At 45.3% G+C, this 71,685-nt stretch overlaps 2 protein-coding genes across 7 annotated transcripts; one reads left to right on the top strand and one right to left on the bottom strand.

Annotated features, from left to right (window-relative positions):
• The first annotated feature begins 25,832 nt into the window (after positions 1-25,832).
• GPR19 (G protein-coupled receptor 19) lies at positions 25,833-42,118 on the top strand. 6 transcript variants are annotated; one of them, XM_081191052.1, is made up of 4 exons: positions 25,833-28,844; positions 29,487-29,596; positions 32,712-32,954; positions 40,527-42,118. In XM_081191052.1, exons 3-4 carry the CDS (start codon positions 32,944-32,946, stop codon positions 41,797-41,799), a joined length of 1,284 nt encoding a protein of 427 aa, XP_081047178.1. In that variant the 5' UTR covers positions 25,833-28,844; positions 29,487-29,596; positions 32,712-32,943; the 3' UTR covers positions 41,800-42,118. The 6 variants fall into 6 exon arrangements, with proteins under 6 accessions (XP_081047178.1, XP_081047181.1, XP_081047182.1 ...); XM_081191054.1 differs by lacking the exon at positions 25,833-28,844 and adding an exon at positions 28,851-28,938; XM_081191057.1 differs by lacking the exons at positions 25,833-28,844; positions 29,487-29,596 and adding exons at positions 28,864-28,938; positions 31,614-31,726.
• A 4,606-nt stretch (positions 42,119-46,724) lies between these two features.
• Positions 46,725-54,983, bottom strand: CREBL2 (cAMP responsive element binding protein like 2). The gene is made up of 4 exons (XM_081191083.1): positions 54,877-54,983; positions 54,183-54,380; positions 51,108-51,255; positions 46,725-49,042 (listed from the first exon to the last, which is right to left on the bottom strand). Exons 1-4 carry the CDS (start codon positions 54,889-54,891, stop codon positions 49,038-49,040), a joined length of 366 nt encoding a protein of 121 aa, XP_081047209.1. The 5' UTR covers positions 54,892-54,983; the 3' UTR covers positions 46,725-49,037.
• Positions 54,984-71,685: the final 16,702 nt, after the last annotated feature.

Below are 71,685 nucleotides of genomic sequence, written 5' to 3'. Positions count from 1 at the left end.
TTTTGACAGAATTACAAGCCTGGTAGATGAAGGGAACGCAGTGGATGTAGCCTACCTTGATTTCAGTAAGGCATTTGACAAGGTGCCCCATGATATTCTTGTAAAGAAGCTGGTAAAATGCGGTCTTGACTATGCTACCACTCAGTGGATTTGTAACTGGCTGACTGACCGAACCCAAAGAGTGCTCATCAATGGTTCCTCTTCATCCTGGAGAAGAGTGACTAGTGGGGTGCCACAGGGTTCTGTCTTGGGCCCGGTCTTATTCAACATCTTTATCAACGACTTGGATGATGGACTCATGGGCATCCTGATCAAATTTGCAGATGACACCAAACTGGGAGGGGTGGCTAACACCCCAGAGGACAGGATCACACTTCAAAACGACCTTGACAGATTAGAGAACTGGGCCAAAACAAACAAGATGAATTTTAACAGGGAGAAATGTAAAGTATTGCACTTGGGCAAAAAAAAATGAGAGGCACAAATACAAGATGGGTGACACCTGGCTTGAGAGCAGTACATGTGAAAAGGATCTAGGAGTCTTGGTTGACCACAAACTTGACATGAGCCAACAGTGTGACGCGGCAGCTAAAAAAGCCAATGCAATTCTGGGCTGCATCAATAGGAGTATAGCATCTAGATCAGGGGTGTCTAACTCAAATTCAGCGGGGGCCGCATCAGCAGTTTGGTCACCCTCAAAGGGCCGGTTGTATCTGTAGGACTTACAGTACAGGAGAGAAGGGTTCAGGCAGCCGTTGGATCTGTCACATCACAGGATGGCATGCGCTCAATATAAAAACAAGTGGAGGTTTCCTGTGTAGAACGGCCGGCGCCGCTAGAGGGCAGACATTCTCTGGCTTGTAGGCTGCCGCACATGCGCTGAAGAGGCGGCTTTTTGTGTCAAAAAAAAAAAAGCAAAAATGAAAGGTGAAGGCTGGTGGCCGGCAGCAGCTACACGGGCCACATGACGAGGTCTGGCGGGCCGGATTCGGCCCCCGGGCCTTGTGTTTGACACCCGTGATCTAGATCAAGGGAAGTAATAGTGCCACTGTATTCTGCTCTGGACCTCACCTGGAGTACTGTGTCCAGTTCTGGGCACCACAGTTCAAGAAGGACACTGACAAACTGGAACGTGTCCAGAAGAGGGCAACCAAAATGGTCAAAGGCCTGGAAACGATGCCTTATGAGGAACGGCTAAGGGAGCTGGGCATGTTTAGCCTGGAGAAGAGGAGGTTAAGGGGTGATATGATAGCCATGTTCAAATATATAAAAGGATGTCACATAGAGGAGGGAGCAAGGTTGTTTTCTGCTGCTCCAGAGAAGCGGACAAGGAGCAATGGATCCAAACTACAAGAAAGAAGATTCCACCTAAACATTAGGAAGAACTTCCTGACAGTAAGAGCTGTTTGACAGTGGAATTTGCTGCCAAGGAGTGTGGTGGATCTCCTACTTTGGAGGTCTTTAAGCAGAGGCTTGACAACCATAAGTCAGGAGTGCTCTGATGGTGTTTCCTGCTTGGCAGGGGGTTGGACTCGATGGCCCTTGTGGTCTCTTCCAACTCTATGATTCTATGATTCTATGACCTTGTGTGCAATGTACATGCTGTTGAACTGATAGAGAAAATTATTGCCCCAGTGCTATCAAATTCAACATTTATGTAAGTGGTAAGGCTGTGCACTGGATTCCCAGCCAAATCGAGCTGATTTGTGCCCTGTCCAGAATGTGTTGAAGCAATCACATAGTGCTATGAAGTGGATCAGGTTGTGCCTTGTCACAACTAAAGAGGGAGAAAGGAAGAAGGGGGAGATTCAAAGCCATGCCTGCCACTGTTGCCACCTCTGGAAGCAGTAGTGGGGGGAAAGAGTGGGTGTAGGTCTATAGCACTATACCCACTAGTCCTACAGAGCTGACAGCAATGGCAGGCGGGGCTTTGAACTTCCACTTTCCCCTCTCTCCCTGCCTCCCCAGCTGCAGCTCTTGTGGGTGACTCAGATTCTCCAGAAGGATCCCAGCTCAGCATCACAGAAGAGGGAGAGGGAAGCGAGTCCTCTCTTCTGGACTCTTCCAAGAGAAGAACGGTCACACAGGAGTGTGGCTGAAACTTGGCCCTCCCTTCTCTCTTTCTGTTAAATAGTGGGTTGACATAGCAGCCGGCACAGCGATTTCTTCAAGTAGCTCTTTATTAAGATAAGCTGGAATAGAACTGACTGCGAACAGCTCAGCCGGCCTGTATTTATAGGCAGCCGGCTGTCAACATTGTAACCACAACAGCTCAGAACCCGCCTAAACTAACTGCCGCGGACCTGAGTGAAAACTATCTACAGACCTGAGTGAAAACTATATACAGTATCCCCCTGTTGGCCCAGGGTGAAACTACACTACATAACACCCCTCCCCACCGAGATAAGGCGTTAGTTACAATCGTAATGGTTTCCTTATATACAGCACTACGCGTAATGGTTCAATTAGGCACAAAAGCATATCGGTTACATTTCCCATACTTAGACCAACAGTGATACCTGTCCAACAACGTAGTCCTTTAAATGAGTTGGGCGCTTGGAAACTCTGCCAGACCGCCGGGGACTGGTAGCCAAGTCCGGAGGGCCACACAGTTCTCGCTGAGGCTGTGGTGCGACCCTAGGTGGCGTTGGAACCAACTCCCCTGGATCCGCTGCTGTGGGTGGAGCCTCCGCAAGTGGAGTGGTCTGAGTCTGTTCTGAGATGGCTTGGTTCGGCTCCACGCTGGCAGTTTGCGAGGGAGGTGTAGGTGGGGCCTCGCCATCTGTACGTGTCTCTTCTGGAGCCGCAAGCGCAGTGGGGGCACCCCGGTAGTGTCTAAGTCGCCAACCCTGCGCCTAAGCTGGTCTATGTGCCGTCGCCACAAACGTCCGTCTTCGAGTGCCACCTGGTACGAGCGAGGTCCAGTGACTCCCACTACTGTGGCTGGCACCCAAGGAATGTCCCCCACATAGTTCCGGGCAAAGACCTGGTTTCCTGGGACAAATGACCGTGGTGCGTTGGCACAGCCTGGGGGTTCAGCCACGGCAAAGTCTGGGTGTAGCCGGTCGAGCGGTGACCTGAGGCGGCGGCCCATAAGCAGTTCAGCAGGACTCCTCCCTGTGGCCGCATGAGGAGTGATGTGCTGCACGAACAAGTATTCGGCGACCCGCTCATGCCAGTCTCCCCGGTCCAGGCGCGCCAGTGTCTCTTTTGTCGAGCGCACCATTCTTTCCGCTTGCCCGTTGCTGGATGGATGAAAAGGTGCCGTTAGCGCATGGCGGATGCCCAGTCCCAAAAGATACCGCTCAAACGTGCCTGACGTGAACTGCGGTCCGTTGTCAGAGACAAGGACATCAGGACACCCATGCGTTGCAAACAGGCCTCGCAGCACCCGGATGACAGCTTTGGTAGTGGTGGAGGGCATCAGGGCGACCTCCAGCCATTTGGAATAGGCGTCCACCACTACCATAAAGGTCCGGCCGTGAAAGGGGCCAGCCAGATCGATGTGCACCCTCGACCAGGGTGTCTTTGGCGTCTCCCAGGTGTGTCCCTTAGCTGCCGGTAGTGCAGGCCTCGACTCTTGGCACGCCTGACAGGCGGATACCCAGGCAGTGATGGCATCGTCCATATTAGGCCACCAGACGTAACACCGAGCCAACGCCTTCATTTTGACAATTCCCGGGTGGCCAACGTGCAGAGCCTCCAGGACGCGCTGACGGAGTCCCTGGGGAATCACGACGCGGTCTCCCCACAGCAGACAGCCGCGATGAGCTGAGAGTTCATGTTGTCTGGTTGCGAAGGGCTGGAACTCCGATGCAAAAGGCCCTTGTGGCCACCCCCTCCACACCCAGTTGAGCACCCGGCTGATGGTGCGATCCTGGGCAGACGCGGAGGCCACAGTGGCAGCCGATACAGGCGCTGCCGGAAGATCCTCAATCAGAAGGAGCGATGAAGCTGGAGCCGGGTCTTCCACAAATGCTGGAAGAGGGCAACGGCTGAGGGCGTCGGCATGGCCCATCGATTTCCCCGGGCGATGGATGAGCCGGTAGTGGTAGGCAGCCAGGAAAACAGTCCATCGCAGCATGCGTGGTGAGAGGACCGGTGGAGTTGGACGATCACCGGCGAGGAGGCCCAGGAGTGGCTTGTGGTCAGTGATGAGGTCAAAAGTCCTGCCATAGAGGTATTCATGGAACCTCTTCACTCCAGCCACAAGTGCCAATGCCTCCTTGTCGAGCTGGCTGTAATTCCGTTCCGTCGGAGATAGTGTCCTGGAAAAGTAGGCGAGCGGTGCTTCTCTTCCATCTGGAAAACGGTGACTAAGGACAGCACCGATGCCAAAAGGTGAGGCGTCGCAGGCAAGGACCAGCGGCCTGGATTCACTGTACTGTACCAGCACACTGTCTGAAGAAAGGAGAGCCTTGACCGCGTTGAAGGCCGCCGTCTCTCGATGACCCCAGGCCCAAGGCGTCTTAGTGCTAAGGAGTCGGTGAAGAGGCTCAGCCACAGTGGCTTTGTGGGGCAGGAACATGTTATAAAAGTTCAGCAGCCCCAGGAATGCCTGCAACTCCGTTTTGTCCTTTGGGGTGGGGGCCTGCTGGATAGCGCGGATCTTGGATGTGGTTGGATGAAGGCCGGAGGCATCGATAAGATAGCCCAGGAACTCTACCTGTGGAACGGCAATCAGGCACTTCTCCCTCTTTACCTTGAGCCCGGCCTCCTGGAACCTGGTCAGCACGGCACGGAGGCGCTCGAACAGCTGCTGGTGTGATTCTGCAGACACCAAGACGTCATCAAAATATGGTACCACGCCCGGAAGCCCTTGCAGGAGACGCTCCATAAGGCTTTGGAAGATGCCAGGAGACACACTCACCCCGAACTGCAACCGGCGGCAACGGAATGCCCCCCGGTGGGTGACGATCGTCTGGGCTTCAGCAGTGGCATCATCGACTGGCAGTTGTTGATAGGCTTGGGCAAGGTCCAGCTTAGCGAAGACCTTACCCTCACCTAGGGAATGCAGCAGGTGTTGGACAACAGGAACCGGATAAGCGTGCTGCTGAAGTGCCTTGTTGATCGTGCACTTGTAGTCAGCGCAGATTCTCACCGACCCATCTGGCTTGACAGGCGTGACGATGGGGGTTTCCCACTTTGCGTGGTCAACGGGCTCCAAAACTCCTTGGGCGATCAGTTTGTCCAGTTGTTCGTCCACCTTAGCCTTGAGAGCAAAGGGAACCCGGCGTGGCTTGAGCTTGATGGGGGCGACTTGTGGATCAAGGCTAAAGGAGATGGGCGTACCAGTATATTGTCCCAAGGTGCCGTCAAAAACCTCGGCAAAGTCTTTGACCAGACCCTCAGTCTCTGCGTTAGAGATGCAGTTGATGCCGGTGACTTCCAGGCCGAGGGCATCAAACCAGTCTAGCCCTAGGAGGCTTGGCCGCTGACCTTCGACCACCACCAACCGGAGCAGGCCCGAAAAATCCTTGAAGGCGATCCGGAACCGGCCAACGCCTACCACGGGAATGTCGTTTCCCTGGTAGTCTCTCAGGTGTACGCGGTGAGAGTCGAGTTGCCTTTTGGATACTCTGGGTACCAGTCTTTTGATGGTGCTCCATGACACGACGGACAAGGCAGACCCGGTGTCGATCTCCATGTCACATGGAGCTCCTTCAATGAGCACCGTGACGTTCAGCTTGCGTCGCGTAGACGAGTCGGTTTGGCCAATCGTGGTTCCAGACGGGCAGCGGCAGTTGGTGAGAGCGAAACAACTTTCCTTGGCAGACTGGAGTGAAGACTTGAACTTGCGAGTCGATGAAGGGGGGGTGTCAGACGGAGCCGATCGGCAGACCTTAGCGATGTGGCCCCTTCTGGAACACCTCCTACAGATGGCGTCTCTGAATCGACACTTGGCACGGGAATGGTCGCCTCCGCAGCCAGCACATTCCGGTTGGCCCTTGGACTTCTGTTGGAGCTTCCTGCGCTCCCGCTTTGTCTGGTGCACGTCATCGTCTTCACTGGAGGATGCCTCATCACTGCTGGCCTCTTCATGATGCACCGGAACTGGCCCCCTAGCAAGACGCGGGCTGCTGGACTTGCGGATCTCCTGGGCGGAGCGTTCAGCAGCTTCTGGGGCCACAGCCTCCTCAATGGCTTTCTGTAGCGTGAGGTCTGGCTTGGCTAGGAGACGCCGTTGCAGATGGATGTCCCGGACCCCGCAGACGATTCGATCCATCAGGGCATCGTCTAAGTCTCGGAACTCACAGTGCATTGCAGCCTGTCGCAGGGCGGTGGCGTAGTTGTTGATTGACTCCCCCTCTGCCTGGTTCCGGTGGTAGAACGCATGGCGGGCAGCAATCTTGGACGGCTTTGGTGCGTAGTGGTTGCAGAGCTTCTCTTGGATCGTGTCCCATGGTGTTGCCTGGACTGCTTCAGGCGCAACCAATGCTCGGGCCGTCTCAAACACCTCAGGCCCACAGAGGCTGAGGAATAGGCCCCGCTTCCGATCCACTGATACTGCTGTCAGCTCGTTGGCTTGGAGGTAGCAGTCGAACCGAGCGAGGTAGGAGTCCCATGACTCAGAGGCTGGCGCAAACGGCGGTAGAGGCACAAATGAAGCCATGATTCCGATGCCGGCGTGAAGGGCGATGGATGGAACACAGTGCTCTAGCCAGAACAGTCAGCTCTGAATTGGTTCTGCCCAGTGATTTCGCTCAGTGATTTCGCTCAGTGATTTCGCTCTGTGATTCAGCTCAGTTCAGAGGCTGTCCGCATCTGGCTGTGCTCTGATGTCCATCCAATCCCACCTTCGTCGCCAGTGTTAAATAGTGGGTTGACATAGCAGCCGGCACAGCGATTTCTTCAAGTAGCTCTTTATTAAGATAAGCTGGAATAGAACTGACTGCGAACAGCTCAGCCGGCCTGTATTTATAGGCAGCCGGCTGTCAACATTGTAACCACAACAGCTCAGAGTTCCCGCCTAAACTAACTGCCGCGGACCTGAGTGAAAACTATCTACAGACCTGAGTGAAAACTATATACAGTATCCCCCTGTTGGCCCAGGGTGAAACTACACTACATAACACTTTCCATTCTCAGGTCCTCTCATTATTTTTGGCTTCACAATTTTTGGATGTTCCTACAGAGCCAGCTGGTTCAGAAGAGGATATCCCATTCAATGGCCCAGTTCCCAGTGTGGGTTGGTGCTTTGTTTCCCCCTCTCCTCTCATTCTAAACAGTTGTAAAATGTTTGGTAGTTTGTCTGACCCACATTTTTAAAGATGGCGTGGCCTGGATTATACCATTGCCCTACATTGTGTATTTGAATTTATTTCTTTTTCAAAAGCCCTGGAAACGAAAAGCCAGAAGCTATGGACTGGAACAGAAAGGTCTTATCTAACGAGGGGTAAAAGCAAACAGGCAGGCAGTTTTTTGATAGAGAAGCTGGATACACACACAGAGACACACACACACACACACAGAGAGAGAGAGAGAGAGAGAGAGAGAGAGAGAGAGAGAGAGAGAGTTGGGAACTTTTGCAAACGATTAGGTTCAAAAGCTTCCAAAAGCTTGAGCCTTTTACAAGCAGCCAATCCGAGTGCTCTGAAAAGTCTCAGAGGTGTTTGTATCACTGTATGTAGTTTAGGCCTTAAGCAGAGACACAAAACTCACCTAAATTCTATGCCAAATATTATATCTAAACTGCAGGCAGACATGCTCATGGGATGGTTTACAACTGTACATTCATCATTTGATAACTACATTGGTGATTTGTATATGTGAAGAATTCCTCACTAATCAGACACTATGGACGGAACTTGTACATTAATTCAAATACAATGCAGTTTACAGAAGCAAAATGAGGTGACAGTTTCAAGTGGTAAAACAGACTTTGGTGTGTGGAGGTTTGCATTTTTAAATCAACCCCTGTGTAAAGGGGAATGTAAAGAAGAAAACTAGGACTGCAAGGCACAAGCTATTATAGAACTTTGCACCCCAAACTGCTCATTTTTTACTTGCAGTGTCTTTTAAAAAACCCAACGGCAAGCCCTACCCTTGTGATCTAATGCATGTTATAGAGAAGGGAATATATATATATAGGGAGAGAAAACAGTATAGCAAACAGTCAACAAGTGATAGGGTGACAAATATGCTCCACCATGGAGGTGTGCCATTAGTTAACATAAAGAATCCTTAGTCCTCCGTTGTCACGTGTAAGGTGTATTCTGCATCCAGGTTCCAGTTTGATTTATGACTTTACTAAGCTATCAGCCTTCTCTCATGAAACTCACCATCTCTAAATGATTAAGGGAGTACATGTGTTTCTACCCAGATACTGAACTTTAATTTTATTTGCATGGTGTCTTTACTGATAGCTCATTCTAGTTCTTCTCCCACAAGTGACTTGCTAAGATTTCTCATAATCTGGGGGACGCCGGTATTGTCTAGAGCAGTGTTTCCCAACCACTGTTCCGCGGCACACTAGTGTGCCGCGAGATGTTGCCTGGTGTGCCGCGAGATGTTGCCTGGAGGGAGGCGGGCGAGTCGGGCGGCGAGAGGCGGGGCGGCGGCGAGGAGAGGCCGCCCAGCGCGGGGCTCTCGCCGTCTGGCTGCCTGCGAGCTCGGCGGGCAGCACCTCCGTCCGCAGCGCCCGCCTCGCGGCTCTCATTCCCTGCCCCTGCCAAAGCTCACCCAGCCAAGCCGCGCTCTCCTTCCTGCCTCGCTTTGCTGCCTCCTCCCCCCCCACCCCCAAAGCTTGGAGGTTCCCCGGCAAGGGGGAGGGAAAAAAATTGAAACTTACACTTCCGTGCGTCCCTCCCGGCGTGACGCTGCGCGCTGACGTCACGGGGCTGTAATGGTGGTGTGCCTCGAGATTCTTTTCATCAAAAAGTGTGCCTTTGCCCAAAAAAGGTTGGGAAACACTGGTCTAGAGAAGCATTTCCCAACCCTTTCCCGACTGTGACCCCCTTCTGACCTTGTTTCCTTCCTGTGGCAACTTAAAGTGAAGTTTATTTCGACTGTGACTTAGCATTATGTGTGAAACAAGGCAGTGCACAGTTAGACTGTGAAACTGAGACCACAGGATGGAGTGATTGCCACCAACGCGGACGGCTTTAGAAGGCGGTTAGACAAATGAATGGAGAATAAAACTCTCAAGAGGGGCTCATCATAATGGATGTGGCTTCAGTCTTGGAGAAGGTATGCCTCTGATGACCATGAGTGGGGAGAATCTGCAGTGCTCATGTCACAGAAACACAGGATTGTGGAGATGGAAGAGACCCCGAGGGTCATCTAGTCCAACCCCCTGCAATGTCCGGCATGCAGCTTCCGATAGGCATCTGGAGCGAGAGAGTTGAGAGAGTTTCTATTCTGATCCAGCAAGGCTCTCCTTATGTTCATGATCACACATTATCCAAATTCTGTAATGTAGGCAAATGCAAACTTTCAGGCCACATAGACAAGTAGCTAGCTCTCAATTCTGCAGAGAACTCAGTTATAGCAAATGCAAACCAGTGGTTCCCCTCTCCCGTTTTGTGAACATTCTCCCCTCCTCAAGCATATCGCCATTTCGTACTACTGTATTTACGTTTTAAAAGGAAGAGTTTTCGTATTTCTACCTGGTATTGGCTTGTGCAATTAAATCAGTTGATCTGCACTTAATTGCACCAATCCAAGTCCCATCTCAGCAGCAAGTCTTATTTTCAGTGCAGAATCGTATTTTCGCCTCATCCCTCTGCAAGGGGCGCTGGGGTTCTCGCTCTGCTTTTATTGGGCAAAACTTTCCCAGTTGCGCGGCGGCGGGGGGGCAGAGTCACGTTGCAAATCCACGTGCCAGCGGGAGCCCGGAAGGGGAAAGTGAATCGGGCGAGGAGAAGCGAAGCCTCGGATTTGCGGGCGGAGAAGGCGGAGCCAAGAGGCGGGGGGGGGTCGGGGGGTCGGGCCCCCTTTCTCTCCCGGCTGACGTGCAAGCGCAACTCTCTTCCTGCCGTCTCCGGCCCTGGATGTCAGCTGAGCGGCCCCGCGAAATTTGAAAGTGGCCCGAAGGCGCGCGGCGCTCCCGATCTTCTTGCCGCTGCGCTGCGGGATCCCAGCCGAGGCCGCCCGCATTCAGTGTAAGCGGCCTGCCCTTGCCCCGCGGGGAAGGAAGAGTTGCAAGCGGCTGATGCTCCGGCTTCAGAAGGACGAGGCCGGGCTGCAGGCGGGGGAGCAAGTCCGCGCTGACACGCCGGAGCTGAGGAGCTGCAGCCTCGCGGGCGCCCAGGATTGAGGGAGCCTGGATTTCTGGTGCTGAGCCCACTGGATCAGTGGCATGCTGGAGTCCGTGTACCGCGTGGGTGTGTAGTGCTTGGGTGGTTTTGTTATATTGCACTTCGAAAAATCCTTTGTTGAAAAGTGCATGATAACTTAAAAAAACAAAAAATTGTCCAGTGGCACCTTAGAGACCCACTAAGTTTGTTCTTGGTATGAGCTTTCGTGCGCATGCACACTTCTTCAGATACTGGCATGCACACAAAAGCTTATACCAAGAACAAACTTAGTTGGTCTCTAAGGTGCCACTGGACAATTTTTAATTTTTTTTTATATATTTCGACCCTGTCAGACCAACATGGCTACTACCTGAATTAAAAATATATATATAATTGAATTTGAAACATATTTTAGGAAAGTAAGAGATTTTTAGCAACTGCGGCAACATTAAGTCATGTTGAATTTTGCTAATGTGCGTGATCGGCTTGCTTCTCAATAGTAAATAACGAGAGCGCTTCCAGGTCTTCTGTGTGTTTTCTATGCAGTACAGTATGCGCACCTTTGAAATAGTGCTCTTCGAGGATACAATTTGATACAGTGGTACCTCTGGATGCAAATGGGATTCCTTCCGGAGCCCCGTTCACATCCTGAGCAGAACGCAACCCACGTCTGCGCATGCATGAGTCATGATTCGCCGCTTCTGCACATGCGCATGACGTCATTTTGAGCACATGCGCAAGCAGCGAAACCTGGAAGTAACCCATTCCCTTACTTTTGGGTTGATGCGGAACGCAACCCGAAAACGCTCAATCTGAAGCTACTTTAACCCGAGGTAATGACTATACTTGGTCAATGCAGGCAGAGAAGGAAAGGGTGAGCTGGAGGAGCTCGAAGCAAGGTGGTTGCACTGCGGCCCCACAAATATACAGAATTTAAGCACAGTTTATTTGGGAGTACTGTAACTCCCACTTAGCGCAACAGGGATTGATTTTAAGTGAATAGGTGGTAGGACCCGGCTGCACAAACCTTAAGGAATCTCCAGATCTGTTCCTTTAGCCTTGTGCAACTTTCAGCGCAATCCTGTGCTTATTTGAAACCGTCTTGAGTAAATTCAGCAGCACAGCCCACCTCCATGAAGCCCTATTGAGTTCATAGAAGCATAGAATTGTTGAGATGGAAGGGATCCCGAGGGTCATCTAGTCCAGCTGCCTGCAGTACAGGAATCTTTTGACCAGCATGCAGTGGGACTTGTTTTTGAATAAGCATAATAGGGTCAGGCTGCTTGACTCCAACCGTAAGCCTGCTTTTTTTAGGTCTAAGGCTGTAAACTTGGGAAAATTTACCTTGAGGTAAGTACCATCGGACCTTTGAGTGAATATGCGTAGGATTGCATGGTCAATCGCATTTAGCTCAGGCTTACCTCAGGGTAATCATGCATAAGATCAGAGTGTACAACAGCCCACTTTCAAACAGAAGGAAATAAGCATCTCCTTGTTCCCAGCCAAAAAAAGCCAACACCCTGGCTTCATAGAATCGTAGAATTGCTGAGTTGGAAGGGACCCTGGGGATCATCTAGTTCACCCCCTGCAATGCGGGGGTCCCATACAGGGATCGAAACTGCAACCTTGGCCTTAATTCACAAGGCTTGGTTTGCACAGTTTTGCAAGATGAAAAAATGGTACATTCTAAATTGAATACACTTGCATATATAGAGATAGATAGATAGATATTTACATGACAACAGCTTGTATCCAATGCATTACCTTCCCATTTATTGTGCAAGTTGGATTGGTTATCTGAAAAGCAAGATTTTGCGGGTCAAAGTCCGCCTCTGGAGAGGTGTTCACCCTGCTTGCAGAGAAAGGAATCAGCCATTCGAGACTCCCCTAGTGCCAGGCTGACGTCTGTCAAAGACATGCCTCCTGGCAAAGCCTAATTCCCGGGAGAAGTGGCGCGTTGGCTTCCTCGGAGAACCAAGGGGCAGACCTGTCAAAATGTAACTGCCTGAAGCCGACAGAGTTTGCTCTGTGTGAATGATCAGTTTTTTCAGATGCCCAAGTAAAACCTGACTTGAGTCGGTCAGCTTAGCACACCGACTAGACCCCCTAGCAGAGTGATGAAGAGGGAGTAGAAATGGGTATGTTTGTTTCATTTATGTCCTTACCCCACAATTCTTCCAACAAGCTCAGGGCCTTTCCCTGTTTTATCCTGGCAGCAACCCTGCTAGGTAGGCTAGACTGAGAGGGGGCAACTAGCTCGGGGTGAGCTTTGTGAGCCAGTGGGTATCTGAACCAAAGTTAACTCTGCTGAGTATGTAAATAGCATGTTAAGCATTTGTTGCAGTGCCCAGTTAAACCCTGTGGAGGCCCCTAGGCAATCTGAATCTCAGGGGCTCCCTTGTTCATTTGCTATAGTGGGGTAACATGGAACTAAGAAAGCTTGATTGTAATTTTGTTTCAAGATCAAATTGATATTATTTTGAGCCACCTATTTGGTAATCCGCCATATTGGTAATCCTACTCTGCCTATTTGGTAATCCGGCAGTGGTTTGATGTGCTTCACACACATTATCCTGTTGGAATCCTTGCAAGAAGGCTTTAAGGCAAGTATTACTATTCCATAAGCCAGATGAGAGAGAGCAGGGCTTCCCTAGGGCACCTACTGAGCTGATTTGAATGTGAGGCTAATGCATAGCTCATGCTGCAATCCTTTACTTACAGTATCTAGGAGTAAGTCTCACTAAGCTCCAGGGACTTACTTCTGAGAAGAAATGTATAGGGTTGCACACTGTCTGTCTTTCAGTCACTTTCTATCACATGCTGCACCACCTGTCTGTCATTAGATTAACCTCTCTACCTCTAGGTTAGATCACTGTAATGTTGGCCTGCTTTTGAAGACTGCTCAAAAACTGTATCCAGTGCAGAATTCAGTGGACTATCAATTAAGAACTGGTGATCTGAACATACAACTCCATTTGTTGCCCAACTGCACTGGCTGCCAATTTGTTTCTGAGCCCAATTCCTCAATTCAAAGTGTGATTTTTTTTAACTCTGCAATTTCAATTTGTCTCCTTCTTGCTCTAGAATCTCCCAATATTTTGGCCACTTGGCCTCCATATTGAGCTTTTTTGAGCTTTTGCCTCCATTGGTGACAACCACCTTGGGGTTTTATTTTCAAGTAAGTCTTTGTATTGTATCCAGACATAGCCTTATGTGCTTTAACCTTGTCGTACCATAAATATGCATGCCACCCAAAAACATTGTTGAAACCTTCTAAATCCAAAATGTCTGTATTCTCAAGAAGCAGCCAGTCCTTCAACCAGCAGAAAGCTGCTGATTCATAATAGAGTTTAAGGTCTGGCAGGGCAAATCCCCCTCTTTCTTTTGCATCAGTTAGTATTTTAAATTTTATTCTGGGTTTCTTGCCCTGCCAGACAAATTTGGAAATGTCTCTCTGCCACTTCTTGAAACAGTCCATTTTATCCAAAATTTGTAGCGATTGAAACAAAAACAACATTCTTGGCAATACATTCATCTTAATAACAGCAATTCGGCCCAACAAAGAAAGCTTCAAGTTTGACCATATTTCTAAGTCCTTTTTGACGTCCGACCAACATTTTTCGTAATTGTCCTTAAATAAGTTCCCGTTTTTAGCTGTCATATTAATCCCCAAATATTTCACCTTCTTGACCACTGTTAAACCTGTCTCATTCTGAAACCTCTCTCTTTCAGTCAGAGAGAGCTGCAGACATATCAATTGATTTTTGTATGTCCAGGGCAAGAGAGGAGCTGAGGCTTGTCCATTTCTTTGTTTTGTATACAGGGTGGCTTTGTACCGTGGTTCTATAGTTTGAGGGGACTGAAAATGGCTCTATTAGATTTAACAATAGAGTCAATGGAAGGTGGTCACCACCAAAATATTCAGCCACTTCCATTTTTGTAGAAATTGAAAATAGCTCCGGCGTCAATAAAATGTAGTCGACAACACTACTTCCCCGGGAAGTGATACACGTTAATTGCTGCGAGGACAGGGGAGTAATTGTTAAATTTTTCTCAATAACTTTAGTTTTTAACTTATTCAACTTAAATCCTGCCACATGACCAAACTCCTGGATCAGTTCTAATACTCTTTTAGTGCTAGATTCTGGCTCCTGTAGTGTCAAAACTAGGTCCTCTGCAAAAGCTTTCAGTTTATATTGTTTAGCTCCGACCGTTATGCCTTTAATCAGATGGTCCCTCCTAATCATGTTTAACAAAACCTCCAGGACGGAAATAAAAAGTAATGGGGAAATTGGACAACCTTGTCGTGTCCCTTTCTCTATCTTAAATTCCTCTGTTACCACGTTATTAACTATTAATTTAGCCTTTTGTTCTAAATAAATTGCACCTATACCATTTTCAAACCCTTGACCGACCCCCATCCCCTGAAGATTTTTCTTCATAAAACTCCAAGAAATATTGTCAAAAGCTTTCTTGGCATCCACAAAAATTAAAACTGCTTTAGTATTGATGTCCTTTTGCAACTTCTCCAAAATGTTAATTATATTCCTCGTATTATCAGACAAGTGTCTGCCTGGAAGAAAGCCAGCTTGGTCCTTGTGTATCTCTTCCTTTAATACTTTTTTTAACCTCTTAGCCAAAATATCAGCAAAAATTTTGTAATCCACATTTAGCAGGGATATGGGTCGGTAGTTCTTAAGTTGTGTCTTTTCAAACTCAATTTTCGGTATGAGTGTAATATATGCTTATTTCCACAACTCTGGCGCTTTTCCCCCCTCCAGAATTTCATTGCAAACCCCCTTTAATGGTTGAATTATCCAGTCCTTCAAAGTTCTATAGTATTTTGAGGTTAGGCCGTCCGGCCCTGGAGAGTTTCCCAACTGCATATTCTGAATGGCACCTTCCACCTCCTGTTCTGTAATTTTATAATTCAGCATTATCTTATTTTCTTCCGAGATTTTTTGTAATCCATTTGTTTTCAAAAACTGGTCTATATCAAACTCTTTCTGAGATCCTTGTGTATATAGTTGTTTAAAGTACCTCTGAAAGCATTTTCTAATTTCCACTGGGTTCTGAATGTTTTTTCCTTCGACTTCCAAATTGGTAATAGTATTGAGTTTTTGTCTTTTCTTCATCTGCCAAGCTAGCAGTTTCCCACATTTATTTGCCGATTCAAAAGTCCTTTGTCTCATTTGTTTAATTTTCCATTCAATTTCCTGATTCATCATCTTCATGTATTGCACTTGATATAACTTTATTTCTCTCAGAATCTCTTGTGAGTTGGGTTTCAATCTCAGTTTTTTCTCGCCCTCTTTTATTTTATCCATTTTGTTTCTTTTTTCGCGTTTTGAGCTCTCTTCTTTAAAGAGTTCTGTTGGATCAGAAACCCCCTCATAACTGCTTTACTTGCATCCCAAATTACTCTTTTTTCCACAGTGGTATTCAAATTTATCTCGAAATAGTCTCTCAGGGTTTTTTTGGGCCTTCTTAGTCACCTCTTGATCTCTGAACAGGGTGTCATTCATCCTCCATCTGAAGGAACCGGTTGGTGTTAGTCTCATCTCCATTTTCATGGCATTATGGTCGGAGCACGTCTTAGGGCAGATCTCTACCTTCCTGATCTTGGGTGCCAGTCCTCTAGTTATCCAGATTTGGTCAATTCTTGTCCATGTCTTTTGGGCTTCAGAAAAGAAGGTTCCCTCTCTACCCAAGGGATTCCTGGTCCTCCAAATGTCAATCAAATCCATATTGTCAGTCAGTTCTGAACTTGGACTTATTTCAGAGTAAACACCTTTTGCAAAGTAAAACCCTAAGCAGAACTTCAAAACAGCAGTCCTGGAAGTCAGCACCATTTAACTCAATGGGGCTTACTTATGAGTAGACACATATAAGGTTACTTCAAAGTAAACCCCCTTAAATAAAGTAGGAGTTACTTCTAAATCAACATGCATAGGATCTGCCTGCACACATATTGTGGGGAGGAATTTGAAGGCTGAATTAAGAACAAAGGACCTCTTGCAACAGAGTGGAGCAATAGCAGAACAAGACTGGGTCCCTCCAGATGAACTTTCTATGGAGCATTCATCCTGATTTGCTTGCATAAAACGTGCGTGGAAGTTAGATTGTAGCTGGTCTTTATTGAACATTGTGACTGTTTCCTTGTGGGATATCATTCCTTCATCCCACTCTTTTCAATGCATTTCCCCATCACTTCCCAAAAAACAAAAGGTCAGATTCTTCTTTAAACTGGGTTTGTTGCACTAAGGTGACAGAAACCTTTCATCCGCTTTAATTGTGCAAACCTAAAATTCCAGTATGCAGGCACATGAAGATGGCAGTCTGTGGCACCCTATAATGAATGAAAAATATTGTTGTCCCTCCAAGCCAAGATCATCTGCAGCAGTTGTTGTCTGCAAATCCAAGTCTGCCTGCAGGTTCAATTACTACTCAGCTATTTGGGGAGAATACTGCCAGCTTGCTTTTCCTGATATATAAGGGAAGCAGGTAGCTTTCAAAAATATGAGAACAGAAAACTTAAGGGAGGGCTTTGGTGTTTTCCGGGGGGCAGTGACTAGGCCTTCACAGAACCTGCCTCCTCTGGCTATGTCTCCATAAGCACGCAACACTTTGGCTTTGTGTGATAAAAAGATCTCAGTGAGTGTATTTCTGTTTTTGTTAGAGAACTGCTGCTTTGCTCTGTGATGAAGGACAGACAGAAGGGAGAGAAGGTGGAGCCAAGGAGATGTGCAGAAACAAACCATGTGAGAAGGAATCTTTTTGGTCCTGTGGACCACAGTAATCTGCAGCAGGACATCCAGCGCATCTTGTGCACTAGCATGGAAAAGGCAAAGCAGAGGTGGAACTTTGACTTCTGGCAAGAGGTTCGGACTGAAGGGCTGCTGCAGTGGCAAGAGTTGCAGGGCCACGAGGTCCCCCCCCCTCTTACCATACTTGTGTGGTAAGAGAGGCTCCCAGACCCTTGCAGCCCATGAACCGAGCCGCAGCCAAGGAACCCAAAGCTCCCCACAATGGCAAAGAGATTGAGAAACCCCCAAAGATGGCAGGGAAGAGGAGTCGGCTTGGGAGGAAGCGGAGGCAGACGTCATTGACCGGTAAGCAGCATTTGCACTTTCATTTAATCTTTGTTGCTACCAGTATGCAGCACCACATGACAAAGGATGCACAACCCAGAAAAATCACTATTCACATGTCAGGTATTTGGTAATACAGAAAGTCTTGTTGTAGTAGCTGTTCCACTCCCAGTGGTGCGCTGCATTTTAAAATTGAATTAGGAAGGCTGGGAGTTACAACTTTTCCCCACTGTGAGATGGCTTGTGAGATGTGAAGCCCTAAAGCTGTCATCCTAAACCCACTTACTGGAGAGTAAACCCCATTGAACACTGAAGTGCTTACTTTGGAGTAAACAGACATAGGATTCAACAGAAGTGTAGAGTTTTTAGAGTTTGAAGGGACCTGAGACTTCACTGAATTCCAGCAGCTGCTCAGCGCTGGGTTCCTGCGATGGGGCCACTACAGCAGATGGCCATCAAGCCTCCAGCCGTGGAGAGACCCCTAGTGCCACCCCGTGGATTTCTTCCATTGCTGAACAGCTCTTACTATCAAAAGTTTCTTTTAACACTTAACTTTGGGCTGCGATTTTTATCCAAATAACAAGAATTCTCTGCACACAGAAAGGTAACTTGTAGCTTTAAAAGGGCTTTAGCTCAACCTCTTTTCTGACATGCTAGTTTCCTCCGTGCAAGGAGTTGCCACGTGAGTCCCAACCTGCACTCTATACTGGTACAGTCCGGATAAAGCGAGAACTAGGAATCAGCTAAGTAAATCTCAAGTTGATCTGGTCCCATAATTTGTATTTAATTTAGACTTCAATAGCAACTTTGTGGCCAAGTTGATATCGTTGCATTAATATTGATGTTGATTATCCTTATCATCAAAGATTCTAACATGTAGGACATTGTTGTTGTTGTTGTTGTTGTTGTTTAGTCGTTTAGTCATGTCCGACTTTTTGTGACCCCCTGGACCAGAGCACGCCAGGCACTCCTGTCTTCCACTGCCTCCCGCAGTTTGGTCAAACTCATTCTGGTAGCTTCGAGAACACTATCCAACCATCTTGTCCTCTGTCATTCCCTTCTCCTTGTGCCCTCCATCTTTCCCAACATCAGGGTCTTTTCCAGGGAGTCTTCTCTTCTCATGAGGTGGCCAAAGTATTGAAGTCTCAGCTTCACGATCTGTCCTTCCAGTGAGCACTCAGGGCTGATTTCCTTCAGAATGGAGAGGTTTGATCTTCTTGAAGTCCATGGGACTCTCAAGAGTCTCCTCCAGCACCATAATTCAAAAGCATCAATTCTTCGGTGATCAGCATTCATTTATGTCTTAACTCATACTATTTGAAGGCCATTTCAAATTCCAATGTTGCTCTTTTCACGGAGTGAAGCCGCATTGCTGTTGTCGGAGAGCGCTGGCTTTTTTCCTGTGGACAATTGGACTCTAAACAAGTACCCGTGAGTAGAACGGAAAATTGGATTATTAAACTTCGTATTTTGGCACCGGAGCGGGAAGGTCTAAACAGGAAGTCCGCCTTCCGCTTTTGTAAACAGCTTGAAGCAAAGACATCGCAAGCTAAAGTCTGGAAAGTCATCTGTAAAGGACTAAATTTCCATAGGTTAAAACTACAAACCCCCCTTGGAAGCAGGAGAAGAGGGGGGAAATCTTAAATTGTTCAAGCCTGCAGGAGAGGGAGTAAAGAAAGATAAATTTCTATCGTCTTGAACCTGGGAACGGGCTGTCAAAAATAGACGTTTGGGGAAAGTTCATTGACTGTGAATAATAACGCATGTTGACAGATAGTTAAATAAGAGAAACATATTGATTCCAATGTTTCCTTTTGCACTAAAAAGGAACAAAGATTTGAAAAACGAAAGCAATTTTGTTGCTGGATCTGCTTGTAAAAGGATGGATACAAATAGAAATTGTTTCCTCTAGAGGGAGCTTTTGAACTGTTGTTGGAGTGGACCTGGGGAACTCTACAGCTGTAGAGATTAGAGAGCGTGAGAAACAGGCTCTGACCTTGGATAAGAATGTTGACACAGGAAACCTTAGTGTCTGCTTTGTGCAGGACAAGTGCTTTGTTGGAGCAGCTTCATGCGAAGATGGATTTGATGACTACTGCAATTGATAATTTCGGTCAAACAGTGACCACTGATATAGAACCTGCTCAACAACTGACCCAGGAATCTGCCCTGACAGGGCAAGTTGCAGAGAAGACAAAGGAGGAGGTTGTTGTTGAACCTCAAGTAATACAAGTTGAGAGAGATGCGTCCCTGCAGGAGCATAAGCTGTCGTTTCTGAGGACTGAATTTGGAGTGAGGCAGACTTGGAGAGACGGAGTCCTGTCGGGACTGGAGATGGCAAGTTGGTCAGATCCTCCTATGCAGGGATGTCCTGACTTTTGGGATTTGGTTTTGGGCCAGGAGGAGATTGGAGTGGTCGAGGCACTCAACTTTGGAGGGGCATTGAAGTATGTTTTGGAATATTTTTTTGATTTTAGTGCTAACCATGGAGAACGGGCTGACCGGCCGAGAAGGGATAAAGGCACTCTTAGGTTGTTCCCCTGAGATCTACTCCTTAGAGACAAAGGAAGGAAATTAAGAACAAGACCAGCAGAAGACAAAGTAAAGTGCAGGTACAATTATGAAGAAGATCTGCAGAAGGGACATGGAAAAGAGTTAAGAGCCTCGGACATAAGATCACCAGGTTGATGGACTAGATGGAACAGAAAGAAAGGACTGACAGAACCCGAGACCAGGAAGAAGAGACGGTGGATGAAGATTGGCAGAAAGTTTAAAAATTCATTTAGAGAAATATTGCAAAATGAACGACTGTTAGGAAAATCTTGGAATGAAACTATTAGGCTTTAGTAGAAATGTTATAAGGAGTTATGTATAAATAAGTTTTTAAGTTTTAGGGTTTTTTATGGTAAGATAAGGCTAAAATAAATTAAGACAACTAAAGGACAGAATACAGTGAAAGATGGAAAGGATTTGCTGAGATAATTAATAATTAGAATACAAAAAAGGGAGGTGTGAGGTGGTCAAGGAAATAAGTTAATGAAGATAAGGGTATGGGAATATTGGATTTGTTTTTAAATTTATTTTTTTGTTCTTGTTTTTGATTTTAGAGTATTGTATGTTTGGTACTTTTTATTTTTATTTTTTATTGATTTGTATTGTTTAATCTCTTTTCTCTTTGCTTTTCTTTTTTTTCTCTTTTCTGTACCTTTAAATTACCAATAAAAAAAAAAAGGTGTGAAGAACAAGCAAGATTGCATTTTCCGCACTTCTCTCGCATCAAATGACATCAACCAGGGTGAACAAGGCTGTTTCAGTTTCATAACCAGACCTGAAGCCAGACTGCAATGGTTATGTTTCTTCTAAGCATATCTGAAGCTAGACCCCTGCCACCTTGCAAGCATTGAATAAAAGGATTGGAATGGAATTTATAACCTCAGATAAAACTAAAAAACGAGGAGTGATTTTGTATATTAGGTCAAAATTAGAGCCGAACTCTTAATTAAAGATGAACTAGGAAAAGTTAATAATAGTTGGAATTTATGACTATAATGAAAAGAAATCAGAATTCTTTTAAAAATTAGAAAATAATATTTTAGAATACACAGACCAGAATATGATAGTAATGATAGATATGAACGAAGTAGTTTAACTTGAAATGCACAGAACAATAAGAAAAACTGAATCTAAGGAAGGGAAACTACTATTAACTTTCTTTAATCTGATAGAAAATTTAAATTTAATGATGTTTGGATATTTTAACACCTGTTGGATAGAGAATATACTTTCTTCTCTGAAGTCCACTGGTCCAGTGGCTGGATCGTCTCAGTATGGGCCTCCAAAGAAATATCCTTAATGATAAAAAGGGCAGAAATATTACAAAGAACTCTATTGGACCATAATTCAAAACCTATAGAAATAAAAGGAGAAAGGAATACACCGTTTAGATAGAGACTGAATGAAGAATTGCTAGACAATCAGGAAATAATAGAAAAAGCTGAGAAATTTTTAAAGGATTGTTTTGAGTTAAATTGTAACAAAGGTACAGACATGCAAATAGTATGGGATGCTAGTAAAGCAGTAATTAGAGGTTTTTTTTCATAAATCAGAATGCATACCACAAGAAGATTAGAGAACAGAAAAAGAAATATTGAAGAACTATTTAAAAAGGAGAAAGAGTTAGTAAACAAACCTAAGAAGGAAACAATAAAACAAGCAATTAAAATACTACAAGCACAATATTCAATAATAATAAACCAAGAAGTAGAGTGGAAAATAAAAAGAATGAAACAGAAAATCTTTGAACATGCTAACAAGCCAGGGAAGCTGTTCCCATGGCAATTAAATAAAAGAAAAGCAAATAGTTTGATAAATAAAATAAAAACAGAAGGGAAAATAACTGATAATCCAATAGAAATCAGAAAACAATTTATTAAATATTTTGCAGACCTATATCAAGCTGGATCAGAAAATAAAATAGAAATTGAAAGATATATTTGACAAAAAAATGCCAAAAATTCTAAATGTAAAATTAATTACTTTAAATGCACCAATTAACACTTCAGAGGTTTCAGATGCTATTAAAGTTTTTTAATTCAACGGTTACAAAATGTAATGAATGAAATATTAATTGCAGGGAAAATACCAAAGACATGGAAAGAGGCTTTTATTACTCTGATTCCAAAGCAAGAGACAGATACTTTGGAGGTAAAAAAATTATAGACCAATTTCACTATTAAATAGTGAATAGAATGCAATTAAATAGTACACAAATATATTAGCTAACAGAATGAAGAACATATTGTTAGAAATAATTCATCAAGATCAAACAGGATTTCTTCCAGGGCAACACATGAAGGATAATATAAGGAATGTAATAGACATAATTTATCTGGAGGTAAGAAATGAAAAACAGGCAGCTATAATATTTATTGATGCTGAAAAAGCCTTTGATAATGTTTCATGGACTTTTAGGTTTAAGGTCCTGGAAGAGATGAATTTCAGAGATATGTTTAAAAGAGGAATAGAAGCCATTTACTCAGAGTAACAAGCAAGTTTAATAATTAATAACATAATCACAGAAGAATGTAAAATAACGAAAGGGACAAGACAGGGATGTCCGCTGCCACCATTACTGTTTATTTTACTGTCCTGGTGAGGAATAAAAGAGCAGATGAAACCATTAGAATAACAGTAGGAAATAAAGCATATAAATTGAAAGCATTTGCAGATTATCTGGTGGTCATGGTGGAAGACCCTATAAATTCATTAGTATAAGTAGTAAAAAAAAAATAATACAAGAATTTGGACAAGTAACAGGCTTTATTGAATAAAAACAAAACCAAGCTCCTAATAAACAATATCTCAGAACAAGAAAAAATCTATCATTATTAGGAAAAATATCGGTAATCAAGATGAACTTATTGCCAAAAATGTTATTTTTGTTTCAATCCATCCCAGTGATATGCAATGTGAGTTGCTTCAAAGAGTGGCAGAAGGATATTGCAAGATTTATCTGGCAAGGTAAGAAGCCAAGAATAAAATATAAATTATTAACAGATCTTAAAGACAGAGGTGGCTTTTCCTTACCAGATTTAACATTATATTATGAAGCTTCTTGCATTTGCTGGATCTGGGGTTGGGTAATATTAAAAAAACACAGATTTATTAGATTTAGAAGGACATGATAATAGATTTGGTTGGTATGTGTATTTGTGGTACCAGAAGGCAAAAGTACATAAAAGCTTCCAGAATCATATAATAAGAAATGTGATCTTTAAAGTTTGGGGAAAATGCAAAGATTTGTTAGAACAAAAACCACCCTGGTGGCTTTGCCCACTGGAAGCAATATCCGTGAAAAAAGTAAATATGAAACCTAATTGGGCAACATAGAGAGAGCTGTTAACGGAAAGGGATAACCAATTAAAATTGAAGGAACTTCAAGAAGTAAAGGAAAGGCAACAGATTGGCTACAATATTTCCAATTAAATGAAGTATTAAAAAATGATGAAAAAAATCACCTATGTAATTTCAAATTTACAGAGATAAATAATAGAAAGATATTAAATTATTATCAAAAATGTACAATCTATTGTTAGAATGGAAACTAAGGATGAAGAGGTCAAGTGTATTATGACAAAGTGGGCAAAAGACGTGGGACATAATATTCAGATGACAGATTGGGAAAGACTATGGAAGAATGATAAGGCATGTACCTTACTTAAAGAGAACTACAGTGGTGCCTCGCAAGACGAAAAGAATCCGTTCTGTGATTCTCTTCATCTAGCGGTTTTTTCGTCTTGCGAAGCAAGCCCATTGAAGGATTAGCGGATTAGCGCTATTAGCGGCTTTTAGCGGCTTATCTGCTGATCGGATCAGCTGATAAGCGGCTTAGCGGCTTAGAAAAAGGGGGGGGGGACCAGCAGGAACTCGCAAGACGACAAGCAAGCCCATAGGAAATTCGTTTTGCGAAGCACCTCCAAAACGGAAAACTCTTTCGTCTAGCGAGTTTTCCGTCTTGCGGGGCACCACTGTATATTGTTACGGAAATTAGGGGGGGCATCTTTAAAGTTAAATGTTACAAATATTATGCCTGAATGTATCCTTTCAACTTGACAGCTCAGGGAAGTTACCTAGCTTTTAAAATAATATAAAATCAACTCCTTTGCCAGTTTCCTCCATTTCAAAGCTATTTTCCCCTTGAAAAGGGACTCCAGGAAGTGCCCAGAGGTGACAATTGCTGAGCTGATTGTTGGCCAAGGAAAGCCTAACCCCATCACCAGACTTGCCTCGGGATCCAGACATGCAAAGGAAGTTTTCTTGTACTTTGGGTGGTGGGACTTCAGAGGTGTTTGCCTAGGCTCATCTTATACCTGGGTCTTGCCCTGACATGTCTGCTTATGCTAATCTTGTACCAAGGACTTGTCTGGACATGTTTGCCAAGGTTAAGCTAGTGTAATCCCTGTCTACCCCTCCCCTTTTGTGACATGTCAGTGATGTAAAGATGATGTATTGATGATGCTGTGCGAACTGTATTCTGGGATATGGTGGGAAAGTTTTAAATGTCTTTGTCACCCCATCCTCGGGATTCAAAATTCCTCTTTGAACCTGTTGCACAATAAACTTTAGTCTACAGCTATTTGCTCCGGTTGGTGGCTGGACTCCTTCCTTTAATCCTCAGGTACCCGCAGTCTGTGCCTGACGAGGTGGATGACTGAGCAGCCTCACACCTAGATTTTTCCGTAACAATATGAAAATGATGGATAGGTGGTATTTAATTGGCAAAAATGTATAAAGCAAGGGGAAATAAGTGTTGGAAATATAAAGTAAAAGGTACGTTTTATCATATGTGGAGGCAATGTAAGGCTATTTTAAAAAAGGGGGGGAGATATATAAAGAATTGAAAAAAAATGTTAAAAATAACCTTTGTTAAACAACCAGACGCTATCTTACTAGGTATCACAGGAATGGATCTACGTAAAGAATACAAGAATTTGTTCATATTTGCAACAACGGCCGCTCAGATATTGCTAGCCCAACACTGGAAAGAAGAAAAAGTCCTCACTGAGGAAGATTGGCAAATTAAGTTAGTGGAATATGCAGAAATGGCTAAATTAACTTGAAAAAATAGAAATTAAGATGATAACAAATATAAAAAAGAATTGGAAATGATTACTGCATATTTACAAAGGCAATGTATGCAAGTTAATACATTAGCAGATTTTTTTTAAAAAAACACACTTGAAATGTGATAGACAATGTTTAAATTTGGAGGTAATTAGAGATAGCCTTTATTGACATACATAAATGAAGATGATATAAAGGAACCAAGAGAGGGAGTGGAGGGAAGTTGGTGGATTCAAATTATCCCACAGTGTGGATTTAATATTGATTGTCTATACAGTTGTTATAAATGTTTCGTTTTATGTTTGTTTTTCTTAAATGTAATGATTTTGTTTGTTTGTTTCTGTAGAATTTAATAAAAATATTATTTTTTAAAAAAATTGAGACCCAAAGTCTGCCACTGTTCCAGGCACTTACCCAGGGTTCGTGTTTCCTTTTGGAAATGAGACACAGTGGAGACTGTGGCGTCTTTATGAGATATGGCTTATTTAGACATATATAGAAGCTGAGCCTATGATGGAGGGATTCACAGCATTAACAACCCAAAAAGATATTGTTTCCCCCATAGCCACAGCCTTGGATTCAAACAGAAATCAAACATTGCCCTGAAATGTTGCTCTGACTCTCTCTTCAGCATGCTGCCTTTCTTCTAGGTCGCATCACTGCAAACCTCAACTCTAAACTGGTTTTATCCTTCTAACTAACTGCAAGCTGAGAGAGGGGCTGCACCCATTTGCCATCTCACACAGAGCCCCTTTCCTGGCTCTCACCTCAACACAGGAAGGGAGCCAGGCTTATATTTTAACACTTGCTGGATCCAGGCGTTAGAAGGGTCTCACATACAGCCTACTTCTCGCCCCCCACACACAACGCCCCCCCCCAAAAAAACCACACCTCATCACACTAATATTGAATAAATTTGTGACTTGTTTAAGAAAAGCATACAAATGGTAATAGGAAAGGGTCAAACCACTATTTAAGGGTAAAAAAATCCCACAACTTATTTATATAAGCAGGATGCTCCTTCATAACTGTTGTGATTTGTGCTAATTTGTAAGGTTCCAAAACTGATGTACAAAATATTTATTAAGAAATAGCCTTCAGTATTGAAAGATAGTAATTAAGCAACAATGGTGAGAGAAAGAGAATGGTGCATAAATACCATCAGCTGTACTGAAAATGTATTCTACCATGTAAAACTGAATATTTGTCTCTTCTCTCCTATTTAATCAAAAAAGGCCCACAGCCTCACCTGGTGGAAATCAGTATATCTGCGTGAAACTGGCTTTTATATTACAATTACCATTTTTCTGTCATATACTTCTTTTATTTTATTATTAATTCATTAAAATTTGAGGGGATCATCACACCTAGACCTTATATGCTTAGTCTTCTTAAAGTTGCTACCCTGTTTTAACTTGCTAACTCACAGGTTGTTTTCAACATCTGCTTTGAGGTCATGAACTTAACAAATGACACAAGAAGAAAATGAAGCTAGTATGGGTGACAAGCTGCTTTCAGTTTCTGCTGGCAAAGAGACAATCTATTCCCTGTTCTTCAAGCATTGAAGAGATCTAGCAAGCTTGTTGGGTGGAAATAGATCTTCCATTTTACAGTCTCAGGATGGAATTATATGTTCTGCTCAAAATGGAACTAGCACCAAAAATGTAGCCCCACATTGTGTTCTCCCCATTTCACCCTATAACATTTAGGTTTACATTGTCTTTTTTTCCCCACTTCCGCTTGAGGTGCCACGGAAGATGGCTGGCAATACCATCGCTCCAGCTCCCACAGGGTAATTAGAGGCTGAGATGGGAGTAATCAGCCTCCCAAATTCTTCCTGGGGTAAGGGAAGATGCAGTCTCATCCGCGGATGCCCAATAAACCACCCCCAAGTTCATAAAGAAGGAGGGGGTGGGGGCACTGGATGGAAAGCCCCTGAGGGAGTTCGGATCTCCTGGACTCTGTTGCCGTCAGCGCACCAAGTTCCATTACTTAAGATGAAAAATTGGATTAAAGTTTTGGACATGCTTCAAGTGAGGAGGGGGAAATTAATCTGCCAATTAAGCCAGCCACTGAGGTGCGAAAAGAGACAGAGTGGAAGAAGGATAACATCTAAGTTGGTATGTTGGAATGGAACAGAAAAGGAGGGGGGGTAAAGCCTTTTTTACTATTGTACTCTGATTTATTATAATACTTGGCAACCCCCCCCCCCAGAAGAACCGTTTACATTATTTATAGCAAGCGAGATTGGAAAATACAAACTGTGTGGAAATAATAATATTATATAATTAAAGCTTCTGTTTTTTGAATTGCCTGGAAGAAGATAAAAGACTTTCCAAATGCTGATTTTAGAAAGAAGCAGAATCTCGTTAGCCGCTGGAGAGGCTTCAAAAAACTTTGGACGGGTTCTTATAATGGGGAATCCGCCATTATGGAATAAATATAAATAGTCATATGGGGAGGTGAGCTCTTAATATGTCATTATATCTGTATTTCAAGTCCAATTTGGTAAATCTCCTCTGGAAAGGCTAACGTTTGATGCAGTCGGTCTGGGAAAATTAGTGAGCAAACACCTAGATTTGATTCCATCGGAATTGAGAGAAGATGGCATCTGCCAGCAGCGAAATGACTTTTGGATTGATTTGGCATGAACACCAGCGTGCGAGGAGATACTGCAACAATAGAGGAGAGTCATACACGAAACCCACACAGAAAGACATCATTGCTTATTTCAACTCGCTTGTGGAAACAACTCGGAGGCCATGAAAGAAGGAAGGTTAACAACAGGAAAATTTAAAGGAACTATTGGAAAGACTATTCAAGGCAGCAGATGATCAGAGCCCCCCTGAACTTGAAGCATGGGGAGTCCCAACAAAAAAATTATACTTTAGGCAGAATATTTGGACTATTTGATATGTATTTGTATAATTTGGAACATTCATTGTGATTTGATTGGATTGTTAAAATGGGAAACGTAATAAAAATGATTTTAAAAACCCAAAACATTTAGGTTTACTTTTCTGCGTGGTTTCCCTGCCTTGCTCCTACAGTGGTATATAAAATGGTGTTGGGGAAACATGATACTATGCTACAGGTAAGTCTGCCTAAACATTGGAGAGGATGCCTTTTCTTTGTGGTAGATCAGAAGACACCTCATGTCATGCTTACAGACTTCCCAAGGGCATCTGTGAAAACCGGAAGTTGAACTAGATGGGCCTTTGGTCTGATCCAGCAGGAATCTTCTTATGTTTATACTTTAATACAAAGTACACAGGCTTCTTGATGTTGGCTCCATTAGAATACTAATCTCTATGGGATATACCATAGTAAAGGCCATGTGTGGGTACTTCCTGCTCACCCATCATACATTTAATTCATGCATTTTGCAAGTAATGCCATGAGAAGAGCATTCCTGGGCACCTCTTGTAAGCAGCTCTGATCTTTGGGAGGAAGAACAGGGTGTCAGTGCAATCAATACATAAACAAAGGGGAATCAAACAAGCTGCAATTCCAGCAGGCTTTTATCTTTTAAACATCTATTTAGAAAGGATTAAGCAAAATTAGAATGCACAACAGACTGAATAAAGGTGATTAAAATCTCTATGCTATGATCCATACTCCTGTCTCTTTTAACCTGCTTCCCAAATCATGCTTTGCTGAAGCAGCAGAAGGCGTTCTCCTACCTCTTTACACATCTGCACAGATTTTCTCCCTCCGTTTTCTCCCTTTTTTATTTCTTCTAATTGCCAGGAGGGGGGCATGGTGACTGTTGCGGAAGAAAATAATCCCCTTCAACAATCACACAGCTCCATAGCAACCAGGACGTCAGCATGAGACAGCTGCAGGTTTCCATCCTAATTTCTGCCCTTCCTCGGGATCTGAAACATTTGAGGTGAGCAAGCAATGTGTGTGTCATGGGAAATGAGAATGATGGACAAAAGCAGTGGTTATAAAGAGAGATAATTCTCAACGCAGTGACTGCAAAGGTAGGGTGTGGTTGTGAGCAGCTTGGTTTTTTAGATGGAATGCTTTTCCTTGGATTTTGAGGCTGGCTCTGCTGTGGAAGAGGGTGGCTGGAGAGCTGGAACAGAAGCTGGTGAAATTATTTATTTGCCAGCATGGCAATTACTTTTGAGGGCGTGCAGAGCAGGTTCCCTCACCAGCCTTCCTCTCGAGACCCCATTGCTGTCCAGGGTGCTGCAGGTTTATTGATTTATTTTTTAATGGCAAAAATGACTTCTAAAAATGGAAATGGTGGAAGTGGGGAATCACAGAATAATATACTCTTTTCTTTGACAGCAGGCAAGTACTGGTAAAAGCAGAGGGTTGGAAATAAAACATTTTCTTGAGGAGGACTGTTTCTGTTGCATAATAAACCGGCAGTTTTGGCCACATATTTACCTGCTTAAATAAAAGGCAGTTGAGGGGGAGCCATGTGACCCATTTCTCATGTGATCAGTTCCATTAGCAACAGGGAGGGAGGATTGTACAAAATATTGTCTCCCTTTTAAACCTCTGTTGGATTAATGTGCAGGTGTAGACGTCTTCAGAGCAACTGTGAACATGTGTTTGATCTACGATACAATGAGTGACAGAAATCCTAATGGAAAACCCATCTGAACTCTGGATTATACTTAGAAGCAGGTATGGCTTATTCAACCTTGAAAATTGTTTGGTTAAAGAAGGAAAGGACAGCTCTCTCAATCTTTGAAACAGCAATCAGATTTGCTGCTGAATTCATTTGTTGCTTTCTTTGAGCATTGCTAGTCTGCTTTTTAAAATCCATCCTGGCAGAGCTGAATAAGAAAAAAAATCTTTGAAATACACCCCACCCCTGTTTAAATAGAACTTTGCCCCTTAAATACATAAGAAAGGTGACTTCACCAATGATAATTTTACTTGGTGCAAAAATAGTGATTAAACAGAAATTTGACTTAAGCTAAAAGAACTACAAGCCCTTTTATCTTTCACTAATGGGCTTCCATAACACAGGTGTGTGTGTTCTCTCCCTTCATTGTCTTATAAATATGCCTTTGTGTTCCATAGTTGCTATTTTGCTCTCCTGATTTTAGGAGTGACACAAAATTTGAATGCATAACGTCCTAGGTTCAATCTCCAGTTCAATCTCTAATTCAGTGAAAGAATGGGCAGGAAAATAAACCCCAGCTGGAGAGCTGCTGCCCCTAAGAGTAGGAGCAGGCCACACTGGGCCAGCAGGACCAATGGTCAGACTCTGCACAAGGCAGTCCTATAGCTGGTCTCCTGTTGCAAGCAGGTAAATGCAAATGTGGACTTATTGCATTTGAGCATGACAGGTAAATGCAGGACAGGAAGTTTATACCAAGCAGCCAATTTATTTCTTCTAATTAGAAGGATGGGAAAAAGTAAAAAACAAACAAAAAGTGAAAATCCTCTTTTGAAAGCTCAAGCTGTATGTCCTCATGACAACTTCCTCCAGTGACTGGAGGAAGTGGAGGCGAATTCCCTGTATCTTGGGAAATGTAGCAAATGTTTGTGGGTTTGAAGCTACAGGCACTGATTCAGAATGCTGGATGGAAGCTGGTCTGTTCCTGAAAGGAAGCTGTTAAGAAATAACAAGACGTCATTAAAAATTTGTCACTGAAATGCCAAGCATATTAGAAGTCTTACATTCAGGGTAGTTTGAGAGCCAGTGTGGTGCAGTGGTTAAGAGCGGTAGTCACGTAATCTGGGGAACCGGGTTCCCGTCTCCGCTCCTCCACCTGCAGCTGCTGGGTGACCTTGGGCTAGTCACACTTCTCTGAAGTCTCTCAGCCCCACTCACTTCACAGAGTGTTTGTTGTGGGGGAGGAAGGGAAAGGAGGTTGTGAGCCGCTTTGAGACTCCTTACAAGAAAGAAGATTCCACCTAAACATTCGGAAGAACTTCCTGACAGTAAGAGCTGTTCGACAGTGGAATTTGCTGCCAAGGAGTGTGGTGGAGTCTCCTACTTTGGAGGTCTTTAAGCAGAGGCTTGACAACCATATGTCAGGAGTGCTCTGATGGTGTTTCCTGCTTGGCAGGGGGTTGGACTCGATGGCCCTTGTGGTCTCTTCCAACTCTATGATTCTATGATTCTATGATTCTATGATTCCTTAGGGTAGTGATAAAGCGGGATATCAAATCCAAACTCCTCCTCTTCTTCTTCTTCTTCTTCTTCTTCTTCTTCTTCTTCTTCTTCTTCTTAGTTTTACCAAACTCGGACCCTTGTAGGTTTTGCTGGGGGGGGGATTGCCTCAACAGCATTAGAACAAGAACAACAAGGTTATAAGATATAAATTTAATGAATTGATAGTAACAACAGCAACAAGAAACTCCACAGAAGACTGTGAAGAAACTCCACAGAAGACTCACTACTGGATGATTCCCTACTGAAGGGTAGCTACCCTTCAACTAAATTTTGGATTGGAACAGTGAGCTAAAATCAGTAAAGCATCTTGGTTAATTCAAATCCCGGTCCCAAAATTACAATTTGAACACCATCACTGGAGATGAATGAGGCCCACCTGCCCTGCCGCCACCCAGCTCACTGTGGCCCTGAAGCCTTCCCTATTCCCCCTCTCGTTTTTTGTCTTCCATTCTCTCTCTCTTCCTCCCTTTCTCCTCCTCTGTACTTTCCTCCGCCCCGACACTTGAAACGCAGCTGCTGTAGCTTGCCAGGCCCCTGGATGCAGTGAGAAGGACAGGCCTCCCCCATCTCCAGCACAGCAGTGTCCCTGCTGTTCCCATTGTTGCCACTGCAGCAAAATATCACAGGTACTGAGTGACTCTTAAACATCACAGAAATTAAATATTATTGGCATGAAGTGATTACAGGCATTTACTGACTCTCGTCTTATTGAGAGAAGTTGCTCCTGAAAGCTCAAATCTCTGCACTCTCTTGCCAATAAAACTAATCTGATTGGTTGTAGATTCAGGACAGACAAAAGAAAAGTACCGTATTTTTTGCTTTATAAGACGCACCAGACGACAAGACGCACCTAGTTTTTGGAGGAGGAAAACAAGAAAAAAAAATATTCTCAATCTCAGAAGCCAGAACAGCAAGAGGGATCGCTACGCAGTGAAAGCAGCAATCCCTCTTGCTGTTCTGGCTTCTGGGATAGCTGCGCAGCCTGCATTCGCTCCATAAGACGCACACACATTTCCCCTTACTTTTTAGGAGGGAGAAAGTGAGTCTTATAGAGCAAAAAATACGGTATTTCTTCCCACAATGGATATTAAGCATATGGAACTTGCTGCCGCAAGATACGGTAACGGCCACTGCCAGTGCTTTTTTCAGGAGGTACTCAAGGGTATGCAGTACCGGCACCTTTTTGTTGTTAAAAAGTGTGGCACTTACTGTAACAACTTCATGGCGAGTACCGTCACCTATTTTTATTGGGGGGGGGGGACACAGGCCACTGGCACTGATGGCTTCCAAAGTAGAGTTAGCAAACTGCCTGGAGGACTGATCAATGGCAGTTCCCTCCATGTTCAGCAGCAGTCTACCCTAAGAGAGAACAAAAAATGTGGGGAGGCTTCATGCCTTCAGGAAGCTTGTAGGCTTTTTGGAAGTATATGACTGGTAATTGTTAGCAAGAGGATCATGATCTCAGTCCGTTTTGTGGGGGCAATTTACATTAAGGCTTTGGATGAATGCTCAAATATATTTTAAATTCATGAAAGCAAGTGATTAATCAAATGAAAATTATTTTATTTGACTGAGAATATTTTCTTTCTACAAACTACATCAATCATGCAGGCAAGAAAAATGTGGTGCTAAAACAAAGGGGTTTATGCTGAATCAGAGCTGGCTATTCTGTGACCCTGCAGCCAGTCAAGGATGACCTGAGCAGCGTAACTGCAGGGGAAATGTGGCCCATGGCAACCAGCTGAAGCAACGGAGCTTCCTATCTGTTCCTCTGAAGAAAGAAGCAGGTTTGACATCTCCAAATAAGTCTTTGAAAGAAGATGATTTTTGCCCAAAGTAAATTATGTGTCTTTGGTGAGTCAGCACATAATGTTTTCAGCTCAGACTACAGAAGAACTCATAAAGTCATGTCTTTTATTCTGATGTATAATTTATACATGAACTGTGCTGCTGTTAAATATAGTGGTGCAGGTAGCTTTGCATCATGATCCTCTGCATAATGACTCAGAAGTCCCACTGAGGTCAATGGAGTTTGCTCCAAAGTAGGTGGATATAGGATTGCACCCTTAGGATACCTGTATGTAGAATATCTATATATAGGGATGTGTTTAGAGAGGAACTTAATGGTTTTATTCTGAAGATTTTTGCCAGAGAGATTTGAACCTGGAGTGGGATGCAGTATCCAGAAGGGAGGCCACAGTCTGTAAGAAGCAGAGTCGGCCTGGCCCTTGGGCACGGTGAGAGCACTGCTTCAGGCAGCAGAAGCCTCCCAGGCAGCAGACCCACCAGGAGAGAAATGCAACCATTAGCAGCACCGTTTTGGACAAGGGCATGCCAATGTCACCAAAAACCAGCGTGATCTTGCCCCCAATCAGTGCTCCCCGAGTGGTGGGTGCAGCAGGGCTCATGGTGGCAGCAGAGCAAGGGGCCTCAGCAGCAGCAGCAGCTCCACTTTCTCTTTTGCCTCAAGCAGCAAATGGGACGGGCTACACACCACTTGCATTGCTTAAAAGTGTAAATAAAACAGAAAGACTCATAGAATCGTAGATTTGGAAGGGACCCTGAGGGTCACCCAGTCCAACTCCCTGCAATGCAGGGATCTCAGCTCAAGCATCCCTGACAGATGGCCACCCAACCTCTTAGAAACCTCCAAGGAAGCAGAACGTCCACTGTCAAACAGCTCTTTGTTGGGAAACTGCCAGGGAGATAGTGTCCATCTGAGCCCCCAAGCCGGCTGCCGGACGATCCATCGGCCTCCCGTAGTCACGCAGATCCAACAGTTTGTGGCACGAAGCCTTAGAAATAGATAGGCTGCATTCCAGGCTTGTGCACAATGTTTATCAGCAGAAACACAGGCAGAAAGCTGCACCGCAGAAGAGCATAATTTACAGACTTTATTTAGCGTAGAACAGAACAAAAGAAAACGTGACCGTTCTGTGTCAGCATCTCTGGCCAACTGGCAAAAACGAAAGGAATATCAGAACATAAACATCCTGTGACTAGGACATGCGCAGACTCTGTGACTTACAAAGCCTGCTCCCTTTTAAGGTGGAACGGAAATATCCTAACATCCTCCCCCTTTCCGTGTAACCTGTTGTACCTGTGGTTCACCCAATTGCAACCTTTGTACATAAACCTTATGTTGTTCTCTTAAACCTTAGACAACCTTAGACATAAACCTTAGACAACAGATCAGCAGGAATTTCATTTCCTGGCATGTAGGACACCTGAATCAGTCCTTTCTGAATACACTCTCTTGCACGATGTAGCTTAATCTGCAAGTACTTGGTTCTCTGCTTGCAACTCTCGGAGTTCAGCAAAGCCAAACACGATCTATTGTCTTGATACACTTGTATAGGACATTTCACAGACACTCTGATGTCCTTAAACAGTTGCATCAACCATTCACAATCCATGAGTGAAAATGACAGAGCATTGAGTTCTGCTTCACAGGAACTTAGGCTCACTGTTGTTTGCTTTTTGCACAACCAGTCAAACAGGCAGTGGTTGTACATGTAGCATACTCCAGAAGTGCTTGTACCATCCGTGGTGTCACTTCCAAAACTCGCATCTGCAAAGATCTCAAGACCTCCAGTCTTCTGACTGGTGAACCTCAGCCTGTAGTGCATAGTCCCTTTCAAATAGCGGGCTATGCGCTTCAGAGCTTTCCAATCCTGAACCGTAGGATTGTTGGCATGTCTGCTAAGCAGATTACAGCTTACAGCTATGTCAGGTCTTGAACATCTGGCAATGAAATTCATCTTGCCTAGAATGCATCTGTACAGCGTTGTGTCAGAAAACGCTTCAGCAGCACTGTCTACCTGGTAACCTGTCACCATCGGTGTGTCTGCTGGGTTTGCATCAACCAAATTCAACCTGGTTAATACATCAGCAATTTTCTGTGTTTGGTGTACCAGAAAATTACCTGCTTGGTCCTTCTCCACCTGCAGAGAAAGATAGTTGGATACCTCACCAAGATCCTTCATGTCAAAGTGCTCCTTCAGCTGAGCTAGGGTGCTTTGGTAAAAAGCCTGATTCTTCCAAAACATCAGAAGATCATCCACAAAACATAAACAATACAGTTTGTTTTGCCCCTCCTCCTTGACAAACACACATGGATCAGCTTTGCCCTGGTGAAAACCTAGAGAAAGCAATGTCTCAGTGAGTTTTGTGTTCCAACACCTGGCACTCTGCTTGAGACCATATAAGGATTTCCGCAGTTTACAGACCATTCCCTTCTGTATCTGCACCCCATCAGGTGGAAGCATGAACAGCTCCTCCCCCAAAACCCCGTACAAAAAAGCTGTATTAATGTCATGGTGGGAAACATGCAGTTTCTCCTCCGCAGCGATCTTGAGCATCAGCCGAATGCTCTCATATTTGACTGTGGGAGAGTAGGTCTCGTGGTAATCCTGTCCTGGTACCTGTGAAAAACCTCTGGCAACCAATCTGGCTTTGTGTCTGACTACCTTGCCATTCTGGTCTGTCTTGGCCTTGAAGACCCATTTGCTGCCAACCAGTCTCATTCCTGGGACTACCGGTACCAGTTCCCAAGTTTGGTTCCTGTTCAAGGAATCAACTTCAGCCTTCATGGCATTAAGCCAAGGCTCAGCATCTTTAGAGGTTAACTCCTGAACCTCTTTGAAGCTTGAAGGTTCCCACACCTTCTCTGAGCTACTAAGAACAGCAGTTGCTGTCTTAGCAAACTCATCAGCATACCTCTTTGGAGGTCTGCCTTTGGTCGCCCTTTCAGACCTACGTACTAGACGCAAGTCTTCTGGACTCATCTCCTCTTTCTTAGGAGAAAAATGACCAATGGTGAACAGTGGTTCTTCCAGTTCATTGTCAGACGCATCAGATGGTCTGACTGAGGCCTGTGCGCTCTTGTAGTCTGCTGTGTCATCACTGTCACTGACACCAGCAGCAGCGCCGCCCACTGAACTGGAATCCGAACTCTGATCATCATCATCATCAGCAGCAGCAGCAGCAGCAGCAGCTTTCTCATCTTTAGCTGCTTGCTTGACATCACCTTCATCCTCCTCTGGGTAACTCTGGAAAATTCCCACATTTTCCCCCCACTTAGGATTGTACTCAACACTCCTTGTGAACTTAATGGACTTAGAGTTAGTCATCCATACCCTGTATGCACCTTTTTCGTACCCCATGAACAAACCATGTGCCCCACGCTTCCCAAGCTTGTTGGTTTGTTGTGTGCGTACCCACATGTCAGAACCAAAGATTCTCATGTGCTTGATGTTGGGCTTTTTGCCAAACATCTTCTCATAGGGGGTACAGCCAATGGGTGATGACAATCTGCGATTAACGGTATAAACCAAATTCCCCAGAGCCTCCCCCCAAAACTTATCAGGGAGATTGGCATCATGCAACAAGGTTTTGATTCCTTGCAGCAATGTTTGATTTTCTCTCTCCGCAAGCCCATTCATCCATGGCGATCTGGGCGTTGACATGTCATGCTGGATTCCCTTCTCAGTCAGGAAAGCTTCAAACTGCTGAGAAGTAAACTCCCCGCCCCGATCAGTAAACAAACAGGAAATACGTTTACCGTGCACATTCTCCAACCAAGCACAGAATGCCTTAAACTTCGGAAACGCTTGCGATTTCTGTTCGAGCAAAAACACATGAATGTACCTGGTAAAAGAATCAATCAGAATCATGAAGTATCTTGCTCCTCCTATAGAGGGCGCAAGTGGCCCAACCAGGTCTGCATGCACTAGCTGGTAGGGTTTGGAAGCCTGCCTGCTAGACTCCTTGCCTTTTGGAGCAACCTTCACCTTGTTCTCTGCACAAGATACACATTTCATGTGAAATTTACAGGGTTTGATGTTCAAACCCTCAACCACCTCTGGCATCTTGGCCAGTGCCTTCCAAGAGAGGTGACCAAATCTTCGATGCGCATCGTGAATGCAACCTGCATGAAGAACTTTGTTAGTTTGTGCAACACAACAAGAATCAGCATTAGATACAACAGCAGTGTCATCATAAGTTATATGGAACAAACCATCCATAAACTTTGCATGCAAATAGTCCTCTTTGCCTTTACTGATGACACAGACGCTCCTCTTGAAGGAAATCTGAAAACCACGCCCAGTAAGCTGTGGGACGCTCAGCAAGTTGCTTGCAGCTTGCGGAACATAAAGTACATTACTGATGGTAGTGTGCAGACTTGCAAGTTTCACAGTCCCTTCTCCTGCAATTTGCAACGTCCTTCCATCAGCCAGGTGGATCTCACCTTCCTGAGGCTTGAAGGAGATAAAGAGATGGCGATCCTTCGAAATGTGGCGATTCGCACCTGAATCAACAATAAATCTGCCTTTGGCTGTTGGAGCAGTCTTTACAGCAAGCAAACCCTTGTTTTGCACCGGTGTGGGCTTTTGCAGCTTGCCCCCCTGCTGCTCCTGGCCAGCAGACGTGCCTTTAGCCTTTGGTGAAGCTGTGCCAGCAAACATCGCTTTGTTTTTCCCTGGCGCGGGCTTTCCACCCCCCTTCTGCTTCGGGCCACCTGCAGGCTTTTTCCTCTGTTTATTTCCAGTCTTTGGACAAAACCTCTGAGTATGACCTTGGTTCCCACAGTTCCAGCACTTCACAGCTGCCAACGCTTTGGCTCCCCCTGGAGGCTGGAATGCTGTCCCACTTTGCTCCCCCTGAAGCGCACAAGCCGACTCAGCTGCATTCCTTCTATCGTATTCATTTTGCAAAGTTGCCAAGACCTTTGTAGCAGTGAGGTCTTGCGCAGGGAGGGTCGCCAGCTGACTTGCCACGGCATGATAGCTTTCATCCAGGGAGTCCAGGATGAGAATAGCAAACAGTGACTCAGGCATATTGAAACCTCTCTGAGCCAATTCCTGTCTGAGATGCTGCAACTGTAAAACGTGGGCTCTAAGATCTTCCCCTGGCTCCAAACGCTTCCTGTGCAGCTTTCTGAAATAAAGCAACACAGACCCAGCCTCTTGTCGGAGCTGACAGGCTCTTAGCCCGTCCCACATCTCACGGGCAGTTGCCTTGCCAGCCAAGGTGATTAACTCTTCAGGAGCTACTGAGAGCAAAATTATTCCCATGGCTCTCGAATCCTGTGCTTTCCACTCATCTGTCACAGGGGCTGGTGGGTTCTCAGAAACGGTATTCCATACTCCAAGCTTTCTCATCTGGCCCTCACAGTACCTTGCCCAGGTCTGATAGTTGTGGCCATTCAGCTTTAGTGGACACGGAGCAGTTTCTGAGGACTGTAAGAGATCCATCTCAGCTTTTTACTTGAGCCGTGAGCCCTTATTAACTTCAGAGACTCCTTATCTTGGCAGCCATTAATCACGAAGCCTCTTTGGCACAGCTCCCAGGCCAATTAAGCCTTGCCGGAGATCAAAGGCTCCTTGCCGAGGTAACAGAAAAGCGTCCCTTCCCTTTCTTTCGCTTTCCCCACGTACCTCAAACACAGTCTGTTGCAGCATTTACTCTCCTGTAGGTGCTGTGAATCTGGGCCCGAAACCTTGTTGTTGGGAAACTGCCAGGGAGATAGTGTCCATCTGAGCCCCCAAGCCGGCTGCCGGACGATCCATCGGCCTCCCGTAGTCACGCAGATCCAACAGTTTGCGGCACGAAGCCTTAGAAATAGATAGGCTGCATTCCAGGCTTGTGCACAATGTTTATCAGCAGAAACACAGGCAGAAAGCTGCACCGCAGAAGAGCATAATTTACAGACTTTATTTAGCGTAGAACAGAACAAAAGAAAACGTGACCGTTCTGTGTCAGCATCTCTGGCCAACTGGCAAAAACGAAAGGAATATCAGAACATAAACATCCTGTGACTAGGACATGCGCAGACTCTGTGACTTACAAAGCCTGCTCCCTTTTAAGGTGGAACGGAAATATCCTAACACTCTTACCATCAGAAAATTCTTCCTGATGCTTAATCTCCTTTGTTGTAGCTGGAAGTCAGTGGCTCTCAAACTTTTTTCACAGGGCCAAACTTTCAGAACAAAAGTTTTCTCATACCACACCAAATTTTTAATTGATAAACAGTGCTTGATTTATAATATACCGTATTTTTCGCCCTATAAGACGCACTTTTCCCCCTCCAAAAATGAAGGGGAAATCTGGGTGCGTCCTATGGGGCAAATGCAGGCTTTCGCTGAAGCCTGGAGAGCGAGAGGGGTCGGTGCGCACCGACCCCTCTCGCTCTCCAGGCTTCAGGAAGCTATCCCAAGTCTTGCAAGCCCGGCGGGATGTCCCGTGGGCTCGCAAGGCTTGCGGGCAGCAGCCTGCAGCCCAAAAGCTCGGGGGACAGCGGGGAGGTGCAGCGCCACCACCCCGCTATTCCCCGACCTGATCTGGAGGCTGGCGGGGGGAGAAGCAAGCCTGCTTCTCCCCCCCCCCCCCCGCCAGCCCCACAAGCTCGGGGGATAGGGGGATGGCGAAGTGCCGCCATCCCGCTATTCCCCGACCTGATCTGGAGGCTGGGGGTGGGAGAAGCAAGCCTGCTTCTCCCCCCCACCAGCCCCACAACCTCCAGATCAGGTCGGGGAATAGCGGGATGGCAGCGCTCCGCCATCTCCCTATTCCCCGACCTGATCTGGAGGCTGGCGGGGGGAGAAGCAAGCCTGCTTCTCCCCCCGACAGCCCCACAAGCTCGGGGGATAGCGGGCCAAGCTGTCCCTGAAGGCAGAAGAGGGAGACGGAGCACTCCATCTCCCTCTTCTAGCTTGGGATGGTTGCGCAAAGCCTCTGCAGGGCAGCGCAGTGCGCTGCCCCACAGAGGCTTGGGAGGCTGTCCCTGAAGGCAGAAGAGGGAGACAAAGTGCTCCGTCTCCCTCTTCTAGCTTGGGGATGGCTGCGCAAACCTGGGGGGAAATCATTTTTTTTCCTTTGATTTCCCCCCTCAAAAAATAGGTGCGTCCTATGGGCCGGTGCGTCCTATAGGGCGAAAAATACGGTAGAACACAACTACTTTATAAGGTGATCATGGGACACCAAAAAAACAATGTAGCTATATAAGAACAAGAATTATTCTCTAAATATAATTATAAATGTGTCCTCTCCAGCCAACGGCGCTTCTGGTTACAACTAAGATTGTCCTCAGTATCACTTGATGCTCTTGCTCTCTTTTGGAAAATATATCTATCCATATTCTGCAAATAAATAAAAATATTTTAATACTATACTATAGTACCCTGAAATGATTAAATGTTTCTTTGATTGTCCTTGAATCTTCCCTTCACCTTTGCCATCCAGGGTGGTGCTCCACACCTTTTGAGAACTAGTGCTTAATAGGATTAGGGCAGTGGACTCAGCTAGGATTAATTATTGGCTAGGATTAATCCAGTATATATTTAAAGACAAAATATATTGTTCTTTACTAAGAGAGCTTTCCCCCACCCCATTCAGACTAACACTTGGACTTCTCTCTCCATGCAGCCCTTGGAAGCAAAGGCTGAATATGTTGCTTGCCCATGAGATGGATACCAACGCTGCTCTACTTCTTACCCCAACTTCAGGGCTGTTGCTGCAGCAGAACCGCCACCATGAAGAAACCTCTAGCCCTCTGGCAAGCAATGAAATGATTGCTTTACCCAAGGAACACGGGCTTGAGAAAAATGGTACAGCCTCACCGTATGAGTTGATGCAAGGAGAGATCATAGCAGCCAGCCTGCTTTTTGGAGCTTTATGGCTATTCTCCATCTTTGGAAACTCCCTGGTTTGCCTGGTGATCCACAGGAGCAGGCGGACTCAGTCTACTACCAATTACTTTGTGGTCTCCATGGCCTGTGCAGACTTACTGATCAGCGTAGGGAGTGCTCCATTTGTCTTTCTTCAGCTAGCCTCTGGGAGCTGGGCACTTGGGAGCATGATGTGTAAGCTAGTAAGATATTTTCAGTATCTCATACCCGGTGTCCAGAACTACGTGTTGCTTTCCATCTGTGTTGACAGATACTATACTATTGTCTACCCGCTAAGTTTCAAGGTGTCCCGGGGAAAAGCCAAGAAAATGATTGCAGCATCTTGGATCTTTGATGCCGCACTAGTGTCTCCAGCTTTCTTCTTTTTTGGGTCAGGTTGGGACAACCATTGCAACTTTTTCCTGCCATATTCTTGGGACGGGGCTCTTTATGGTACCATCCATTTGTTGGTGGCTTTTCTGATTCCATCTGTTCTGATCATCCTTTTTTACCAAAAAGTAATAAAATATATTTGGCGGATAGGTACAGATGGTAGGACGGTTCGGAGGACTATGAATATAGTTCCGAGGACAAAGGTGAAAACTATCAAGATGTTCCTAATGTTAAATTTGCTTTTTCTGCTCTCGTGGCTCCCATTTTATGTGGTTCAACTTTGGCATCCACTTGAGACAGACTACAGAAAGAGCTCCTTGGTCTTTATGTCAGTCACTTGGATATCCTTTAGTTCCTCTGCTTCAAAGCCTACATTGTACTCTGTGTATAATGCAAACTTCAGGAGAGGGATGAAAGAGACCTTCTGCATGTCCTCTATGAAATGCTACCGGAGCAATGCGTATACCATCACCACCAGTTCAAAGATAGCCAAAAAAAATTATGTTGGGATCTCCGAAATCCCTGCGCCAGCCAAAACTGTTTCCAAAGACTCCATATATGATTCATTTGATAGAGAAGCAAAAGAGAAGAAGCTTGCCTGGCCTATTAATTCAAACCCAACAAATACATTTCTCTGATTAATTCCAGTCCTTTCAACAATTATTTGCACAATTGGAGCAAAGAACTATGAAAAGATTTGATCTATTTTGAGCTGGGGGGCGGGTTTGCATACAATTTGGCAGGGAGAATAAATGTTTTCTTAAATCCACTGATTTATTGTATACTGGATGTTTTCTGTTTTTGTTTTAAATAACTATTTCATGCTCTCTGAATTTAAATTTATTTTTCAACTGATGGGAGTACTGCAGATTGAACTGTTAATGTAAAAAGCAGTAAACTCATCAATTACTTCACAACACAAGTGTCCTGCTAAAGACAGACCATCTTGTTTTGGTTTTTTTAAATAATATTTATTACTTTCATAGATTGCAAAAAAAGAGAAAAAAGCAAGCAAGGAAAAAAAACAAAAGAAAAAACAAAGGAGAAAAACAAAAAGAAAAAACAATACAATACAATATATAAACAATACAAAACACAACCTAAACTCAAAACTAAACACATTAAACTAGGCTAAACAAACCCCACTACCTATCCTTAACCCTGAATAGAACAAAACAAAAACAATTTAAAAACATACATTGTCTCTTTTCCATACTCTATTTTTCATTCCCTTGTTTCCTCGACCTCCTCACACCTCCCTTTTTGTGTTCCACTTCTATAGATTGTTTCAGCAAATCCTTTCCATCTTTCTCCATTTTCTGTGATATTGTAAATAACGTATTTTTTTAACCTTATTTTCCATTAAAACTAAGATGCTTATATGTACTTAATTCCTTATAACATTTCTGTTAAGCCCATAAAAAATAAGAAAAAAAATCATTCCACCATTTTTCTATCACTCATTAGTTTTACCATAAGTCTATATACAAACTTTAAATTTTCCAATCTTCTTCCACCATCTCCTCTCCCAGGTTTCGGATTCTGCCAGTCCTTTCCGTCAATTCCATAAAGTCCATCAACCTGGCGATCTTATGTCCGAGGCTCTTAACTCTTTTCCAAGTCCCTTCTGCAGATCTTCTTCATTTGCTTTAATGCTAAAGAGCAAATCTCGGGGAAACTCCAGCTTGTCCAACCTTTTCTTCCTTCTGAACAGATCAACTAAATTTCCATAGTTAAAGCTACAGTCCATGAAGTATTTCCAGGTATATTTCAAAATTCCTCCAATTCCAAAGGCTCCCAAAACTTCAATCTCCTCCAAGCCTGAGTCCATGTCCCAAAAGTCAGTTAATCCCTGCATAAAAGGCTCTTTCCAACTTTCCTTCTTTAATCCAAGCCGGGATCCATTCCTCGGAGTCTGACTTTTCCTAGATTCAATCATAGAAGGCCTCAACTTATAATCCTCAATTTGCTTCTGAAAAGCCACAGATCTCACTTGTATTATTTTATGTTCAACAACAGCAGCATTTTCCTTCTCCTCCTTCTCCTCCACCATTTGTCCTGCCAAAATGGGTTCCTGTACCAAGTCCTTAATTATTTCTATATTAGTGTTCGCTTTTTGACTCAAGTTGGTCACTTTCTGCTCCAAATTATCAACTTTGAAAGTCATGTCATCCATCTTCTTATGAAGCTGTCCCAGCGAACAGCTTATCTTGCATAAAACAGTCACAATGGCCTCTCCTGTCAACATTTTTAAATAGTCCAAGGTCGCTCTCTGGTTCTCAGACTCCTTATCTGCCACTGGAAATCCCCCAGTTATATCCTGTAACAGTTTCAAAAGCTCCCTCTAGAGGGAAACAGTCTCCACTTGTATCAGTTCTTTCAAGCGCAACTCAGGAATTAAAGATAAATTTTCAGTTACTTTTCCTCTTCTTTAAACGCAGAAAGGGACAATGGAAACAGTATCTTACTCTTATTTAGCTAGCTGTCAAATCCGTTCTGTCAAAAGCACTCTCTCCAAACGTCATCTGGCAGCCCGTTCCCAGGTTCAGAGCAGTGGTAATTTAATTTCTTCACTCTCTCCTGCAGGCTCACTAGATCCAAAGTTTCCCCCTCTTCTCCTGCTTCCAAGGGGGTTTTTGTATTTTAAAACCGGTGGAAATTTGGTCCTTTACCAAAAGCTTTCAAAGGCTTTAACTTGTAACGTCTTTGCTTCAGTTTATTTACAAAAACGGGAGGCAGACTTCCTGTTTATAACCTTCCCGTTTCAGTGCCGAATTAAAGTATTTAAGAATCCAATTTTCCGTTTTACTCACGAGTAGTTGTTTAAGGTCCAATTGTCCACAGGAAAAAGTCAGCGCTCTCCGGCAACAGCAATGCGGCTTCACTCCGTGAAAGAAGCAGTCGATTCAAAGCACCGCGCCACTCACCCCACGTTGCTCCGGATCCCCAAAACAGGGTTTCCCCGCGAGTAGAGGATGCACAAAGGTGCCAGCCGAATCCCACGTCCACAGGCTTCTCCCGCCTGTGGTTTTTAATGGGTCTCCGCCTCGCCGTGGCGGTTCAGACCCTGTTTTCCACGGAGCGGATTCCTCCCGATCGGAGGAAATCCGCCATTGCCAGAGGCGCCAACCCGGAAGTAAGACAGACCATCTTGTTATGTCTCTTCTATTATGCCTTTGGGGGATATGTTGGGGAGCCTTTTAAGAGATCTAGAGCCAAGTGGTTTTCACCCTTTCCCAATCTAGAAGTTAAGCAAGAGGATGGATCTTGACTGTAGTGTGTAAGCATGTAAATGCACACACCTTGGCATGAAACGCTAGTGCACTGCTTCCTTTCCCCCATCCCATTAATAATCTACACTGACAATAAAACTTGCTAAATGCATTTGACTTGCAGCTACTCCTTAAGTAAAGCCAGATCCGTGCTGAGTTTAAACATGGGAGGATCTCTGAGAATTGTGGTCCTATGACAAAGGTTAGGGAAACGCCTGCACAGATGGCTATGCAGCTGTGGTCATATAGCGGAGTGAGCATCTGTGGCCCTGTCTAACTCCCACTCCTGGGAGGTCCCATCTGTACACAAGGCCTATGCATTTTGAGGAAAATGGACAAAAGGATTGTCAGAGCCTCATGACATGGGACCTTGATGTCACCGTACAGACATCCTTTGAAGTAAGGCTGCCACAACTAATCAAAGGCATCTCCAAAAAAGATACCTTTGGCACGATCTGGTCTCCCTTTTTCTCTTTTATTGAAGAACAGGATATTTTAATGCCACCATCATCACAGAGGTGTTTGTGGAGGGGATATATTGATTGAAAATGTCTAGCCCACCTGATCTGTAGTTGGGTTCCTGTTTGGCAAGCTAACATGCCAGTGATGTGGGATTGAGAATCGGAGTGATCATTTTGTGATATTATGGCAGTGGACAAAGCTGTATACTTTTGAATAAATGTTTATTTAATTTTAAAAAGAAGAAAAATAAAGCCACCACTGACCTTTTTTTCATTGCAGCACCTCCTTAAAGCACATTAGTTTTTTCTTATGCTTTGGGGGGAGGGTATTTTATTAATTCCTCTTCTGCTTCAGATCCAATTTCTTCTAAGAATCCTAATAAAATTATAATAGGATCTAAAGAAATTATAATAGGATCTAAAGAAATAGTTCCGCTCTACACATTCTAGGCTTTGCAGGCACAATGTAAACCCTGAATTAATGACTATCCTATGCTGATTGAATCAGTCAAGTATAGATGTTGTAGTCTGGGGAATAGAATCATAGAATCATAGAGTTGGAAGAGACCACAAGGGCCATCGAGTCCAACCCCCTGCCAAGCAGGAGGCTGTGTGCTACCTTGGTAAGATGCCTCCAAGGTTGTTTTTTTATTATTTCAGCTAGGGAGTGGCCCAGCCCAGGGAAGAGAAACCCCCTTTCACATTTTACACATGTGAAGGAAAGGGGGGGGGATGCCTCTTAGTTCTGCCACAGCAGGACACAGCTTCCCACTGTCCAACACATTGATTCACGACAGACATGGATGCTATTCCCCATCATTTCTTCATCAATGTGGGTAATGTGGTCTGTTCCTGTGACCTTCTACTTGTCAGAATTCATTCGTTGATTTATAGCACCTATATAGCTTTCATTTATTTTAATGGAGCCCAGTCATGTTAACTGGTATTCACAACTTTCTATGGGCTCTCAGATATCTCAGATACCATAACATCCTTCTGGACCGTCTAGAGGGGCTGGGAGCTGGGGGCACTGTTATACAGTGGTTCCGCTCCTTCCTCCTGGGCCGTGTCAGGGAAGTCTTTAATATGTAACGCTGTATTGTTTTTAACACTGATTGGGAGCCGCCCAGAGTGGCTGGGGAAACTCAGCCAGATGGGCAGGGTATAAATAATAAATTATTATTATTATCTCCCACTGGGCATTCTTGTCATTCACATTAGTACATCTAGTGAAGAAGCCTTTGTGCATCACATATAACTTCCCTGGATCCTGGAACCCTGAGATCCAGCCTTCACTGAGAGTTAACGAGGAAACCTTCTTACAGCCCTCAATTTTTCCCTGCACAAGAAAGAAGCATGGCAACTAAGATGTGCAAAGTCCTATACTAGAGGACACCCTTAGATGGGTAAGAAAACCTGCCTTCAATCTCTTACACAAGATGGGCCAATGTATGAAAGCCCCAAAATATGTAACTTTAAGCACGTGAATGCATTTAATGGGCTGATTTTCCCTTAAATAATAACAGTCACCATGACGAAGGCAAACAAAGTTCAGACCAGACAGTGTATTGGGGAAGTGGGGTTAATGCTTTTACACCTCTGCCAGTTCCACCAAAACCTCCCCTCCCACGTTTGACCCAAGATGGGAGCTTTCATTGACACCCTTGTTAAGGGGTGGGACAGGGCAGGGCAGGAATATACTAAAAGCACTTAATGTCATAGCTGTTCTGGCCCTGAAGTGCAGAGGACAATGTGCAACACAGTCCTTCTTTCTGCCCCCACCCTATGAAGAGCTTTTTGCTACCCCTGCTAATAAAAAGTGAAGAAATGTTTGAAGTTACATCCACTTTAATATAAAACAAAAAAGGACAGACTTGGGAGTCTTACAAGAATTTAAGTGTTTTCTTCACAGCAAATATATGTGAGTGATCAAGACATCAAGCTGAAAGAGATTAAATTTTCCCTTTCTGATGCACAATGCTACAGTCAGACTCTAAATCAGAGCTTTCCAAACTGTGTCACAACACATTAGTGTGTAGGTGTGTCACGTGAACGATCTTATAAGGGGTTAGTTTGACCTCGAGTTTGCTAGTAAAACTGAATTATTGTGTCGCAAAATGATGCATGTCTAAAAAGTGTGTCACCAACATGAAAAGTTTGGAAAGCTCTGCTCTAAATGGAGTCTGCAGGGCATCCTAAATCAAAAGCCCTGCATGGAGTCAGCCTGTTATATTACATCTATTCAACATGCTGCCTAAAATACCCACCCCACCCCACCCCAGTTCACCCTCTTGTTAATTTGTGCGCGGTCCCGCTAATGAAGTCACTTCAGCAAAAGCACAGTCAATGTGATGAGAGATAGGCGCAGACCATTTCTCTTCCTCTCTTTCTCCAGCTGTCAGCCAGCCAGGTGAGAAATGCCATCCCACCCCATTCCCACTCAGCTGCTCCTCGGGTGCATTGAGGAAGCAAGGAATAATGCATTAGGTTTTGACTCAATGATAGCATCAATAAGCAGGTTCCAAACAGGCACACAGTTACACAAGCTAAAGAAGTCTGAAGCAAAAGGGTGCCTGCTCAGATACACTCCAGCAGGATTTTACTTTCAAGGAGATAGTTTCACTTGGGTGTAAAAAGGGCCATCTCATGTCACAAAACAATGAACCCTTGAGAGACTTAATTTAATAGGTCAAATTAATCCATGGCCGGGTAAGCCTGCAGTAGGGGAGCCTTAAGGAGTGCCGGCATGTGGCATGCCTGAATGGGAGGAGGATGGCCCAGAGTCCTGACTGTGGCATAGAACAGCAATTCACCAACTGTGGGAATAGGGCTCACAAGCATGGCTCCGTTTTATAAAGGTACATTTAAGCCACTATGTTGGACATCTTCACCACCACTCTCATGCTGCTCAGCGCAGAGCGATCCTGTGTGGGGCTGCCTTCCCCTGCTCTCTACCAATAAGTGGACAGTGACATCATCCCAAAGGAGGAATGGGACACAGGGGGCTGCTCATGGAGCTTGCCCCAGAGCTGGTGGGTGCGGGAGAATCCCAGGAGTGTTGGCGTGGCCCAGCCAACACAGTGCCATCCCCGATCCCTGGCTGACTGGGCAAAAGGGAGGGTGGGAAGCCACGTTAACTGGGCTGCCCTGGAACTGCAAGGAGAATGCCTATCCATTAATTCTGCAAACAGAGGTATCTTTTTGAAAAAGAATGGAAAGTCTCCCTTCAAGCTTGATTTAACAATACACTTATTTACAGTTCTTTGCCTGTCAAATGTTTGGGAAACATTGACTGAGGCCTGGTCTACACAGGTGGCAGACTGAGGTGACAGAAGGACTTTAGCACTATAGACAGTAGGTGGGACATACTGTTTTTGATTGGTTCCTTACTACCAAAAAAGCAAGCACACACCTAGCATAACAGCCCATTCCCACCTGCACCTGTGCTAGTTTTTTGTCTGCAGGGAGTTTTGCATAGGAATGTACGCAAAAAGCATCTCACAGACATGGTAACACTTGTATGCTTAAAACAACCCTGTAAGTCAGTATTATCCCTCTGAGTTGCCTTGCCTAAGGGAATTCATGGCAGAGGCGAGATTTGAACCAGGGACCTCCTCTTCTCAGCCACAATGCTGCACTAGGTCAGAAATAACAGAAGTGTAAACCCATTACATATTTCCAGCCCACCATGGGAAACTGGAATTATTATTACAACATGGACCACAGATAAATACCATACACATAACAGACTACTTTGATGCCAGATGGCCAAGATCTCAGCCTTTGCTGCACATGGTTTCTTAAATAGCCACTCCTATGAATACTAAACAGAAAAATCCAACACATAAACCATGAGCAATTATAACAGCAAGGTCGGAAATTTCCTTCACTGTCACAGCAGAAATATCTACATACACGTAAGTTGTAGTTTCTATATCTATATAACAAACTGGGTTTTTTTTTAAGTTGTAGGTTTAATTCTGTTGGCTTGCCATTGGGTTATTTTGGTAATTCACCTCAACGATCAAGTTCTTTGCTGCTGCAGCATTGCCACACATCATAGTGGAAGGGAAGCTTAGCATAAAGACTACAAATCAGTGTTGGTAGTATAAAATAGGGACTTTGATCTTGGCTGTTCCACCTTCACCCTGCAAGAGAAATAAAATACAACAATATTTTATAGCTATTCACAATTTCAACCAGTCAGCCAAGAAATCTTATCTACATTTGTTATGGCCAGCATTAGAATATCTGACAGAAGGTTAAAGAGCCATTTGCCAGTGACTCAGTTTCTGTAGGAGTGAGATAATCCTGATGACCCTCTGCCTTTGCTCAGTTCAAAATACAACCCACCAAGCATGTAGTGGTCTGGCTTGCCCAACATGCTAAGCTAAAACTGTACCTTAGTATGAATATGCACGTGCTCTGAGAGAGGAAATGATGGCTGATTTGCTCCTCCTTTGGGTCATTCTGCTGTACTAAATCATCGCTTGGCATGTCATTCAAACACAGGCTCCTGGTTTAGCTTTCCACACACTAACCACACCCTGTAACCCAAACCCAAGTTTTTCCAATGGTGGTGGTTTGCCTTGGAGAACTAAACCGGGTTCAAACGCCATGCTAAGCCAAGTCATGGCTTAGGACTGCAGAAGAGCAAAGAGGCTTCTATATTCTGTCTAGTAACCCACGGTGAGGCATAGGATTGGCCTTGCGCAATCAACCTTTCCTTTAAGGCCATAGGTCCTGACAGGAGCACTCCTAACCTTGTGGGTGCCCCAGCTGGGGCTCAATTGCCCAGGTTATGGGACCAGAAGGATCCAGCCCTGCCTGGTTGGGGTTGGCAGGTATAAACGATGAGAGAGCCTGGATGTAGAGCTTGGGTCCAGGGCAACATAGTTGATGTTGCTGCATCACGGAGCAGACGCAGCTCCCCATGGCTGGAACAAGAAATCTGGTGATCTGATGCTGTATCTGGTTTGTCTGAGTGAAGGTCTTGTGGGGGACAGTTTATTTGGGATTGTTTCTATGAGTAAGAGAGTGGTTCATTGATTGGGGAAGTTTTACATTAGAAGTTTATTTTGTTCAAACAAAAGTTTTCCCCTCAATAAGTGCTTTATTGTCTATCAAAGATCCATTAAAGAACCTGTAATTGGCTAGGCAAAACAAGAACTTACATGTAAGTGTTGCTTAGGTACTGACTAGAAAATTTGCTGGACAAAAGACAGAATAACGTTCCCAATCCTACAGACTGCTGCCACCAGCAAATAAGTGACAAAGACAAGATGCAACCACAAGATGTTAAGACAATGGCCTTACATGAAGCATAGAAGGCAGGTTTACTTAAGGGTCAAGACTTGGGGACTTTCAGTTGAATGTATGGACGGAATTCAATGAACTGAATAAGTATTGAGCTGCTTCATAAGCCATCCTGCCTGGCTTCACCCTGTGGCCCCACTTCCCCTCCACCACATAATTAGCCTTCTATTTTTAATTTGAGGGGTCTGCACACTACTCTTCAGGGAAAAGCTTCCCATATAGTGGCTACCAAAGGAGAAGTGTGCACATGTGCACATACACAGAAATAACAAATCCATGGTTAGAAAACCAGGGGCAGTCAGACAAAAACAATACACAAAAACTGGACCTAGAAGGTCAGGGCAAATAAAAAGGTCTTCACCTCAGAAGACATCAGGCAGCGGCACTGGGAGTCCAGGTGTCGGAAACTGAAAAAGCCATCTCTCAGGTCACTGCCCAGCTCACCAGAAAGGCCTCTGAGACCGATCACGGAGACCAAGAAGACAGGAAAAGGCAGACCTTGTGCTACACTGTCCCTTGACCCGTTTTTTAAAGCCCTTAAGAAAGCACCTGGAATTTTCTAAGCTCTGTGAATGAGTTAAAAAATAAGTTGGCCTCCCCGCAGGTTCACAAACTAATAAAAAAGGGAATGGGTAACAAAGAGAAAAGCACTCAAACAGCTTCTCCTTCACATCTGCTCAGCCAGGGTGCTCACAGAACAATCCATGATTTTGTGATGGACCTACGCTGTTATTTTCACATTACCCTATTAATAAGCCTCCAGGTAGGCATGTTCTTTCTAAATGTAAGTTGTTGCACGTGAGGCACTTAACAGTAAGACTATATGACCCCTCTTCCCCATCTGCACATCTTGGTCTACTCTCGTAGCCATAAGAACCTTCATAAACTAGTACTTACAGGAACTGTGACTGTTTGCATCCATCTTTGAAGCCTTGCCAACCTTGGCCATGTTCTGCTGTGGTTTGCTTTGCTCTTCCCCGCTTAGCAGAGCTTTAATTTCAGAGGGGATTTTCCCTTGATCCATTGCTAAGCACCACTGCTTATACTAAAAACACAAACATAAAAATAAACTGGACTGCAAAAGCAGAGGGCTGCACTTTTTTACTTTCAGTTGTGATCATTAGAGTTCTGCTGTTAAATAGCAAAGATTAAAGCCATGGCTATCATCAATCAGTATGTAATTTAAAAAATTCCTTCCAGTAGCACCTTAAAGACCAACTAAGTTAGTTCTTGGTATGAGCTTTCGTGTGCATGCACACTTCTTCAGATACACAGTATGTAATTAGTTCTATTGGGAAGTTGCTTGAGGAAGACGTTCAGTCTGCCATGTTCCTCCCCGGAAGTGTTGACATTTATTAATAATGGAGAGTTTCTTTTGGTCTTTTTATGTAAAAAGGAAGATGAATTAATCTATTTGGGTTGGAAGATTGGGGAGATACTGCCTAACAGAAGGTAGATCAGCTTGGTGTCATTCTAGAGTGAATATTTTGTTTTGTGTAACTGACAAATGGAAAATCAGAAGTCCCTTTTATTTTTCTTCTCATCTTTTCTTCTTTTTTGGTTTTCCTTTGTTTTGTTCTCTCTTTCTCTGTTTATTTTTGTTTTTATTTAGATCAGTTTCTTTCCTTTTCTTGTTTTAGGAAAAAGCTTTAATAAAACCTTATTTTTAAAAAAGAGAGTTCTGCTGTTGTACATGTGTGATTATTGGACTGGGGATGTGGAAATGTTCATCAGCAGGGCTATGTGGCATTGCAGCAAGTTCTTCTCTTGGTTGCTTGTCCGTTGGTCACTTGGCAAGATTTTCTTCTTGGTCAAGGGCCATATTTTCAGTGTCCTGCGAAGTTCCTTGCCAAGTGGCAAAAATGGCAGAATAAAGGATGACAAAAAAATCAATAAACCTGGCAAATCTGCTTAATTTAAATAGTGTCAAACTTTTATTGGAGTTTAATTTGGATTTGTTTGTTTGTTTAAGTACACACAACTCTGTTGGTGTATAGGGCATCTCACTTTTCTGTCCCAACAACCCTTATTCGGCTACAGTAATTACATTCTGCCTTTCAATAAAGAGTTTTCAAATCAGCTTTCATAAGAAAACTGGGTAATAATTAAAATATCTTAAAAATCATATCCTGTACGAGTTTTCTGTTCTCTTCCTTGAACAGGACATGCCTTCAGGCATGTAAGCATTTCCAAGTAGAGAGTGGCAGCTCCCTGCTCTCAGACACCTAAGCAGAGATCCTGGGGACATAATGACATTGGCCACAGGGGAAAACAGCATACAGTGGTACCTCTGGTTGCGAACGGGATCCGTTCTGGAGCCCCGTTTGCAACATGAGCAGAACACAACCCGTGTCTGCGTGCGCGGGTTGCCGCTTCTGCACATGACATCATTCTGAGCGTCTGCGCGAGTGGCGAGGCCCGGAAGTAACCTGTTCCGTTACTTCCAGGTCGCTGTGGGACGCAAACCTGAAAAGATTTAATCTGAAGCAAACGCAACAAGAGGTACTTGCATGAACGCACACGACTCAGAAGCTGTTACTATGCTCTAGACCAGTGTTTCCCAACCACTGTTCCGCGGCACACTAGTGTGCCGCGAGATGTTGCCTGGTGTGCCGCGGGAAAAATTAAAAAATTCGAAAGATTTTTTTTTTTAAAGTCAAATTTTCGATTGGGGCGCCGTCACTAGATGACCCCTGGGGTTCCCTCCCTCCCTCCCGCTCTGTGCCTCCCTCCTCCTCCTCCTCCTCCGGGGAGGCCCTTCCTGGCTCTCGGCCAAGGCTTGGCGGCTGCCACTCACTCACTCGCTCGCCCACCCGTCCCTCCATCCCTGCACCCGGCCTCTCCCCCTCCGTCCCCGGCGCGGGGGCTGCCGGGATCCGTAGTCCCCTCGCCCTTGGGCTCCACGCCCACGCGGGGTGCGCGAACTACGTTTCCCAGCGTGGCCTGGCGGGCCGGGCGTTTTGTTTGAAGCGCTCTTCTCCCGGCCATGGAATGAGCGCAGCGGCGGCGGCCGGGCGGCAGGATGGAGCCCGGGGATCCCCGCGGCGGCGGAGGCTGCCCCCCAGGTAGGGCTGCGTCGGGAGGTTTTTATTTTTGCAATGCTGCATCCGCGCTGGAGGGGACGCATCGGACCGCGGGGAGACCCCTTGGCGGGCGTGCAAGGCAATGCATGCGTGCAGGCGTTGCATGGAGTGCAGTGCAATGCAATGGCAACGCGGCGCCCTGCATGCATGCATGCAACTTCCACCGGCGCTCCGGACTTGGCAGGTGAGGGGGGTCCCCAGTGGGCGGCAGAGAGAGCCGGGAGGGCGAAGGGGAGCCGGGGGGGAGCAGCGCTGCTCCCCGAGCCGAGCCCGGGGGGAAACTTCGGCGTCGTTGCACCGGGTGTTGGAAGCGGAGGCTGGCGGGGGCCCCTCACCTGCAAAACCTGGTCGCCTCTCATATATTTTGTGCATTGCATTCATCGCCCGCTTTCTCCTCCAAGGAGCTCCCGGGGGCGCGCGTGGTTCTCCCCGTGTTATCCTCGCAACAACAGCCCTGTGAGGTGGGTCAGGCGAGTGGCCCAAGGGAGCACCCAGGGATTGTCCTGGCCAGGTGGGGTGATTTGAACCCTGCTCTCTGCCCGGTCTTCGTCCTCATTTAGCCCCCACATGTGCATGACTGTGCATGACTGAGGTTTTCCCCCCTCGTCTTGGCTATGGTGTGAGTCTGTGCTGTTAATTAATGGGGTTCTGCCTTCGGAGAAGATGAGCCAGCCCTCAAGGAGGTGATTATGTAATTTGCTAGCAATTCATGTCCCTCCCGGCGTGACGCTGCGTGCTGACGTCACGGGGCTGTAATGGTGGTGTGCCTCGAGATTTTTTTCATGAAACAAGTGTGCCTTTGCCCAAAAAAGGTTGGGAAACACTGCTCTAGACCCACAGAACTGACTCAGAACTGGGGGTAAGGTGGAAAAGAGAAAAAGCACATTACCATTTCCAGCTCTTCTCTAAGGGCGCATATGGCTCTCTCTCTGCTTGAAACCAGCTCTTCCAGGTACTGGTACCTCAGCTTCTTCCTTGCCCTGCATTCTCTCGCGCTCTGCCGGCTCCTCTCAAGTTTAGCTTTCAAATCTATTTTGGCTGGTTTACGGCCCCGTTTCCCTGGTTTCTTCACTTTCCCTCCAGCTACCTAGAAAGCAGAAACACATTTTACTTCGGTCAGGGCAGTATCAGGAAGAGTTCTCCATGGTGGTTCTTACAAAATTTATAACAGGACAGAAAACAAACGGGCAGAATTTGGTTTGAGAAGGTTTCTGCCTCGCCTGTGCTCCTGCTGCCTGGGGCTTGTCCCAACAAAACACGTTGCAGAGAGCAGAGTGCCTGTGACACCCGCAAGTGCGCACACAGGGCCAAAGGGGTTGACAACCCTGGGATTAAGGCATATACAAATTTTATATATCATCATCATCATCTGGCTTGGAGGGCCTTCCAATCGCCTTCCGGGGGGGGGGGTGTCCAAGCAGCTGTTGGACTACAACTCCCACGACCCCCAGCTCTCAGGCCCGGGGGACGAGAGTTGTCGTCCAGCAGCTCCTCGGCCCGCCACCGCCTTCCGGGACGGAGAAGGGCCGCTGCCACGCCCCCCCCCCCCCCCGCGAGCAGCTCGACGCGGCGCCTCCGCTTACTTTGCTGTCGTCCATGGGTGCAGCCCAGCCCCTCCCGCGAAGGACAAGGCCTCTGGAGCCCCGCCCGCCCTAGGCCGCCGCCCCCCGGGGCCGCCCGCCCGCCGCCGCCGCCGCCGCCATCACACGCCGCTTCCGGCTCCTGCTCGTGACGTCCTTTGCCCCGAGGGCGGCGGGCATGTCCGGCCAGCCCAGTGCATTTCGGGAGCTGTAGTCCCGCTCGTCTCCGCCCTCCGCCCAGCAAGACGGAGGAGGGGCGTCCCGGCGCGCGAGACGCGGCTGCGTAATGACGTAGGATATCCTGGCGGAGGGTGGAATACAGAATCGGGAATCAAGAGGACCTGAGCAGATTGGAGACCTGGGCGCTGGCGACCAATGGAAGGTTCTGCACTTAGGCAGGAAGATCTAGCTATACCAGTATAAGAAGGGGGACGTCTGGCTTACCAGCAGCACATGTGAAAAGGATCCAGGGTCTCGGTGGACCCCAGGCTGGACATGAGTCCGCAGTGTGATGGAGCAGCAAAAAAAGCTAACACTATTCTAGGCTGCATCAACAAAAGTCTTGTCGGTATAGATCAAGGGATGTAATAGTAGCACTCTCTTCTGCCTTAGTCAGACCACACCTGAAGTACTGTGCCCAGTTCTGGGCACCACAGATTCCTGCATTGCGGGGGGCTTGGACTAGATGACCCTCAGGACCTTTCAAGCTCTAATATTCTATACAGTGGTGCCCCGCAAGACGAACGCCTTGGAAGACGAAAAACTCGCTAGACGAAGGAGTTTTTCGTTTTCTTAGCCACTTCGCAAGACGCATTTCCCTATGGGCTTGCTTCGCAAAACGAAGCTTGCCCCGCAAGCTCCGGGGATAGCGGGGAAGCGCAGCGTGTCTTCCCCGCTGTCCCCGGACCTCTTTTGGAGCAAGGGGCGGCGGGGAGAAGATCGCTTCTCCCCGTTGCCAGCCCCACAATCTCCGGGTACAGAGGGGAAGCCGCGCGCGCCTTCCCCTCTCTCCCCGGACCCCTTTTGAACCAAGGGGCGGCAACGGGGAGAAGCGATTCTCCCCGCTGCCCCTTCCCTTGCTTTAAAACAGGTCCGGGGACAGAGGGGAAGGCGCGCAGCGCTTCCCCTCTGTCCCCGGACGGTCTCCATAGGAACGCATTGATTGATTTTCAATGCATTCCTATGGGAAACCGTGCTTCGCAAGACGAAAAACTCGCAAGAAGAAAAAACTTGCGGAACGAATTAATTTCGTCTTGCGAGGCACCACTGTATTCTATTATTCTAATTCAAGCAGTGGACTTTAACAAGGATTTAACATACACAGCTTGAAAGAAAAATCTCTGGCTATAAGAAAGGGTGGTGTTAAATTCTATGAATTTAGAAAACGGATAAAAGTCGGCCTTGCAGCAGCATCAACAAACAAAGTAGAGCATTACAATGTAGTTCATTTAGGGGTGTTGCAGCCATGCTGATATGTGTATATGGCACTTAAACAACAGGGAATTATGGCTGCTGATATGGTAATTGCAGAGGTACAGAGAAAAAAGTGGGTGGGTCATGTGAAATTCATGACATTCTTGAGGTGAACTCAGACAGCACAAGCATGAGTCACTTCAGTGGTGTATGCTTGGTGTGACTTGCTTTGTACAAGTGCATTGTTCATTTTCAAGAGAGGCTCAAACATGTGCTCCATCTCAGAGCTGTTTTTTTGTTTTTGTTTGCTGCTTTTTGTTCTAGAGAGATTTTTCTGACGTGTTTTCACTCCTTTGGCCTACGCAGAGAAATATGTCTATATATGCATACCTATTACAACCAGAGAACACATTGTGGTCTATGAATGACCCTTTCAGACTCTGCTGTGGATGTGTCCGTGCCTATATTTTAAAACCAGAAGGAAAAGAAGGGCAACAACAAATTAGTAATGCCTTGCACATTTCAACAATGGGCCTTGAGCACATTCCCCATAAGAACCAGAACTCTGAGAATACACTCAATAGCTACACAACAGCCTTAAACTATAGTTTAGCTCCATGTGAATGCTGAAAATGGTAGTTTTGTGGGAGGAGTGACTAGGGATACTGAGAAAACCCAGCAAATTACAATTGCCAGGATTCCTAATGGGAGGCAGCCATTCAGAGTTGTACCTAGGGTTCCTTGCGCCCTTGGTAAGGAGCTGTACCTGCACACAACGCCCCTCCCATCACTTTATCTCAATAGAAACATTAGAAACGACTTCATTTTATGCAACCCAAGTACTTGAAGCATCCAGAGTGAGGGTGAGACAAGGGGGAAAGACAGAAAAAGTTGCACACCTTTGTGCTGCAATGTGAGGACAGGAAACTTCTCCACCTCTCCTCTCACCGCCACAGCGGCAGCAAGCTGCCACACACATATAAATCATGCACTCCATAGTCTCCAGCAGTAAACCTTCATACCACCTTGTCATTTCTCCTACTGTTCAGCTCCCAGCTCTTGTCTAAATATACAATCTTACACAGAAAACTGAAGACGGATTTCTGGAGTGATTTTTGCCCCCCCTCCCCCTTCCAGCCTGCACCCTTGATTTTACCAACTCCTAGGTACAACTCTGCAGTTAAACTCATATTAAACTGTTGTAAGTCATAGAATCATAGAGTTGGAAGAGACCACAAGGGCCATCGAGTCCAACCCCCTGCCAAGCAGGAAACACCATCAGAGCACTCCTGACATATGGTTGTCAAGCCTCTGCTTAAAGACCTCCAAAGTAGGAGACTCCACCACACTCCTTGGCAGCAAATTCCACTGTCAAACAGCTCTTACTGTCAGGAAGTTCTTCCTAATGTTTAGGTGGAATCTTCTTTCTTGTAGTTTGGATCCATTGCTCCGTGTCCGCTTCTCTGGAGCAGCAGAAAACAACCTTTCTCCCTCCTCTATGTGACATCCTTTTATATATTTGAACATGGCTATCATATCACCCCTTAACCTCCTCTTCTCCAGGCTAAACATGCCCAGCTCCCTTAGCCTTTCCTCATAAGGCATCGTTTCCAGGCCTTTGACCATTTTGGTTGCCCTCCTCTGGACACGTTCCAGTTTGTCAGTGTCCTTCTTGAACTGTGGTGCCCAGAACTGGACACAGTACTCCAGGTGAGGTCTGACCAGAGCAGAATACAGTGGCACTATTACTTCCCTTGATCTAGATGCTATACTCCTATTGATGCAGCCCAGAATTGCATTGGCTTTTTTAGCTGCCGCGTCACACTGTTGGCTCATGTCAAGTTTGTGGTCAACCAAGACTCCTAGATCCTTGAGTAGATATACCCTGAAGGAGAACACTGCTTTGAGAGGAGACGGGGGTTAAGTTGTGGGTGAACATATCAGACGACACAGCGATTCTTCAAACAGCTCTTGTTTATTCACAGGCCAGAACAGAACTGAACTGAAGGGTTCAGCCAGCCTGCTTATATAGAGCTCCACCAGAACGCAAGAGTAACCATTTCCTGTAACTATCCAATCACTGAATGTCACTTTCGATCCCTTATTTGCATATGTGACCTGAGTGAAAACTATCTACAGTATCCCCCTGCTGGGCCAGGGTGAGAACTTCAGTACATAACACCCCTCCCCACCAAGATAAGGCGTTAGTTACAATCGTAATGGTTTCCTTATATACAGCACTACACATAATGGTTCAATTAGGCACAAAAGCATATTGGTTACATTTCACCTACTTCCATTAGACTGACAGTATTACATGTCCAACAACATAGTCCTTTAAATAAGTTGGGCGCTTGGAAACTCTGCCAGACCGCCGGGGACCGGTACCCAGGTCCGGGGGGGTGGGGCGCCTGATTCTTGCTGAGGCTGTGGCGCGACCCTAGGTGGCATTGAAACCAAGTCCCCTGGATCCGCTGCTGTGGGTGGAACATCTGCAAGTGGAGTTGGCGGAATGTCAGGCGCGGCAGTGGTCTGAGTCTGTGGGAAGTCCGGCAAACCCTCTGAAGCAGCTTGGTTCGGCTCCATGCCCGCAGTTTGTGAGAGAGGTGTAGGTGGAGCCTCACCATCTGTAAGTGTCTGTTCCGGAGGTAGAACGCATGGCAGGCAGCAATCTTGGATGGCCTTGGCGCATAGTGGTTACGGAGCTTCTCTTGAATCATTTCCCACGGTGTTGCCTGGACTGCTACAGGCGCAACCAATGCTCGGGCTGTCTCAAACACCTCAGGCTCACAGAGGCTGAGCTTACGCTCCTGTGATACTTCCGTCAGCTCGTTGGCTTGGAGGTAGCAGTCGAACCGAGCAAGGTAGGAGTCCCATGATTCAGAGGCTGGCGCAAACGGCGGTAGAGGCACAAGTGAAGCCATGGTTCTGATGCTGATGTGGAGGCGATGGATGGAACACCGTGCTCTAGCCAGAACGGTCAGCTCTGAATTGGTTCTGTTCAGTGATTTCGCTTGGTGTTTCAGCTCAGTGATTCAGCTCCGCTCAGAGGGTGGCCACATCTGGCTGTGCTCTGTTGTCCATCCATCCCATCCTCGTCGCCAGTGTTAAGTTGTGGGTGAATGTGTCAGATGACACAGCGATTTTTCAAACAGCTCTTGTTTATTCACAGGCCAGAACAGAACTGAACTGAAGGGTTCAGCCAGCCTGCTTATATAGAGCTCCACTAGAACGCAACAGTAACCATTTCCTGTAACTATCCAATCACTGAACGTCACTTTCGATCCCTTATTTGTATATGTGGACCTGAGTGAAAACTATCTACAGTATCCCCCTGCTGGCCCACGGTGAGAACTTCAGTACATAACAGCGGATGTTTTTGCTTGTGAAGAAGACACCTTGCCAAAATATGCTGCAGATTATTATTCAGTCCAGTTGATTTGCTATTTGGCACTGTGACATTTGTGGCAGGTCTTTTCCTTTATTCAAGCAGGCCACTGTTTCAGAACAGTTTAGTTTGATCACAGGCCAGCCTGTTCTAGAACTTATATTACAGGACAAGGAAATTTTTGTAAATTGCAGTAGGAGTCTCTACATGGAAAAACAGAAACATTACAATATATACTGGTTAAACTGATTTTGCAGTCATATTCTTATTCCTAAGAGCCCCATGCATTGACTACAACAGAACACAGCTTAAAGTTTCCAGTTTATTTTATTTAACAGGATTTATATGCTGCTTAGAATGATAGATAACTACCACTGCAATGGTGGTTGGAGTTTCCCATGACTATCATATGTCTGCTGTTTTATAATCTGTTGTAGGAAAACATCATCCAAATCTTCAGTCTGGCTTTGAAGTCTATAGTAGAGACCCACACTAACAGTTGTTAGGTAATATTGTTTGTACCCACACGAATCAGAAGGAAGGGGTAATGGTCAGCAGGCTTTATAAGACTTGGCAACTTCTCTGTAACATCATGACTCTTTGCACCTGGAAGACAGCACAGCTCCCGGGACATCCTGTTACCTCCACACACTGCTGCTCCCGTCCCCCTCAGTAGGGAGTCACCTACCACCTCCACATGTCTCTTCCCCCTCTAGGGAGTGGCAGGATTTAAACTAGATAATATATGTGAAGTGATTGGAAAGCTTGAAATTGATGCATAAATGTGAAGTATTATTAACAACCTCCACTCCTCCCATCAAAAAAAGGGGCAAAGACTGTTATCCTTAGTAAGCATGGAAATACAGTGGTACCTCGGGTTAAGTACTTAATTCGTTCCGGGGGTCCGTTCTTAACCTGAAGCACCACTTTAGCTAATGGGGCCTCCCGCTGCTGCCGCACTGCTGGAGCACGATTTCTGTTCTCATCCTGAAGCAAAGTTCTTAACCTGAAGCACTATTTCTGGGATAGCGGAGTCTGTAACCTGAAGCGTATGTAACCTGAAGTGTATGTAACCTGAAGCGTATGTAACCCGAGGTACCACTGTAAATGGTCAAGTGGACATACAGAGGTGAACAATGACCAGCACTCAGCTACCCTCGCAGCCTATCCTTATGGCCACATTACCCACATTTCTTAGTCATAAACAATGCTTAATAATTTAAACATCAAACTTGAGCTATACAGCAGAGAGAGGTGTGTCTTTTTCTAAAATATACCTCCCCCGCTCCACTTCAATCTTTACACAGCAAAGCTATTTATTAACCAGAGACCTTGTTACTATAATATCCCACATATAAACATTAACCAAAGAGGCAATGGGTCTACAGTACTAGCTCCTGACCTTTCAGATGGAACAGGTTGGCAGAAAGCCATCACCTGCCTGTTGGGTCAGCTTAGCACTCTACATACAAAGTAACCAATCAATTAGATCATTTGCAAATTTTCTCAAATGCCTTATCAGATGCTTCAGGTCACTGGTCCTCCTAGCCGAATTACTATATTGTCTTTGTCAGCAATTTCCAAACTTGTGAGAGAAAGTAAGTATGTCCTGATGATCAGTGGTGATGAAAGCTAGGTAATGTGGGACTCTCATCTTAACGGCCTTAGCAAGCCTTGGATAGCTCCACAGACCACTTCACCTGTGGAGCATACAATTAACACCCCACTCTTCTCTGAAACCCTTCCTTTCCATGGCAATGGCTTCTGCGTTCTAGATATATTAGAGCAAATTGGAAGAAATTTAAAGACTACTTGCAGAAGCACTGTAAAATTAAGGAATGTTAAAATGATGTTTGATTGAAAAGAAGGGGTATTGGTAAAAAGACTTTTAAGAAAATGTAAATGGGGATTGATAAAGGATAAATGCTAGAGGGTAAGGATTTGGTGAATTTAATATTTGAACTGGAATACAAAATGGGAGGTGTGAGGAGGTCAAGAAACTAGTGAATGAAGTATAAGAAATGAAAATATTAATTTATTCTTTGTTCTTTTTTTGTTTTTCTTTTCTCTTCTTTTTTTCTTCCTTTCTCTTGCTAATGGTTTGTTACTGTGTACTTTTTATATGTTTTGTTTTTGTATGCTTTTACTTTTGAAATTGTCCTTATGTTCAAATTTTGAAATTTTTTATTGTTTATGAAACTTTAATAAATATTATTTTTTAAAAAATAAAATAGATATATTAGAGCAAATGAACAAACAATATAGTAATGACTTATACATATATCAACAGTGAGCACAGGCAGTTTCATGTTATATAAACCCACTTAAATCCTAGCACTACCATAGCTACAGGAAGAAAATGTGGCATTTACTTCTGCCCTGATCCTAAAGGCATTTACTTGGGAATAAGCATTATTTTGTAATAAAAAGGTAAAGGGACCCCTGACCATTAGAATCATAGAATCATAGAGTTGGAAGAGACCACAAGGGCCATCGAGTCCAACCCCCTGCCAAGCAGGAAACACCATCAGAGCACTCCTGACATATGGTTGTCAAGCCTCTGCTTAAAGACCTCCAAAGTAGGAGACTCCACCACACTCCTTGGCAGCAAATTCCACTGTCAAACAGCTCTTACTGTCAGGAAGTTCTTCCTAATGTTTAGGTGGAATCTTCTTTCTTGTAGTTTGGATCCATTGCTCCGTGTCCGCTTCTCTGGAGCAGCAGAAAACAACCTTTCTCCCTCCTCTATGTGACATCCTTTTATATATTTGAACATGGCTATCATATCACCCCTTAACCTCCTCTTCTCCAGGCTAAACATGCCCAGCTCCCTTAGCCGTTCCTCATAAGGCATCGTTTCCAGGCCTTTGACCATTTTGGTTGCCCTCCTCTGGACACATTCCAGTTTGTCAGTGTCCTTCTTGAATTGTGGTGCCCAGAACTGGACACAGTACTCCAGGTGTGGTCTGACCAGAGCAGAATACAGTGGCACTATTACTTCCCTTGATCTAGATGCTATACTCCTATTGATGCAGCCCAGAATTGCATTGGCTTTTTTAGCTGCCGCGTCACACTGTTGGCTCATGTCAAGTTTGTGGTCAACCAAGACTCCTAGATCCTTTTCACATGTACTGCTCTCAAGCCAGGTGTCACCCATCTTGTATTTGTGCCTCTCATTTTTTTTGCCCAAGTGCAATACTTTACATTTCTCCCTGTTAAAATTCATTTTGTTTGTTTTTGCCCAGTTCTCTAATCTGTCAAGGTCGTTTTGAAGTGTGATCCTGTCCTCTGGGGTGTTAGCCACCCCTCCCAGTTTGGTGTCATCTGCAAATTTGATCAGGATGCCCTTGAGTCCATCATCCAAGTCGTTGATAAAGATGTTAAATAAGACCGGGCCCAAGACAGAACCCTGTGGCACCCCACTAGTCACTCTTCTCCAGGATGAAGAGGAACCATTGATGAGCACCCTTTGGGTTCGGTCAGTCAGCCAGTTACAAATCCACTGAGTGGTAGCAGAGTCAAGACCGCATTTTACCAGCTTCTTTACAAGAATATCATGGGGCACCTTGTCAAATGCCTTACTGAAATCAAGGTAGGCTATATCCACTGAGTTCCCTTCATCTACCAGGCTTGTAATTCTGTCAAAAAACGAGATCAGGTTAGTCTGACATGACTTATTTTTCAGAAATCCATGCTGACTATTGGTGATCACAGCATTCCTTTCTAGGTGCTCACAGACTGTTTGCTTAATGATCTGCTCCAGAATCTTCCCTGCTATTGATGTCAGACTGACTGGGCGGTAATTATTTGGGTCCTCTCTTTTCCCCTTTTTGAAAATAGGGACAACATTTGCCCTCCTCCAGTCTGCCGGGACTTCGCCTGTTCTCCAGGATTTCTCGAAGATGACTGCCAGTGGTTCTGAGATCACATCTGCCAGTTCTTTTAATACTCTTGGATGCAGTTCATCTGGCCCTGGAGACTTGAATACATCTAAACTAGCCAAATATTCTTGTACTGTCTCCTTAGTTATTCTGGGCTGTGTTTCCTTTGCTGAATCATTTGCTCCAAATTCTTCAGGTCGGGCATTGTTTTCTTTATCGGAGAAGACTGAGGCAAAGAAGGCATTGAGGAGTTCAGCCCTTTCTGTGTCCCCTGTTTGCATTTCACCATCTTCTCCTCTGAGTGACCCCACTGTTTCTTTGTTCTTCCTTTTGCTACGAACATACCCATAAAAGCCTTTTTTGTTGCTTTTAACCTCTCTAGCAAGCCTGAGTTCATTCTGTGCTTTAGCTTTTCTGACTTTGTGTCTACACGTGCTGGCTATTTGTTTGAATTCCTCTTTGGTGGTTTCCCCCCTTTTCCATTTTTTGTACACATCCTTTTTTAATCTTAATTCAGTTAAAAGTTCTTTAGATAGCCACCCTGGCTTCTTTAGGCACCTTCCATGTTTCCGTCTCATTGGTATTGCCTGACGTTGTGCTTTTACTATCTCCCTCTTAACAAACTCCCAGCCATCATGAACTCCCTTTCCTTTTAGTATTGCTGTCCATGGGATCTCACCCAGCACTTGCCTAAGTTTTATGAAGTCGGCTTTCTTAAAGTCAAGAAATTGAGTCCTAGTATGCTTGGCTGCTCCTTTCCGCTGTATAGTAAACTTCAGAAGAGCATGATCACTCGCGCCTAATGATCCTTCCACTTCTACCCCACTAACCAGGTCATCAACATTGGTTAGGACCAGATCTAAAATGGCTGTTCCTCTTGTTGCTTCTCCCACTTTCTGGACAATGAAGTTGTCTGCAAGGCCAGTGAGGAATCTGTTTGACCTTATGCTCTTGGCTGAGTTTGACGTCCAACAAATATCCGGGTAATTGAAGTCCCCCCATTACTACTATCTCCCTTCCTTTTGCATGCTTGGCCATCTGTTCCAGGAAGGCATCATCTATGTCCTCCGTTTGGCTTGGGGATCTATAGTAAACTCCCACAATGAGGTCTCTGTTATTCTTCTCTCCCTTAATTTTGACCCAAATGCTCTCACTTTGGCTTTGAGGTTCTAAATCTTGGATCTCTTCACAGGTATACACATCCCTGACATATAACGCCACTCCTCCTCCTTTCTTGTCTGGTCTGTTTCTCTGAAATAGATTGTATCCCCCCATTATTACATTCCAATCGTGGGATTTATCCCACCAGGTTTCAGTGATGCCTATTATGTCATATTTAGTTTGCTGTACCAAGAGCTCAAGCTCATCTTGTTTATTTCCCATGCTTTGCGCATTAGTGTACAGACATTGAAGTCCATTAATCATTCCCCCGTGTCTCTTATTTAAGGATTTTTTCCTCCCACCACTAGGTCCGCGTGCTGTTTGCTCCATTTGGTCTATGACATTTGGATGATCATCTTCATTAATTGATAGACTCCTACCTTCAGGAGCACTGTCTCCCTCCCCCACATTAGTCAGTTTAAAGCCCTCCTGATGAGGTTTCTGAGATTTTTGGCAAAAACATTCCTCCCAACCGTTGTGAGGTGCAGCCCATCACTTGCCAGAAGTCCATCTTCAAGAAACTGCAGTCCGTGATCTAAGAATCCAAACCGTTCCTGTTTACACCATTTGCGAAGCCAGCTGTTCACTTCCACTATTTTCCCCTCTCTCCCTGGGCCACGTCGTTCAACTGGGAGGACAGACGAGATGACAATTTGTGCATTTAGTTGCTTCAATTTCCTGCCGAGAGCCTCGTAGTCTCTTTTGATCTTCTGGAGGCTATTGCTTGCAGTGTCATTGGTTCCCACATGAACCAAGAGGAAGGGGTATTTGTCAGTGGGTTTTATGATTCCTTGCAGTCGTTCAGTTACATCTTGGATCTTAGCCCCGGGGAGACAGCACACTTCCCGAGACATCTTGTCAGGCCCACAGATCACTGCTTCTGTTCCCCTCAGTAGGGAATCCCCTATCACCACTACACGCCTCCTCTTGGGTTTGGTCGGGGTTCTTCCGTGAGCTGTCCGTTCCAAGGTCGCCTGCACATTCCCTGAGGACTGACTTTGCTGCTCGTCTTCATATACCTGATCGACTGTAATGAGGGAGAGATCCTCAAATGGAGTCTGCTCTTTGTCTTCCATGCTAGGGGAGAGGACCTCAAAGCGATTGTGTATTTCTAAACAATCAGAGTGAACCCTGGGCCTCCTACTTCTTTGAGTCACGTTTCTCCATATATCTGGCTCCTGTGTTGATGAACTAGCCTCCTTCTCAGGGGAGTCCCCTGTCTCCTCCTTGGTGGGGACGGTGTGCTCTGTTGCTTCCAAGAAGAGCTCCAGCTCTCTAATTCTTTGGAGCGTAGCTACACGTTCCTCCAGTTGCTGGACTTTGTCTTTTAAAAGGGCAATCAACATGCAATTGCTGCAGGTGAAGCTGCCTGCAACCTTTGGCAAGATGGCAAACATTGCGCAGGAATCGCAGGCGACTGCAGCTGTTCCCTCCCCTTCCATCTTGAGATCGTGTTGTTGGGGGTGGCTACAGAGGTCCTCCATCATAAAAAGCTTGAAGACAGGACAAATAACTTCGCCCACACAAAAAAACCTAGGTCTCCCCCAACAAACGTTTGAGACTAGCTCCCCTAAATCTAAAAGATGGATATAACTGCGTGCGCCGCTAGGCGTGCGCCGCTGCCCTACAAACTCTGATAAGCTCCTCCCACAGCTAATCCCCTGCCTCAACAGAAACCCTGCCCCCTCTGACCTTTACACAGGGAAAACAGCTAATCAGCCACAAGAAACACACACACACAAGAAAACCCTTTTTGCTCCTTCTTCAACTGCTGCCCTACAAACTCTGATCAGAAGGTCCAGTCGTGGGTCCAGTCATTAGGTCCAGTCATTAGGTCCAGTCGTGGCGCTCATCTCGCTTTATTGGCCGAGGGAGCCGGCATACAGCTTCCGGGTCATGTGGCCAGCATGACTAAGCTGCTTCTGGCAAACCAGAGCAGCGCACGGAAACGCCGTTTACCTTCCCGCTGGAGCGGTACCTATTTATCTACTTGCACTTTGACGTGCTTTCGAACTGCTAGGTTGGCAGGAGCAGGGACCGAGCAACGGGAGCTTATGTGGTCGCGGGGATTCGAACCCCTGACCTTCTGATCAGCAAGTCCTAGGCTCTGTGGTTTAACCCACAGCGCCACCCGCATCCCTTATTTTATAATAGAAGGGGGATAATGTAGTTTTAAAAGGAAGACATCATAAAATGGTATGGTTACCACATACATGTCTGGCCGGCTGCCCCATAGCTCTAAACTGTTTTTAATAATAGGAAGAATGAATGTATTATGTAGCAGCTAGCATAACCTAAGGTACTGACACCAGGCATACTTGTTACTGCTCCCTCCACCTGCCACTTTGAGTCATGGCAGCACGCATGGGCGTAGCCAGAAAACAATAGAAATACTTAACTGACCAATCACATCAGTTCTGCCCCTCCCTCCACAAAAGTCCTGCCAGCTTAACAAAAATCCTGACTGTTCTGCTTCACTGCCAATGGTGAAATGTGAAGGTGCTTCGCTGCATGCCTGCCACCTGCTCCGCTTGCCACCCCTGCTGAAGCCTTGCTTACCAGGGTTGTGAGGCCATAGTTTCCAGGTTCTGGCAAGATCTCGTGGGCTCTTATGCAATCTTACAGGGCTGTTGCGCAATTTTTCCTGAACCTTGAAATCATAGAATCATAGAATCATAGAGTTGGAAGAGACCACAAGGGCCATCGAGTCCAACCCCCTGCCAAGCAGGAAACACCATCAGAGCACTCCTGACTTATGGTTGTCAAGCCTCTGCTTAAAGACCTCCAAAGTAGGAGACTCCACCACACTCCTTGGCAAATTCCACTGTCGAACAGCTCTTACTGTCAGGAAATTCTTCCTAATGTTTAGGTAGAATCTTCTTTCTTGTAGTTTGGATCCATTGCTCCGTGTCCGCTTCTCTGGAGCAGCAGAAAACAACCTTTCTCCCTCCTCTATGTGACATCCTTTTATATATTTGAACATGGCTATCATATCACCCCTTAACCTCCTCTTCTCCAGGCTAAACATGCCCAGCTCCCTTAGCCGTTCCTCATAAGGCATCGTTTCCAGGCCTTCGACCATTTTGGTTGCCCTCCTCTGGACACATTCCAGTTTGTCAGTGTCTTTCTTGAACTGTGGTGCCCAGAACTGGACACAGTACTCCAGGTGAGGTCTGACCAGAGCAGAATACAGTGGCACTATTACTTCCCTTGATCTAGATGCTATACTCCTATTGATGCAGCCCAGAATTGCATTGGCTTTTTTAGCTGCCACGTCACACTGTTGGCTCATGTCAAGTTTGTGGTCAACCAAGACTCCTAGATCCTTTTCACATGTACTGCTCTCAAGCCAGGTGTCACCCATCTTGTATTTGTGCCTCTCATTTTTTTTGCCCAAGTGCAATACTTTACATTTCTCCCTGTTAAAATTCATCTTGTTTGTTTTTGCCCAGTTCTCTATTCTGTCAAGGTCGTTTTGAAGTGTGATCCTGTCCTCTGGGGTGATAGCCACCCCTCCCAGTTTGGTGTCATCTGCAAATTTGATCAGGATGCCCTTGAGTCCATCATCCAAGTCGTTGATAACTTATTTTTCATTAGCTTATTTCCCGGACCTCCTCATGCCTCCCTTTCTTGTATTCCAGTTGAGTTTGTTGGTTCAGCAAATCCTTACCCTCTTTGTTTATCCTAATCATTAATCTTAAAATATTATAACATTAAATTTTTGCCTATTAATAATCCATTTTTCATATTCCCTTATAATATTACAGCTGAAAACCACTTAATTTCTATCCAACATCCATATCTCCAATTTTCTTGAACTGATCTCTGGTTCTTCCCATTCTGTTGTTTTCCTCTATTTCTTTGCATTGCTCGTTTAAGAATGCCTTCTTGTCTCTCCTTGCTATTTTTGGGAAATCTGCATTCAATTTCCTGTATCTTTCACTATCTCCCTCGCATTTTGCTTGCCTTCTCTCCCCCGCTATTTGTAAGGCCTCGTTGGACAGCCACTTTGCTTTCTTGCATTTCCTTTTCATTGGGATGGTTTTCGTTGCTGCCTCCTGTATAATGTTGCAAGCCTCCATCCATAAAAAACTAAAAAGGGTTAAAACAGAAAGCACATATCAAACTCTATAAAGATCCAAAGAAAGCTAAGAGAGTCTAAAATAAGGGTTCGGAACATTAGACAACAGTAGAAGAGCATAAAAGGTTAATACAGTGCTTTTTCTGAGGGGAAGCAGGGGTACGCATACCCCTAAACAATTTGTAAATCTAAGTTTGGCCTCATTGAGGGGCAGTATTTCAATATGAGTAGGAAAATGAGGGTACCCCTAAACATTTTTTTAGGAAAAAAAGCAGTGGGTTAATATATATAAGACTATAGCTATCAGTCTACAGAGCACTCTAATACAAGTGCTCATTATATCTAGTTTGTGGCACAGGTCATCATTCGATGAATTTTGAATGCTGCTGTGCAAAATCTGGCAACGTTGTATGTTGTAGCAGGGTTGGTATCTCAAGGCAGCAGGGAGGTATAGAATTGTCCTATGCACCCTGGGTACTTATGCAGTGACGGTAAGATGAGGCTAGTATGAATGTCTCTGTAATAAAGACACTGGAGAAGCACATGCTCTGTTGTTCTATTTGTCCAGTCACAGAGGCATTGTCTCTCCAGGTAAGCAATCTTCCTGTATCAGCCTTCAAGGACAGCGGAGGGGAGGGCATGAGCCAAGGTAAAGGCCCTCCTGTGTTTAGGGGCTTTAAGTTTAGCTAGATATGCCATAGGGGAGGCAGAGTACCTGGAGGATTCATTGGCAATAAAAGTTGGGGTCCTGGCTAGATCCAGTCAGCGCTCAGTGTCTACAACACTGTTTTATGAGAACTTTGGCCTGTTCGTATCCCATGCTGAGTAGCAAACCTGGAGAGAAGCTCAGGGTTGAGATTTTAGTTGCCACTGCCTGTTTCCATGTGGATTGGAAATCATCATTCATAGTTAGTGGGGCAAGTCCAAGGGGAAATAAAGATAGTCTGAGCCAGCAGTTGAGTATGGTCATCCACACTCTGGCCTCCACCTGTCTCAGGGTGGCATTAGGGACACATTTTGGGACTTGCACAAGTTCAAGGGGTGCAAAAATGGAGAAGGGGCCCAGCTGGGCACCAAAGAGAAGTTGTGCTATTAGTTTGGCTTCAAATAATTTGCATGCTGCAGGTATATAGTGACCATCTCGTTTTAAGAAATTTAAGGATTGCAGATGAGCTCCTCTGAGCAATATCAGCAACATAACCCCCCTGGGCTGCCATCAGAATGAAAAACTACCCCCAGATATTTGAAACAAGAGGCCTGCTCAATCTTGTGGCCATCTATGCTCCAAGAGCAGCTCATAGGCCGTTTGGCAAATGCCATGATCTTAGTTTTCTGATAGCTGAGTTCTAGCTGGTCCTCCTTGCAGTACTGTGTTAATGCTCTCAGTGCTCTTTTGAACCCAATAGGTGTTCTTGAGAGTATTGCTGCATCGTCTGCATACAGCAGAACAGAGATGAGATGTGTCTTCCAGCAAGCTTTGGGGAGTGAAAGTTCATGTTGTGGAGATGGTCCACCATGGAATTAATGTAAGCCTTCACAATCTACTTTTCAGTTCTCCAGAGGCACATGTGTGAAAGAGGATGTGGATTCGATTGTCTTATTTGACAGGGCTTTTATTAAAAAAAATCATACACATTCATGAATCACTCTACCTAGAGTGGCAAACAACCTTGGCCCCGCACTTATTGTAAATGCTATGAAGATGACAGCTTAAAAAATGATTGTTAACTCTGCAATCTTTCCAAGAGTTTGTACTCATTTTGTTTCCCTCCAATATGTAGGAAGCAACAGATGTTTTCAATACGACAATGGGGAATGATTTTAGTTCCTTCAAATGTAAAACAAATCACTTCAGGTAATTTGCAAACTACTTCTAAAGATGAATTAAATCTGTAAGTCATTGCAGGTCAGCATTTGTTTCTTCCTCACATCATTGGAAAAAAATGTGCCATTAGTTATTGTAACATGTATATCCATGTTAGATGGTTATATGCATCATTAGATAAGTGAATAAAGGAACAATCTGTTAATATTTTTAGGTAATACGATTAAATTAAGATATAATTCATTCCTTCATGAGACCAAAATTGAATTTTGATATTTACCCTGTCACCAATGCAGATTGCAAAATCTCGATTGGTTAGAACGTGCACTTGATTTACAGCACAGGGAGGAAGTTAATAGTTGATCTTTATGATTAGGATGATCTTCTTTCCTTGGCTATCACTCATAGCAGAGTAAGATTTACTTCCATGAATATGGTCTTAACGGTTTATGGTGGTACAAGGAGCTCTCCATGGCAGGGGTCGGCAAACTAAGGGCCGCGGGCCAGATCAGGCCCAATTGCCTTCAGGATCCGGCCCAGGGACTGTCTGTGGATCAGCGTGGGGTTTCTGTTTGTTCAGGCGGTGCCATCCCGCCCCCTGCGCCATTCCATTCCTCCCCTCCCTCACACAAACCACAGCAGCGCCTCCTCCCTCCCTCCTCCTGGCTTCTCCCCGCCCTGCCTAGAGGAGGAAGGGGGCTGGGCTGCGCTGGCTAAGCATCATTTTAAGCAGCCCCTTTTAAGCCAGCCCTTTTGCGCCGCTCATGTCCCCCCCCCCCCGGTGCCCCTGTGGGCCAGAGAGCAGAGCGGACGAGCTCCCTCTGCCTACTCACGAGAAGCAGCAGCAGTAACAGCCCCTGGGAAGGTAAGAGCAGCGGCTGGGTCTAGGGGGAGGACTAACTGCCCCCCTCGCCTCTTTTTCCAGCTCCCCCCCTGGCCTGCCACAAGGTCTGAGGGACAGTGGACTGGCCTGCGACCTCTGCTCCCTGGGGTCAGCCTGACACTCCTTTGCGCCTCAGGTGTGTGGACAGAGGGCCTCTCCTCCTCGCCCCCTTCAGCTGCT

The sequence above is a fragment of the Podarcis bocagei genome, assembly GCF_964188305.1.
Source record: "Podarcis bocagei genome assembly, chromosome: 4".
Classification (NCBI taxonomy): domain Eukaryota; kingdom Metazoa; phylum Chordata; class Lepidosauria; order Squamata; family Lacertidae; genus Podarcis; species Podarcis bocagei.
Note: the sequence above shows the minus strand (reverse complement) of the source record. Positions and strands in the feature narration are given on the sequence as shown.

Excerpts from the sequence above, each read along its gene's own strand:
- CREBL2 (XM_081191083.1), bottom strand. Across the intron at positions 51,256-54,182 it reads TTAGAGAAGAGCTGGAAATG|TATAAGCAGTGGTGCTTAGC; the intron begins GTAATGTGCTTT and ends TTGTGTTTTTAG.